Below are 72,089 nucleotides of genomic sequence, written 5' to 3'. Positions count from 1 at the left end.
GCTGTATTTTATTTTCTCTTACTTGCTCAGTACCATCACAGATTATCTGTATTGTGTCCTAAACTTCCTTGGCAGTCTTGCAGTTGATGATGTTATCAAACATATCTGCATCAACACCATTGAACAGAATGTTCATGGCCTTTTTATCTTTCCTGACTTGTTCAAGATCAGGATCAGACCATTCATGCCTTGGCTTTGGAACTGATGGTTCATTTCCTGTTGCAGCTCTCATTGGAACATGAGGGCCTCTTTCTATGCAGTCCACATAGGCCTCATCTTGAGAAAGCATATGAAGATGCATCTTTACCTTCCAATGATGGTAATTATCTTTATCCAGAAAAGGAATTTTGACTCCAACATCTTTTTTGTTCATCTTGCTGAATTGTTTTGATCTTTAAACTCTTTGTAGATTAAGAGCTCGCTCTGATACCAATTGTTAGTCCCTTAAAAATATAGCAAGAATTACAGAAGGGGGGTTGAATGGAATTCTTTACCTTTTTCTTGAAATAAAAATGTTCAACTCTATTATAGATATATCTGTTTTGATTAGCACAATGCGGAATATAAACTTTAATGAATCAAAACAAGAGTAATTAAAAATAAGAGTCTTTAAAAACTTTCTGGTGGATTTAAACAATTCCACCAGAGATATATATTAATATATCGAGAGAACTCTGTGTGCAGAAATGCTCACAGCTGCTTATACAAGATAGAACAACTAAGAACACATGAAATGCTAAAGATAGTGCTTACAAAGATTTCTCTGTGTTTGTTTCTAAGCTCACTTAGTTTTCTTAGTTCTTTTCTATTTGCTACTCTCTTGGTTTATATATTACCAAGATTACAAAGTCAAAAGAACTGAATAAATATAAAATCTAATAGTCTTGATCTTTGCTACTTTTCGTCCTCTATTACCCAGTTAATGGGCTTCCACAGTGTGTTTGTATCCAATCTCCACGGCTGTGTGTCAGCTTTCACTGTTCAACTGATGTTTGAATCTTGATATTATCATCCGTCGACTTTCAGATCATCCGTCGATGACTTACTTGATCATCCGTCGACTGCTATTTTGAACATCCATTGAAAGTCATTTGATCATCCGTCGAAGCTTTGTTAAGCATCCGTTGATAGCTATTTTGGCACTTGACTTCATTTCACTTATACAGAATTACAAGACATTGCTTATGTACAGTTAATCAACCTATTCTGCATATCTAGTTAAAGTCAACATGACTTATATGCTACTACAGATTCTATACAAAGGTGCATACAACACTGTGCTACAAACTTATCATTATATAAGCTACTCACTCGATGGACAATAAATTACTTATCCGTTGGTACTCAAACTGAGTTATCCGTCGGGACTATAATTCTTATCCGTCGAGTGCTACATTATTTCACCAAGTAAAATCTACTTAGATGTTTTATTTAGGTAATCATCAAGTGCACAACATATTCACAACAACTTTCACATGAATAAGATGGATGTCAGCTTGCCTGAACTTCATAACATGTTGAAAACTGCTGAGTCAAATTTTCCTTCTAAGAAGAGTTATGTTCTTCTTATTGGAGAAGCCTCAACTTCCAAGAAAAGGAAGATGACCTTTCCCAAGAAAAAGAAGAAGATTGGTGAGAGTAAGCCTACTCTAGCAAAGGCTAAAGTAGACCCCAAAAGTGATGCTATTTGCTTCCACTGTAACAAGGTGGGTCACTGGAAGAGAAATTACAAGGCTTATCATGTAGAGTTAAAAAAGAAGAAGGCTAGTGAGACTACCCCTTCTGATTCAGGTATGTTCATGATCAAAGTTAATATGTCACTCAGTCAAATTTCTACTTAGGTATTAGATACCGCCTGTGGTTCTCATATTTGCAATTCGTTGCAGGGACTAAAGGGAAGTAGGACTCTTGAAGGAGATGAGGTGATTCTACGTATGGGAAATGGAGCAAGGGTTGCCGCCATATCTGTAGGATCATTTAGTTTACATATGCCTACGGAAAAAACTATTATTTTGAATAAATTTAATTAAGTTCCCTCTATTGTGAGGAATATTTTTTCTATTCCTATGTTGGATTTGGATGGTTTTTCATGTATTATTAAGAATAATGAATGTTCTATTCTTAGAGATAATGTTCGTTTTGGATGTGGTACTTTAAATAATGGTTTGTATGTATGCGACTTAGGAAATGATTTACTTCACATTGAACAACCTAATAAAAGAAAACGAGATGATGAAAATCTGGCCTATTTATGGCACTGTAGGCTAGGTCATATTAGTGAAAAAAGATTACACTCATTACACCAGGATGGGTTACTTGAGCCATTTGATTTTGAATCATATCCGGTATGCGAATCTTATCTCATGGGTAAGATGACCAAATCTCCCTTTACTAGACATGGAGAGAGAGCCGCGGACGTGTTACGCTTGGTACACACAGATGTATGTGGACCAATGTTGACACAATCTATGGGAGGATTTTCATACTTCATTACTTTTACGGATGATAAATCCAGAATTGGATATGTGTATTTAATGAAATACAAGTCTGAAGCTTTTGAAAAGTATAAAGAGTATAGATATGAAGCAGAGAAACAAACCAATATGAGTATTAAAGTTCTTCAATCAGATCGAGGAGGTGAATACTTAAGTGGGGAGTTCCTAAATCATCTCAAAGAAAACGGTATACTATCACAATGGACACCTCCTGCAACTCCACAGTTGAACGGAGTTTCTGAAAGGAGGAACTGAACTTTGTTGGACATGGTTCGGTCCATGATGAGCTATACAGATCTTCCAATATCCCTTTGGGGTTATGCCTTAGAAACTTCAGCATATTTACTAAACAAGGTACCTTCTAAATCTGTTCTGAAAACTCCGTATGAGATATGGAAAAGAAGGAAGCCAAGTCTTAAACATATTAAGATTTGGGGATGTCCATCTTTTGTCAAGAAAGTTGAACCTGAAAAGCTGGATTCAAGATCCGTAAAATGTAGGTTTGTGGGATATCTAAAAGAGACTTTAGGATATTACTTTTACACCGAACAAAGGGTGTTTGTTTCCAGACACGCGACCTTCTTGGAGAAACAGTTTATCCTTTAAGGGAACAGTGAGAGCAAGGTTAAACTTAATGAAGTTCAAGAAGCATAACCTACAACCGTTCATGAGGAAGTACATATTCAGAAAATACAACCTTTTGTAGAATAGCCTGTGCATAGGTCAAGTAGGGTGTCTCGTCAACCTGAGAGGTATTATGGCCTTGTGATTGAGAATGATAATAACTTGTCACTTATTGATGGAGAAGACCCTATGACCTATGATGAGGCTATGAGTTGTGAAGACTCAGAAAAATGGCAGAGTGCCATGAAATCCGAAATGGACTCCAAGTGTGGACTCTGGTTGAGGCGCCTGAAGATGTTAAGCCTATCGGGTGTAAGTGGGTATATAAGAGAAAGATTGGAGAAGATGGCCAGGTGGAGACCTATAAGGCCAGGCTTGTGGCAAAAGGATTCAAACAAAGACAAGGGATTGACTTTGATGAAACCTATTCATCGGTAGCCTTGCCTAAATCCATTCGGATTTTACTTGCGATTGCGGCTTACTATGACTATGAGATTTGGCAAATGGACGTGAAAACGGCCTTCCTCAATGGGAAACTTGAAGAGGATGTGTATATGACACAACCAGAAGGATTTGTTTCTAAAGGAAATGAACATCTAGTTTGTAAGCTGAATCGATCCATTTACGGATTGAGGCAAGCTTCTCACACATGGAAAGCCCATTTTGATGAGATAATTAAAGATTTTATTTTCATCAAAAATATGGATGAACCATGCATCTATAAGAAGGTTAGTGGGAGTGCGGTAACATTCGTAATACTGTATATGGATGACATACTTCTCATTGGGAATGATATACCGATGCTTCAATCAGTCAAAGTGTGGCTATCTATGAACTTCACAATGAAGGACTTGGGAGAGGCATCTTATATTCTTGGAATGAAGATATATAGAGACAGATCAAGGAGAATGTTAGGCTTGACCCAAAGTACATATATCGAAAAGTGCTAAAGAGACATAGCATGGAAAACTCCAAGATATGACTCATTCCCATGAGCCATGGAGTTTCTCTTTAATGTCTCCAAAGACATCTGAGGAGAGAGAGCGTATGAGTAGGATTCCTTATGCTTCTGCAATAGGATCTATTATGTACGCGATGTTATGTACTTGGCCTGATGTTGCTCACTCACTTAGTGTGACAAGCAGATTTCAGTCCGATCTGGGTGAAGAACACTAGAAAGCGGTGAAAAACATCCCGAAGTACTTGAGAAGGACTAAGGACATTTTTCTTGTTTATGGTGGTTCTAATTTGAAAATAGAGGGGTATATAGACTCTAGTTTTAAGTCTGAAATAGATGATAGTAAATCCATGTCAGGTTATGTATTTACCCTAAATTGTGGGGCAATTAGTTGAAGAGTTCCAAACAGTCAACGACGGCTGACTCCACAGCGAAAGCAGAGTATATAGTTGCAAGTGAAGCTGCAAAAGAAGCTATTTGGATGAAGAAATTTGTTTCTGAGTTGGGAGTCGTTCCTAGCATAGGAGAACCAATAGTATTGTATTGTGACAACAATGCGGCAATAGGAAAAGCTAAGGAACCAAGATCTCATAAGAATTTCAAGCATGTATTGCGGCGCTTTAATCTAATTAGGGAGATTGTTGAAAGAGGAGATGTCAACGTCAAGAGAATTTACACACATAACAACATAGCAGACCCTTTAACAAAGCCACTTTCTCAAAGCCACTTTGATCGTCATAAAGACAAGATGTATATTAGATACCAGAGTGATTGGCTTTAATACAAGTGGGAGATTGAAAGAGATGTGTCCTAAGTCCAATCATGTATGATGATTTAGGAATAACTTTTATGTAATTTTTTTTTATTTCAATTATATTTATAAAAGACTTGTTTTGTTTTTATTACGGGCTTTATCTATTTAAGTGTTTAAATAAGATATAGCATAGTTTAGAGTAAAGCTTTTTATGGATTATGATGAGATCATAATAATGAGACCTAAAAGATGATAACTCTAAACTTAAATAGTTCGTGGTCGTAGGATTACTAACTAGTAATTAGTAATCCGCAAAGATCGGTACATACTATGCTTGCTTCATTATTCAGGATGTCTGTTCTCATAGATATTTGTGTGGTGACACTATAGCTAGTATGTAGGTGCTTATTATAGAATAAGTTCACTGAACATGACACGCACAGCTGAACAACTGATGGAGTTCACTTACGTGTCAGCAGTTGTTCACATAGTAATAGTTGTACAAGTGTTCTTAGACTTGAGGTCATCATAGTCATCTTGTGTACACCGAACTATACTTTGGTTTAGTTCTTAGTCTCCAGGGACAATAATAAGGGCTCTTCTGGGTGTAGGAATTCGTACACAAAGATAGTGAATGATCAATAAATGATCTATCCCTTCCAGTGAAGGAAGAAAATGTTCCATTGATCCACTTATGCTAGTTCAGGAATCTCTGGCCAGGGTGAATGGAACTAAAAAGGAGTTTCTAGTTCACATTAATTAGAACTAAGCATAGTGAATGGGAAAGCATATGATTAAATTAGATAGGCTTGACACAAGATCCATGCCTTGTATTTAATCGGGACATTGCAGGGTAGAAGGAATTGATTGTACGGTAACTATTCACTAAATAGGTTCTTGATATTCTAAGCACTGAATTCGTATTATCCGGATAGTCGCGATATGCTGAGAAGTATCCCTCACGATGTAGAATAAATATGATTAATTTATTTATTAATCATATTTAATGAACTAGAGAATTTATATAAATAATGATAAAATAGTTTTATTATTATTTATTTCTACTACCGGCTTAATATTGAACCTACAGGGTCACACCATAAACGAGAATGATTTAATAGTGGATGAATTAATTAATAATGGCTGGTAATTATTTATTTGTGAAATAAATAATTAATTAGCAAATTCAATAATTGTTTAAATGAGTTTTAATTAATTATAAATTAATTAAGAAAAATTCTTAATAAGATTAATTATGAATTTAACTTTTGGAAATTAAATCAAGTGAGAGAATTATTTTCTAAAGTGTTTAGAAAAGGGATTAATGATTAAAAGATGTTTTAATTATTAGTTAATTAATTAATGAGAATAACCAATTAAAGGGGTAATAATAATAATATTTTATGGGAAAATTTTCAGCTGAAATTTTTGGCCTATAAATATACTATTATAAACCTTATTTGCCTCAACAAAAAATAAACCCTAATTTTCAAGAAGAAAAGAAAAGGAGGCAACCCTAATTCTCTCAACCTCTTCCTCCCTCCATTACTTCGATCTCTTGGTGGAAACCGGTGGAGTGCTTCACACTTGAGGAACAACTGCTAGAGATCTTCATTCAACATCCTTGGATAACTTTTAAAGGTTAGTAATTGATCCCTCAATTTATTCACGTATTGTATGCGATTTATATGTGGTTTTATGCATTTTAATTGTAATCCATGCTTCCGTGTATGCATAAATCCCAACACTGATGTATCAATTCTTAAACTAGAATCTTGCGTTCTCCAACTTCGTCCCAACATGTAGGTGATCTACATTTTCTTCCATATAAAGCTTCATAAGGTGGCATTCCAATGCCAGCGTGATAGCTGTTGTTGTAAGAGAATTCCACTAGCGGTAAATGTTCATCCTAACTGCCTTCGAAATCTATGGCACATACACGTAGCATATCTTCAATTGTCTGAATAGTCCTTTCGCTTTTCCCTTCTGTCTGAGGATGATAAGCAGTGCTCATGTTTAATTTGGTACCTAGACATTCCTGAAATTATCTCCAAAATCTCGAATAAAACCGGGATCTCGATTAGATGTAATGGATACATGCACTCTATGGCGCATCACAATTTCCTTGAGATATTGGTGTACTAACTTGTCAAGCAAAAACCTTTCGTTGATTGGAAGGAAATGTGCTGACTTCTTTAACCTGTCAATAATAACCCAAATCACATCATGGTTTGCTCTGGTTCATGGAAGTCCCACTACGAAATCCATATCTAAGTGCTCCCATTTCCATTCTGGAATATCTAGTAGTTGTAGTAATCCGCTCGGACGTTGATGTTCTGCTTTAACTCGCTGGCATGTGTAACATTTACTAACCCATTCCGCTATTTATTTCTTCATGTTTGGCCACCAAAAGTTTTCCTTCAAATCTCTATACATCTTGGTGCTTCCAGGATGAATTGAATATCTTGAGCTGTGAGTGTCTTGTAAAATTTCTGCCTTCAATTTCGGTACGTTAGGTATCCAAATTCTTGAAGCAACTCGAAAAATTCCCGTATCATCTTTCTAGCTGGTAATTTCCTATCCAGAAAAATTGTTAATTTCATGATTCATTACTTCTTCCTGACACATTCTTATCTTTTCCAATAAATCTGGCTGAAATGTCATGGCGTACTTTATTTCAGTGGAGCTTTCTGGAATACGAACTTCAATTTCCATTTTATCGAATTCTCTGAACAATTATTCTGAGGATGTCAACAGATTCAATCTTTCCTTTCGACTTAGTGCATCGGCTACAACATTTGCTTTACCTGGATGATAGTTTATTGATACATCATAATTCTTAGATATATTTGTGATGTCATGTTTAATCTGATTTGTTTAGTTTCAGAAATTACTATCAGAACATAACTGGAAATCAGAACTTACTAAAGACAGGATGTTATCAGATTTTAAGCCATCAGTACTTACATCAGAACTTAAGTGCGGATATACTTCAGGGATAAAAAGCGGCTGATTTACAGGAGAGGATCTGGATTAAACAAAAGAAGATATGCTTGGAGAGTTATACAGCTAAAGGACTACAGTAGATAATCTCTGATTGATGTATTTTAGGAAACAGAACATATCATATCAATTATGAGATATCTTGTAACTGTGTAGTATATAAACACAGATTAGGGTTTACACTATATGTGTTATCATTCACGAGAATATTATATATTGTAGCCCTAGAAGCTCTTAGTGATATCATACATCACTGAGAGAGTAGATTAAACCTACTGTAACAGATTTTGATATATTGAATAAACTTGTTTTCTGTTACATACTTGTGTTTATAATCGAATTGATTGTAGATACTATATTCAACCCCCTTCTATAGTATCATTGAGGCCTAACAAGTGGTACCAGAGCCAATATTTTAAGCTTACAAGCAGTTAAGATCCAAACAAATAATCAATCATGCCTGATCAATCAAAAACAGTAGACCCTCAAGAACCTGCAAAGGTTCAACCCATTCAAAATACCAGTACATATGAAACCATCAGGGTTCCTATGCTCAGGGTGTCTGAGTACCCTGTATGGAGTGTGAAGATGGCCATATTTCTGGAAGCTATAGATCCAGAATATTTAGAAAGAATTTATGATGGTCCACACAAGCCCACAAAGCTTTCTATTGCAGTTGTGAATGAGCCACAGAAGATAATTCCTAAAGAAAAGAGAGAACTCACCACTGAAGACATCTCTTCACTAGGCAAGGATGCAAAAGTAAGACACTTGCTTCATAGTGCACTTGCCAATGTCATGTCAAACAGGGTGATTGGATGCAAGACTACAAAAGAAATCGGGGATGCATTGGAAGTGAGGTGTCAAGGAACCAATGCCATCAAAAAGAACAGGAAGACAATACTCACACAGGAGTATGAGCACTTTGACTCAAAATCTGATGAGTAACTAATTGATACATATGACAGATTCACAAAGCTATTGAATGATCTGTCACTAGTGGATAAGGAATATGATCCAGAAGATTCAAATCTGAAATTCCTAATAGCTCTTCCTGAAAAGTGGGATTTGAAAGCTACTATAATAAGAGACAACTATGAACTTGCTGATATGTCTCTTGATGAAATCTATGGGATGCTCAAGACTCATGAACTTGAGATGGAGCAAAGAAAGAAGAGGCATGGAGGGAAGTCTAAGACAATTGCTTTAAAGACTGAAGAAAAGCCAATTGTCTCTAGGAAGTCAAAAGGAAAGGCTCTCATCATACAGTCTGATTCAGAGTCATCAGATTTTGATGATGATGATTCAGCACCTGAAAATTTATCTGAAGTGGATGTTGATGCAGAGATGATGCAACTGTGTGTTCTTATGGTGAAGGGTATCATAAAGATAGCCTATAAGAAATTCAGAAAGGGTAAGAATTTTTCTAGGAAAGGTGGAAGTTCTGACAAGAATGGGTTCAGAAAGACTGAAGGCAAAGGAGGAAAGTCTGACAGAGGAGACAACTCAAATGTCAAATGCTACAATTGTGGTGAAAGAGGCCACATATCTCCTGATTGCAAGAAAGGAAAAGGTGATAAAGGCCAGGCACCTATCACAAAGAAGAAAAACTGGGCAGACACTTCAGAATCTAAAAAAGAGGTGAACTATGCCTTAATGGAAAATACTGATAGCAGTTATGATGCTGCTGAACTAAAGGCACCTCTATCAAATCTTTCTTTTGATAAAGAAGATATTACTGAGTTGAGATTATTTTTGAAAAATATTTATATTAGCTATAGAGATCAGACTTTAGAGAAAGAAAGATTAAAATCTGAAAATCTAAAGTACATAAATAGAAATAGCTATCTTGAAGAGGAGTTAGTCAAGATGAACACTATTCAGACAGAGAGAGATAATGTTGTGTATGTTAAGAATGAATTGCTTAAACATAATGATTATCTAAAAACTGAAATAGGAAAAGAAAGAGAAATCATCAGGACTTGGACTAACTCAGGCAGAACAACTCAGAATATTCTAAGTAGTGGAAACTGGAAAGAGGGGTTATGTTATAAAGATGGTAAAAGTGAGAAAGGGACTTTGCCAATTAAGCCAATTGCTATCAAACAGACTGAAAAGCTAAAGGTAGATCCTGTTAAATTTGTTGCAAAAACTGTTGTGTCTGATTTTAAAGAGATGAAAGACTCTAAAACAGAAGTCAAAGAAAAGTCAACTTCTGACAAATTAAACAGGATAAACCAGCTTTTGTAAACATTGGCTTAATGATAAAGAAGCAGCTTAAGTATAAGTTGAAAGAGATTAAAAATGTGAACAAGGTAAAGGAAGCTAAGAAAAATAGGAATGGAAAGGAAGGTGTGAATAAAAGTAATAATTATATGCTTGTTCCTAATGTTCCTAGAAAGAAATTCTATAATTGTAGAAACTCTAACCATCTTGCTTCTTTTTGCAGGAAAAATAAAGATATAAACTCTTTACCTCCTAGATCAGGAGTTAAGAGTCAGTCTGTTAGGTTTAAACCACAAAATCCTTGTTTTCATTGTGGTAGTTTATGGAATTCTATTTATACTTGTAAGGAATATCATAGTTTGTACTATAATTATTATGAAATAAAACCTTCTTTAAAGAAAGTTAGTGTAATTCCTTCTAGTGTAAATTCTGATGCAAAGTCTCATATAAAGTCTGATAAAAAGCATGTTAGCATAAACTCTGAAACTAAATCCGCTACAAATGCTAACAAACTTAACAAGGCCAAAGGATCCAAGCAAGTCTGGGTCCTTAAAAATAATCAATATTGGTCTTTGTGATTGCAGGGCAATGGGAAAAACATCCTGGTTCTGGACAGTGGATGTTCAGGACATATGACTGGAAATAAAGCCCTGCTATCAGTCTTTGTGGAGAAAGCTGGCCCAAGAATTTCTTATAGAGATGGCAATATGCGAAAGACTCTGGGATATGGAAATATAAATCTTGGGAATGTCATAATTGATACAGTAGCTCTTGTCTCAAGACTTAAACACTATCTGCTAAGTGTGAGTCAAATCTGTGACAGAGGTTATCATGTGGATTTCTTTGAAGAACACTGTTAAATTGTAAGTAATTCTACAGGAAAAGTGGTTCTGAAAGGTTACAGACATGGTCACATATATGAAGCCAGACTTTCAACAAATTCTGATGGTTCTGCAATCTGTCTGTTAAGCAGAGCATCAATTGAAGAAAGCTGGAATTGGCATAAGAGACTCTCTCATTTAAATTTCAACAACATAAATGAGCTAGTAAAGAAAGATCTTGTGAGAGGACTGCCAAAATCAATATTTTCTCCTGATGGTCTTTGTGACTCATGTCAAAAGGCAAAACAAAGAAAATCTTCATTCAAGCGCAAAACGGAATCCTAAATTATTGAGCCTTATCACTTACTGCATGTTGATCTATTTGGTCCAGTCAATGTCATGTCTATTGCAAAGAAGAAATATGCTATGGTTATAGTGGATGAGTTCACAAGATACACTTGGGTGTATTTCTAGCACAAGAAGAATGAATCTGCATCTACTCTAACTGATCATGTCAGACAGCTGGATAAGTTAGTCAAAGATTCTGTTAAAATAATAAGAAGTGATAATGGCACTGAGTTCAAGAATTCAATCATGGAAGAGTTCTGCAAAGAGCAAGGAATAAAGAAGGATTTTTCTACACATAGAACTCCACAGCAGAATGGAGTTGTAGAAGGAAAGAACAAGACTCTTATTGAAGTTGCACGAACTATGCTTGATGAAGCAAAGCTACCAACCTATTTTTGGGCTGAAGTTGTACAGACTGCTTGTTTTACAAATAATGCTACACTCATAAACAAGCATGAAAAAATCCATATGAGATGGTGAAGAAAAATAATCCAAATCTGAAATACTTTCATGTATTTGGATGCAAGTATTTTGTTCTTTAGACTCATCCTGAACAGCTGTCAAAATTTGATCTAAAAGCTGATGAAGGAATTTTTGTTGGATATCCACTTTCCATAAAAGCTTTAAGAGTCTACAATTTATGAACAAGGGTTGTCATGGAATCTATCAATATATCTTTTGATGATAAAAAGATTACTGGACTTGAAGATTTTAATGATCATGATCAGCTGAGATTTGAAAATGAAGATGTAAATTCTAATTCTGTAAATTATGATGACCTAAATCCTGATCTTGTAAGTTCTGAAGGGTTAAGTTCTGATGGCATTGAAACTGTGGTAACTGCCCTAAAGGAAAATGCACCTATTCAGGGGGAGCAAGCTGATGATCATACCACATCTCAAGACTCACAAGAAGCATCAGAACTAGTCACTGGCTCTTTAAGTTCTGATTCATCAAGTTCTGATGAGCCAAATTCTGACAATTCAGGAAACTCTAATTCTTCAATTTTTGAAGGATCCAACTCAAATTATGGAATCTCAGAGACCATAACTTCAGGGGGAGCATCAGAAAATGTTGATGGAGATAGCATGGATCATGGAGGAGGATCCAGTTCTAGAGATCAACTTCCATCTACAAGGAAGTGGACTAAATCACACACACCTGACTTAAAAATTGGAGATCCTGAAGCAGGTGTCAGAACTAGAACAACAACAAATGAATATCTCTATCTTTCCTTTCTATCTCAGACTGAACCAAAGAAAGTGGAAGAAGCTCTTCAAGATGCTGATTGGGTGCAAGCAATACCGGAAGAGTTAAATGAATTTGAAAGAAATAAAGTCTGGACCCTAGTACTAAGACCAAAGGACAGATCAATTATTGGTACAAAATGGGTGTTCAGAAATAAAACTGACAGTGATGGCATAATTACAAGAAACAAAGCAAGGCTGGTTGCTAAAGGTTACTCTCAACAGGAGGGTATTGACTATGATGAAACATTTGCTCCAGTTGCTAGATTGGAAGCCATAAGAATCTTTTTGGCTTATGCTGCTCACAAGAAGTTTAAAGTCTTTCAAATGGATGTGAAAAGTGCTTTTCTCAATGGAGAATTGGAAGAAGAGGTATATGTTGAACAACCTCCAGGATTTGTAGATCCAAAATTTCCAAATCATGTCTACAGAGGCACTTAAGCAAGATCCTAGAGCATGGTCTGAGACTCTGACTCAATTTCCTTCTAGAAAGTGTATTTCACATAGGCATAATTGAGAAGACTTTATTCTACCTCAACCATGGAAAAGACTTACTTTTGGTACAGATATATGTTGATGATATCATCTTTGGCTCTACAAATACCAAACTTTGTGAAATATTTTCCAAGTTAATGCAGTCAAAATATCAAATGAGTATGATGGGAGAGTTGAGTTATTTTCTGGGACTTCAAGTCAAACAAACTGAAGAAGGTACTTTTATCAGTCAATCCAAGTACACAAGAAATCTACTCAAGAAATTTGGAATGCAAGACAGTTCTACTGCATCAACTCTCATGGCCACTACCACCAAGTTAGATAAAGATACTAGAGCATCAGTAGATATTACTAACTACAGAGGTATGATTGGCTCTTTACTTTATTTAATTGGATGTCGACCAGATATCATGTATGCTACCTGTTTTTGTTCAAGATTTTAAGCTGATCCAAGAGAACCTCATCTAATAGCTGTGAAAAGAATTTTCAAGTATCTAAAGGGTACAACTAATCTAGGACTGTGTTATCCTAGGGAATCAGATTTTAAGCTAATAGGTTACTCAGATGCAGATTTTGCAGGATGCAAAATAGACAGGAAAAGCACTAGTGGAAGCTGCCAATTTCTTGGAGGCAGATTGGTTTCTTGGTTTAGCAAGAAACAGAAATCAATTTCCACATAATCTGCACAAGCAGAATATATTATTGCAGGAAGCTGTTATGCACAGATTCTTTGGATAAAGAATCAGTTACTGGATTATGGGTAAGAATTTTCTAAAATACCTATTTACTGTGATAATCAAAGTGCTATTGCTATGACAGGATATCCGGTTCAACACTCAATGATGAAGCACATCAGCATTAGGTACCATTTCATAAGGTAACATGTGATGGAAGGTACAGTGAAATTGCATTTTGTTCCAACAGATCAACAACTAGCAGATATCTTCACAAAACCACTATGTGAAACTACTTTTACAAGACTGGTAAATGAACTTGGAATGGTTTCAGGCTCTTTCTCAAAATCTGTTTAGTTTTTTTCTCATACATCAGACTTTATGATCAGTGTTTACAGATGTTCTTATCTCAATGTAATATGTGCTTAAATTGTAACATATTAAACACTACTTATTATCTGATGTGAATCTATAAACTCTGAAAGTGTTTTGAATGTTCTATGACTATTTAATCCAATAAGGATTATTTTGTTAGATGCTGACGTAGTAGTCTTTAACAAACTATGTATCCCATGTTTCAATTAGTTATTCATGTGGAAATCAATAACACAAGCAAATTCTAATTTTGTTATTAGTCAAATTTACTTCCTGTATCTTATTACTAAGTCACAAACTAGATTATTGCTTCTTATCTGTCAAATTCTGATGTCAGTAAATCTTAAGGATAAATTACATGCTTAATAAGCCTCACTTATCTGAAGAAAATAAAAAAAATTGAAATCAGGTACTCCTTTGAGACCTAGAGTAATTTATGTGAAAGGGAAGATCCAAGTGCATTGCTGGTATTAAGTTATATGCATTAGAAAAGCAAATTAATTTTTCTTGGTGACTTTTCACATTCTCTTATTACTGGAGAAATATTCTGATAATAGCATTAATTCAGATGGCATTTGTAACTCATTTACATTGAGAAGCCCTTGTCAAAAAAATTTCAAAAGATGCATAAAATAATCACAAACAGTTGAGGTGGATTCTTGCATAACTTTATTCTACAGTAGACTTCACAGTTCAAGACATATTTTAAGCATTTTTCTTAGTTATGCCTTATCTTTAAGATATACTGAAGTTTATCAGACTTTAATCTTTATCTGATCATTTGCATATAAACATACTATCACTCCATATGAATGATGAAAATTACTGTGGGGATTAAGTTGTTTCTGATAAACAGTTAAGTATTATTTACATAAATTCTGAGGACAAGTTCTAATTATGAATAGATAATTAAACTCTGAAAAAACCAGTCAGTATTTGTGTGAAGAAACACAGAAACAGTCATTCACTTTTTGAGTACAGAAGCCATGTTCTGATGACCGTTAAATTCTGATAATAGTCAAGTTCTGATGCAAATCCTGATGCTTGCGTGGCATTATTTATTTACTTGACTTATTTTTGGTATTTACTGTAACGGTTATATTTCTCAAAAAAATAATTAGGTGAGATAAAAGCAGTCATAATCATTTGTTAATGGGTTGTGTGTTGGTTTCGGTATGTGCAGGTGTGCAATAATTACTGCATGTTTACCGTGCCCACTATTTATGTTTGGACTGATTACACGCTGCCAAGTGTAAAAACTACTAGTTCTAATTCAAAAGAGATGTTACCATGTGCAGAGTATAAATATCAGAGATAAAAGATTATACAATCTTTTACCCCCTCTTTTACTCTATTCACTCTCTCTCTTTTTTTCTTACTCTCTTATTTTCTGACGTTCTCTTATAGGCATTTTATCAAACACTTTGCAGACACAAAATTTTTACTTGATTTTTCAATTGAAATGCCACCGAAGGATGTTATTTTTATTGGAGCTAAGTTTGTCCCAAATAACCACTCTGCTATCTTGAACAAGGATGAAGCTCCTTCAGAACTTCACTTTGTTCAGGATTTCTTGGCTCATAGTGAGATTGGGTATGCTCTGACCCAACCTCAAGCAATCTCTGGTAAACAAGTGCTGGAGTTCTGGAAGACTGGAATCTATGATGATGGAGGTGAAACTGGATCTCCAAGTATCATCTTCTCATCAGCAGAAGATGAGTATCTGGTAACTGTTACTACAGTGAGGCAGGCTCTTCATCTGCCTGAAAACTGCACTTACAACTCAGCACCTGGAGAATCTGTTCTTCAGAACATGATGGCAAGCTTGGGATATGAGAAAAGCTTGTCCAAGCTAGGACAGTTGAAGAGGCCTTACATCAGGAGGGAATGGAGCTTGTTCTTTGATTGCATCACAAAGACTTTTGCTAACAAATGCTCTAATTTCGATGCCATTCCAATCATGAGTCAACAAATAGAGTATGCACTTCTTAATCAGACTCATTTTGATTATGCATCTGCTGTGTTAGGCTATATTGGTGACAGAATGAAGGAAGATGCAAATATATTATATTTTGCTAGAATCTGTCAATTAATTTATAGTCATTGTTGTTTTGATAAGACAAAAGTGTTCAATGACCTAATGGAACCTTTTAAGTTACATAAAAGGGCATTTACTGACTTGCTATCTGCTGATAACAAGAAGTTACTAAGACCTCTCCAAATACCCCAATTTGTCAAACAGTTCTGAGTCAACACTATTCCAGATACTTACACATCCATATTCCCTGATGTAGCACCATCACAACCATCCACTACTCAATAACCACAGTCTACCTCACAATCACCAACATCAGCACCTGTTGTCAGCACTTCACGGTCCAGATCCAAATCCAAAACCAAACCAACCTCTGGTACCTCTCAAAAGGTGCCAGTTATAAAATCTAACACATCCTCCAGACCCAAAACCTCAAGAGCTAAATCTGTTCCTCAATCTTCACCAAGGAGAAAGAGAAGGCTGATTCTGAGAGATGAATCAGATGAGGAAGAACAGGTCCAGGTTCCTGCATCAAAACCTGTGACAGAAGAAGCTGAAGAGTCAACTCTTCAGAAGGAGAAAGCAACTGAAGCTTCTGGCATTCAGAATAGAAAGAGGTCTTCACATTCTGATACAGATCATGCCAACCCTCCATCTAGAAAATCAAAATCGAGGAAGGTGAGAGCATGTGTGCATTTTACACAAACTCAATCTGAGGATGCTGAAGATGTTGAGGAAGGAGATCAGGAATCTCTGATCTCATCAGAACCTATTGTGATTGAAGCCCTGCTAGCAGCTGAAGAAGTTCTGATTCAGGAATCTGAAATTCCTGAAGTCCACAGATCAGAACCTGTTCAAGAATCTGTGATTTCTCCACCTCACTCTCCAATCAAAGCTACAGATGATGTTGAAGAACAAGAGACAAGTCCTGAAATAGATATTCATAATTTGAATATACGTACTGTTTTATATCTGGAAGCTCCAACTACAAAACAGCCAACTCCTGTTACTTCTCCAATTTTACAGGATGAGATACCAACAACACCAATTCTTGATCTTGGAACTGAAGATTAGAATTTAGACAAAGCTGATTCAGAGTCTCCTACAGCCATATACACCTTGGTGTTATCTGAAGATGAGGAGATTCTAGCAAGTTCTGGAGAGTCAGCTCCAGTAAACACTACAGTGCCTACAGGAAAGGAGGCATTATTCCAGTTTGAGGAAGAGGCTGCTCCAGTTTGAGGAAGAGGCTGCTCCAGTTCCTTGGGAGGAAACCTTTAAAGGTGTTGAGTGGATGCATAAATGAAATGATACTGATTTTATTCCCAGCCCACATGTTCTGACAGAACATGTTTTAAAAGCTGATGAGTTGCTGACAAGTTCTGACTTTAAGCATCAACTAAAGGTCACTGCTCTCAGTATAAGAACTCTATAAGGTCAACACTCCAAGACTCATGCAAAGGTTGATAAACTTCAGGAAATAGCTGATAATCTAGACATGATGCACAAACTAGACAAGAAGAGGTTTATCAGACCAATTCAAGAAAAAATGGATGCTATTGAGCTTGTTCAAACCAAGCAACAGGCCCAACTGGATGAGGTATTACAAAATCAAGCTGCTCAACAGACTCAGTTAAATGAGATCCAATCTTCAGTAGAACTCCTTCTTTCTCTACTCCTGACAGATGATGCCAAAAAGGGGGAGAAGGTAGTTAAGTCCAAATGCTCACCAAGCCAAACACTGAAAAAAAAGGATGATCATGGAGATGACCAGGGAAGCTCGGAAGAGAGTAGAGGTCAAAGTCAAGGGAAGCAGCTGAGCAGAATTCCCACTCAATAGACAAGTTCTCATCAGAAAATGTCTGGTAGCAAGTACTCTGATAGATCTGCTATGCAAGGGAGGAATAAGGAAGGAAAGAAGCCAACAGATCAGGATGTTCCTTTGTTGATCACAAATACTGATGATCAAGTTCTGACAACTATGATAGTCCAAGCTGGAAGCCAAGAATCACAGAAGTTTTTGCAGACTTTAAAATTCAAAGGAAAGAAAACACCATTCTTCTACAACGATCCCAAAATTCAACCTATTGATGAAGAATTGGCCAAGAGACTATTCCTTAAGGATAATCCAGGAGTGGATTTAGAGGAATTAAGAGAAGAAGAAGCTAAATTTGCTGCTGAGAAGAGCAAACCCAAGTCAAAAGCTTCTGATGTTAAAAAGCCACCAAGGCAAAAAAAAGGGGATTGTGATAAGAGAAAGATCTGGCCGATCTCAAAATCCAGGCGGCACACGATCAATCTCAGGTGCAGTGACTCTAATACTGCCTCCGTCAATCTCATAGCTCTATGATATACAACATCAGTACGAACATCCTCCTGTCTCAAATCAACAACCTCCTGTGAAGCTGCTCGGTAAATCTGTTGGAGTCTCTCTCTCATAATATAGTCTGGTTGTAATGCCCTCACTGGTCCGTACTCTCTGCACTCAAATAGTCCGAGAATCTCCCTACACTGGTCTTGCCACCTCTGCATCTCCTCCCTAAGACTAGCATGCTGCTGATAGGGCACAGTCCGTGGCTCACGAAGATCTGTCTGAGAACCTCTGGTAGGTTGTGGCACTGGCTGGTTAATGACCTCATCCATAACCTCGGCCTGTGGAAACTGATATATACCCCGGGCACAGGAGCATAAATGGCTATCGGTGCTGGAAATAACACAGGCTGAGCTGGTAACATCTTCCATCTCCATAACACAAGAAAAAATCAAATCCCATTGCTAGAACTCACAATTTCCTAATCTAAGAAACTAACAAACCCTAATACCATTATCCCTATCTTATGTGATCTTCCTATCTTATCTTAACTCTAATGTTCTTGTTTTCAAGGGCCAAAACCTAAGCTCTGATGCCAAATATAGCACCCTCCAAATTCGGGGTATAGAACTGTGGCATTACGATCACTAACTACCTTACTAAACCTGTACAATTATAATAGAAATATATAATTACCCCTTACTACTACTACTCAGGATCTTTTCAAGGTTAAGGATTGAAAACAAGAACGACATACCAACTTTATCTTACAAACTCTCTTTATTACAAACCATTTTTCTATTCAAATTTTAAACTAAACATCTTTTATTCAAATTACAACTACCACTTATCCTATTACACATGTTCTGGAAATTCAAAACTCTCTTCTGGGATAGGGACAAACACTCTTGGAATTAGAGGGTCCCGCAGCTTGGCCCGCTTCTTGACTACTCGGGTTCTGATGGGTTTCATTCTCAAACTTAACTGAAAAACAAGGTGAACAACAATAATAGGGGTGAGCCAAAAATTGCTCAACAAGCCTGCAACAATATATATAGTATAACGAGATAAGGATAAATGAACCGGTAATTTGCTGGTTTGAACAACCATCTGTTTCTGTAAAGAGCCATGAATGCCATTATTGGCGAGTGCCAAATGAACGAGACTGGACACAATAACCAACATATGCACTATAACCTGTTGATTAGTCAGGATATAGCGTGGATCTATACCCAACTGTATAGACCCCACCAATATATAGGGTACCCAGGCACTATGGCCTAATAATCAAGAGTCCAGTTCATACCCGACCCGTATCGTAACCATCCAGTCCATAGTTTAGCATCCGGAACAATCAGTATGCTTTCGATGTATCCCAACATCAGGATATATCAGAGTATATGTATATAAGGGTATAAGTATTGGAATATGAATAGAGGATTCAATGAATTAGGAGAAATCAAGAATCGAAATAAATAGAAATAAAGGATAAATAATTGTGTATCAATGTTTGTGAACAAGAATTATCAAGGTGTAGCTGTTATGGAAAGTTAGAAGTATTTCACTATTCTGAACTTAAAATAGGGGAAAAACCTGCCTGGTATGCACTTCACCTTGTGTAATTCACAGCCTTCTATCTCCTGCTTGATTCGCCTTACTGGTGCTGAATCTAACAAGGAAAGATACTTATTTAGCTGACTTACATCATACGCAACTCAGATTGACACCACGTAGTCCTTATCGTCTACCCATACGATATTATCCGACTCGTATATAATTATCGAACACATAGAGTTCACATAATCACATAAATCACATAACACATAAGGCACAAAGTTAATTCAAACTTACAAATATTTTTAGAATCGATACTAGACTTATATTCGTATTAATAAATACTATCTGACTCGATTCCTAATTTTTCGGGATTTATAGGATTCGTTTTTATCAAAATTAGGGTCTATAAACAAATAATTATCATAATCAGACTCGCTTTTAAAAGAAATTATGATTTACAATTATTTTTAATGGAATTGGGTCATTTTTCTGAGTCTAGGGGTCTTCGTTTCGCTTAAATCAGATAGACGGTTTAATTATTATGCAATAAACAAGAATTAATCAATTATAAATCAATTATAATTTATTAATCATATTTAATCAAACCTTAATTATATTTTTAAATAATTATTTAAGGTTTATCATATTATAAAATTATTATTCCCTAATTTTTGGAATTAATTACAATTTATTACAAATTATCTGATTAAATCAATTATTTATAATTAATTAATCCATACGAATAACTACTACGTAATATGAACGCACATAACTAAATAAATCGATACTCACACGTCAACTGATAAATTCAGAACACAACTTGATTAATTACGAGCTACTCGCTTGAGTCGATCAATTATCGAACCAATAATCGAATTAATCGATCTAATTGTTTAATCTCATTTATTAAATAAATAATTAAATAATAAATAATTAAATAAGTAAATAAATAAATAAATAAATAAATAATTTTTCAAATTTCTAAATTAATAAAATTATTTATAAATTATTTACAAAATAATCTAGATTTTTAATCCAATTATTAATTGATTTTATAATTTTCAAAACTAATTTCTGTTTTATAAAAATAAAAGTAAATTATTAAAATTACAGAAACACATTTCAGGTAAACAAATTGGGGAATTTTAGATTGAAACTGGGTCGAACACCGGGTTGAAACCGGGTCAAACCCGGGTCGACCAATAACAGCACCACCGACAACGACGCCGGTGGATTTTCCGGCGAGCTTAGTTCTCCCTCCTAATGAATCGATTTCGATCAATAAACACTGGGTTCGTCTTCCCCAGGACTACAACAACATGACCATCCTCCCAATCGCCTTCAACGATCCTGGCCTCGTCGTCTCCGGCCAACGCCGCCCTCGCCGCCGGCAAGCTTGAATTCCAACTCCGATGAGCTTATTTATGGCAAACCACGTACTGTTTGGATCGAATCTTTGCGGATTTTCACTCCAAATCACACCAGGAACACAACCATGCCAACATCACAGCCTAAGAACTCCGGGAACAATTTCTGCGATCAAATCATACTAACTTCCGGCCAAAAATCAAAATAACGATTCCGTACACGAAAAATAGCAAATAATAGCTTAAAATAAAGCTTATTACTTCTACAATCTAACCCTTATAACCAACACAACCTCAGATTCATGTAACTACAAAAACGAATAAAAATAAAAATTGTATAAACCCTAAAATAAGAACAACTAATTATAGCAACTGTTTGATGAATTGAATACCACAAATCAACTGTAAACAAGCATCTAAAGCTATCCCAAGCATCAAATTGAACCCATAACCCCACAATCAAAAACCCCTAAATTCAGTTCATGAACCCTAAAATACGAATCAAAAATCTAAAAAACAAAACATGAAATTGATGGTATGAATAGAAAGTAGAGATCATAAGCTTCGTTTTGGCTACTCACATGATCAATTTGGATAACAGAATCACAATGAAATATGAGTTTGAATTCTTGAGTTGTTCTTCACCAACACTTCTATTTCTTGAATATTCTAATTTTTTTAAAATTAATTAATAATAATTAATGAATAATTAGCTATTTATACTAGTGAAAACAATACCCCTAAATAAAATTAAGGGTCTTATTACACATCTAATAAAATTATTTGGCCCCAATTTTTATAATTTTGGGTATTAATTATGAATTTTTAAATATCCAATAAATACAAAATATATGCCAAAAATTGTGAATAACACAAAGATGCAAAGAAAAATGATGTTTGATAATTTCATGATCTTACAAAAATAAAAATGTGATTTTTGTGGGATTTTTGACACCTGAAGGGGCCCGGAAAAGTCATTTTTCGCGAAACAGGTAAATTTGTAAAATATCTAGAAGTTCAGAATATCGATGTGGTATAGGCCATACTTGGCAAAATTGGGCCAATGATTTTGTTTGAAATATGGACTTTTAAAACATTGTTTGGGTTGTACAGATTTTGGCATAACACATTTAACTTATAATAAAACACTTTATAAATATGTGAAACATATTCTGATCAATACAGATAACATATAGCACATAATAATTAGGGTTTTAGGACTCAATACACTTACTGACATAATAATACACATAAATCACCTTTATTAAAATATAATACAAGCATAATTTCTTGGTCGTTACAACTAATGATAAGTTGATTTTATATCAACTTGGAACGCTTCATTACGAGCTTAAGTTGGTGTTTTGGACTCATGTTGTTGGTATTTTTGATTTATTTTTATGTTATTGCATTTGAAGAAATGAGCTTTTCAAGGAAATATATTAAAAAGAGCTAAGAATTGAAAGCCTAGGACATTCTCAAGTTGAATATAATCTCATTAGCTTCACGTGGGCAATTAAATCGCCTAATTCTGACGAGCAGAACTCAAGATACGGCCAAAAGAAGATTCAACAGAAAAATCAAGAAGTCAGGCGCAGCCGCCCCGCCTTTCTGCCAAAAACAGTGCGCCCTTAAGCGCGGCCGCCCCGCCATTTTTTCCCCAGAATCCTGATTTTAGTAGAATTTGATGATTTTGAGGGTCCAGGTCCACTAGGGGCTTATATATAGTGATAAAAATATGTTTTTAACAACAAGGAGCGAAGGGAGAGCAATAAGAAGACCTAGAGAGCACGAGACGGCTACGGAGAAGAAGACTTTTGTTTTCTTCATTCTAGATGTAATTCGGATGCTTGTTTTTTATTTGTCCTTGAACTCTAGTACTCTTATATTGTTTATTATCATGTTTTCATTGGAACCCATGGTGACAATGAGTTCGATTATGAACTAATCGTTATCATGGGGTTCTAACGAATTTACTTATGGATTTTTATAGTTAATTTATTTCAAAATCTTGGTGTATGGTGATTGATTGATATCTTAGTATTGGTTTTGCTTATTCGTCTTATGTGCGTAGCTAACATATAAGATTGCGTGTTAATCTCTATTGAAGCGAAAGTGAATATAGAGATTTAGAACTTGCCATGCTAGCATAGGTTCATATATAATTGTTATGCATGATTCGTGTCACACCCTAACTTTAACAATAAACACTATACGAATTATTATAATAGTTAACAAAAGGAAATAAATACATCCGAATCCAAGATCTTACAGTTTAGGGTTTGGAACAGCCCAATACTAATAACTACTACAACCTGATTTTTTTTAATATCGAGTCTTCACACAAAACGATCATTAATCTACCTGAGCTCGAACATACGAATCGGAATCACAAGTCTTACGCGCTGTCTGCTTGAAACTAACCATATCTACTAGCTGTAATATCAGGGTGAAAGCAAGTAGTGAGCCAAATGCTCAACAAGCGCTATAATATACATAAACATGAATAAAAGAGTAATAATGGAAATGAAAGATTCAACAATATAGTATCAAGATATAAAATTTCAGGGTTATGGCATCTTTTCTTGTAATAAAACAATTCAAAACCATTTCTTTATCAAAAACCATTTTATGACGCTATGGATTACAGCCGGTGATCAGCCGCGTAGTAATCCCGAACCTCGCTGGGTTCTAGAACCTTAATGGGATCCCTAGGCAACCTTTAAACCTACAAATTAAGAGTGGAAAGGACTTGCGTCTCAGTCCAGATCCACTATTTAAAGAAAGTATTTGTCCCCCTTTGGGACTAAAAATCCATATTTTAACTTTTTATTTTAAAAACTGATGCCAAGTGACGGTTAATCTAAATAATGAACATCTTTATCAAGGGTTCTAGATCAACTTTAAAGCCATGATTAACTAGACTATACCTTATCAAATAAAATCGCATAGTATTTATTCACAAGGAATATGACAATGAGGTTTAACAGGGTTGTTGGATAGTATAAAGGAACTAAGTCAAACTAGATTCAAGGTATTTGTTCCAGATAAGACATAGGTATTAAAATATAAAGAAGGTGAGCATTAGTTTAAAGTATAATAGGGTATCATGTTTTAGGGGTAAGGATGGGATTATCAAGCAATCATGAACAACTTTAAGGAATAACTGACTTTTAGGTATCAAGATAAGGTTATTGGGTATAACTTGCATAGTGTTCAACATCACAATTACTTTGGTATACTAGCATGGTATGACTTTTGATTTTTCTTGCATACAAATCTTCAAGTAAAGTTAAACTACCTGCAATAAATACTTGAGGGTTCATGGCACTTGCATATAATACGAAAGATAGATTTGAAACCACTTGGATCATATATATCAAGGTGAATTAGAACACTCGCATCATATATAAGAACTGGGTTATCACACACTTGCAGTGTAAACAAAAAGGTAGGTTGAAACACTTGCCTTGAGAAAGGCTTGACTTGACTGGAAGGTGGGAGCAACTAGAGCTTCACTCGACCTTAATGGCAAGTTTACCCTCGTCTCGAGAGCCTACACAAAAATAATAATAACCTCATTATAATATATACTCACTAACTCAACCTAATTATAAATCGAAAATACGCACATTGACACTTAGGCCTATATACACATACACGCTTACAATTACCTTATAAGCATAATAGTTCATATAGCCACATATACTCACATAAAACATTTAAGTATATAATAATATATCAACACACTATATTGCATCACTAAGTTTAGATGATCTCACACCACTTACTCAAGTCACTTAGTTATGCTAAACTAGCCAAAACTCTTCATATCGACCTCATAACTCGAAGTGTCTTTTCTAAACCATCAAGTTCTTATGGACCCTGACTTAGGCCTTACACTCTACTGACCTTATACTATCTTACAACTATGATGGCCAACCTAGGCCTCAATCATAAGTGCTCTAAAACTAAAGGTTAAGTGATTGTGCTCATTATAGTGATTTCAGGATGACACCAATGGGTTTTTTAGTACAATTTACACCTTTACACTTCAAGTTTACCTCCCAAACTTTTACAATAGACTCTTCTAATCATAAGGCAACTCCCAAACTTGGTGTGGCTCAAGGGCCTAGCGTGGGGCTACCTGGTCCTAAGCTTAAAGTCCAATGTTCCCCCTGTTTTCTGGACAGAAAAGTGTCCTGATTTGTACTAACTTGTGACACATGATTCTAACTCAATTCCTATGAACTATGGATGGAAAAACTCCTCTGACACTCCCTCTAACTAGGGCTAACCAAGGTCTAGTGAGGGCCTACCCATGACATGGTGAAAACCCCCCATTTCTAAGTTATAACAAAACTGTCCCCTGCTTGACAGATTTAGTGTTTTCACTCGTGCCCCTAACCAAAAAACCTACAAACCTCTAATAAACACCTGAAATCTAAATTATAATCCTAGTTCTAGCTTCTGGTGTCTTGGGCTTCAAAGTGCATTACAATGACATGGTCAAATCTCACTCTAAACCTCATGGAACCAAACTGAAATTCTGCAGAATCTAATGTACCCCTTTTCACCATGTTTCTCACTTGATAAACCAACCCAAACATCAATCAAAACCCAAACAAAACCTCAACCAAGGAAACTTACTGAACTAAAACTCCCACACACAACATTGGCTTAGTGGAGATCATCCTTACCTAAGGTGCAATATAGCAAAATAAAAGTTAACACAATAGCTAATTATAAGTCATCTCAAATTTGAAAGTAACACTTAAATCCTCCAAATATATATACGAATCAAAAATGCATAAAAAGGAGCAAAAATCATATTTAATATCTTAACTCAACTGAAATTAGAGATTATTAACAAAAATCAATCCAAATGATAAAGAACTTTCGAAAATAATGAATTGGATTAATGCATGCATGCTTTCGAATTTACAAGCCAAAAACAATATGGTTTCCAAAATAATATCATAATAAAATCAACATGCAAGCATAGCATTAACCATAACTATGTGATCACTTAGCATGCAAAGAGTTTTATCAAGTTTTTATTTCCAAAACCAAGCTTTCATCACATAAATATTCAAAAATCAACAAAGTAACAAAGAAACACCATTACGAACCATTCATTCAGCTCCCTTATGGTCATGGCCGAATGAAATGGAAGGGAAATGACGATATAAGCAAGAGCTTCACTCTCATGACTTGGCATTTCACCATTCCTTGTAGTTCTCTCAATAATACAACCTTAAATTCATGAGAATAAAGATTATATTTTGAGTTCTAGTAAAAACTATGACATGCAAGATCAAAAAATAAACTTTTCACCCTAAACTCTTTGGATTATATATGAACAAGATATAGGAAGTTAGATTACTTTGATGGAAGATGAATGTTTGAATGAAAATGAAGAAGAAAAAGGGGGTGGGGGCTTAGGCCAAGGAAGGAGCCGAGAGAGGGGATGGCCGAGAGAGAGGAGAGGGAGGAGGGTGAAGAGAGGTGAGGGTGGAGTGTGGAGTGGAGTGATTTTTGACAACTTATATTTATTTTTATGGTTTGATTTGACTAAAATGTGAGTGGAGTTGGAAATTGACAAAAACAACCTTCTGGCAAGATTGTGCCATTTTGCATGCAAGGATATATAAGTAATTTGGCTAATAAAGTGGGAGTTAGTGGGGTTGAAATTTCTAAGTTTTCCCTTAACTTGTATTGGGATCAAAATGCATGCATGGGAAACTAAGTAAATTGCAAATTAAAATTCAACTAATTTATGTAAAACAATTTCTAAAAATATAAATGCCCTTCCATAAATCACAAAGTATATATCATGAAATAGCTTATGATTTTAGAAATTTAATAATATAAGATTTGAACATTTGTTGTTAAACGATTTTTAAAATCGATTTTTCATATAAAATGAAGTACTTTTGATTATCATTTAAAAAAACTAAATGATAAGATTTTCCTTTCAATTTTTTTTATGTAAACTAATACATTGAACACTTAATTTATAGGCGCTCAACGTATAGATCATCCACATTTATAATTTAACATAATTTAAATCTCAATTATAAACACACAGTTATAAGTGAGGATACCGGCTACGCATATCCGACTCTAGTTCTCACGTTGACTCTTCAACCTTGGGATTTCTCCAAAGTACTCTTACCAACTTGACCAACTTATTTCTAAGACTCTTTTCTTGCTAGTCGAGTATTTTGGCAGGTTGCTCAACAAATGACAGGTCTGCCTGAATCTCTATAGGTTCATACACTATCACATGGTTGACATCAGGGTTATACTTCTTAAGTAATGACACATGAAACACATTATGCACATGCTGATACTGAGGCGACAAAGCTAATTTATAGGCCATATTTCCCACTTGACTCAAAACTTCAAAAAGACCAATAAATCTAGGTGCTAACTTCCCTTTTTTGCCAAATATAGACAATCCTTTCCTCGGTGATACTTTCAGCAATACGGCTTCACCTACTTGGAATCTGATATCCTTCCGTGCCGGGTCTGTGGCGCCCTCCAAACCCGGGTCAGAAGTTTGGGGATCCACACACACACACCTTATTAATAACCTGCTTATAATGATAAAGGTAATAATAATATGCAGTGACCCTACTTACCAACCACCACGGACCGCAACAGGTTAAAGTATGCACACAATCCAAACACACTAATATATTACAAACCGTTCAAATCCCAACCATTCAAACTCAAACTGAGTATTAAACTTTATTACCACTTTTACAAACGTAAATTATTCCAAAAGAAGCCTACTAGCTCAGCTTCCTCGACCTGAACCCCTAGCTCTCACACTGGACTAGGGATCCTCGTTACCAACTGGTTCCTTTTTAACTGGAAAGAATATAAACAACATCGCACAAATGAGCAAACTAGCTCAGCAAGTCACAATGACAAAACTGAGAATAATGATCATCAAGTGAATATGGTTATAATATCAAGTGAACAATGGATTATGATTTAGAATTGGATATTATATTTTCATGTTAAAAACCAAGGTTAGGCTGCTGATCTGTCACGCACTAACCCCGAGCAAAGCACACAGCACTGCTCTAACTACTGGATCCAAGGTACACATTGGCCTAACTTGACCATTATATGGTCTGACCATGAATCTGGTCCACAATTTTATAAAAACAATCCAATTCTAACATAATAATAGAATAATCAATAATAATCAATAACCAGAATCATTAACAACAATGAGTGTTTAACAATGAAAGGGTTTCAATCCTTGTAAGGATCAATAAGGTAATTTCAAAGCTTGGATGCTGAGTAATGAAAGAATTGGATAACAAAGGAATCAATGTTTCAGGGTTTCAAGGATTTGGTCTTTCAAGGCATAAAATACAAAGATTTGAATGTGTAAGCAATCTGGTTCAGTGTTTAATATTTAGTTTATATGTATTTGTGGAGTAGGATCGTATACTTGAGGTTCGTGTTTGGGTATACAACAATCAATAATCTAGAAAGAATCAGGTTACGGCTCAAGATCAGTAACTGGAATCAAGGTTTTTGGGTATAGTGCTTTAAAGCACTTGCAATATAAAATGGGAATATCAATCACGACAATATCTCGAGAAAGTTCAGAACACTTGTCTGGTATTAGCTTACTACACTGTACTCGCTTCCAATCACAATCGTCTTATTCCTCAACTACCTGTTTCCCTTTCCTATGTCTTGCCTCTTCTGCTCACATATCATAAGTATCTATCAATAATTGACGCATAGATTTCTATTCAACACATACTTTTATCTACCCTTCGTTTCACCCAAATCCGATTAATGGATTGAAAGTTATGCGATAATCAAATAAACACCGAATATATAAACCGATAGTCAATCAACAAGTCACGTATAACACATAATACATCACGTAATCAATGATATATCATTTATAAAGAAGTCTCAGGTCATAAATAGGCTTTCGGGTATTTAAAAATGATTTTTAAAACATTTTTCGGAATTAAAACGGGTCGTTGGATAAATTTCGGGTTAATAAACAGGGTTCGGTTGGCCAATTCTGGCTCCGAAACAATTTTATAATGATTATCGAGCCTTGGAAATAATTTAGAATAATATTTTAAAGCTCGAAACTATTTTTCGGAATTTTTAAATCATTTTTAAATAATTAAATCTAATTAAATAATTAATTAAAATCAATTAATAATTAATTAAATCAATTAATCAATTAATTTTTGAATTGATTGACCAATTAATCAATTAGAAATTAACTGAAATTAATTAACTAATTAATTTAGATTTATTTTAGAATTAAAAATAATTTTCGGAATTAAAATAATAATTTTTGAATTTTCAGAAATTAAAAACGAATTTTTATAATAAAAATAAATAGGAAATATGATTTTTAAATATTTTTAAAACAGGAATCCTAAATTTGCAAAGTCTGGAAACTTCAGGGACCTAACTGTGTCGTCCCCAAAAGTCCAGGGACCAAACTGCAAATTTTACAGTCTAGTCGCCGGAAAACGTCGGGGGTGGCCGGAGAACACGTTCCCGGCGTCCTCACCCCATCAACACCTCCAGATCACATCTATACTTTACCAGGAACACAACCATGCCAACAAATCGTTCTAATCATCCCTGAGTTGTCCGAAATTTGGCCGTGAAGTTTACCAGTTTCCGGCGAACTTCGGAAATATTCAAAATACAACTCCCTTCTTTACAGACCTCGTTGATTCATGAAACTTATACGACTAGATTGCAAATTTCACAGAGAACACAATCCACTATATCGCAACATCAATCTATTACAGAATAAGAAACCCCAAATTTCAATTAAGAACATTCATACGGGTTATAAACCCTAATTTTAAAATTCGAAAATCAAACTCAAATTTGAACATGTTATTGAACTCCAAATCAGACGTATAATATATCAAAATCATCAGGAAGTCAAGCTTTATATCATGCAATCATATAAACAATCATCCGAACAAAAATTCATATTTTTAATCAAAATAATTCAAAAACCTCCGTTTTGGTTACTAGAACTTCCCGAGCAGATTTCAATAACACCTCCAAATAGTAGTTTGATTCTCAGAAATATTTATGAATATATGATTTTTCTCTGTAAAATTATATAATTATCTGTCTGCAAATGATTTTGATACGAAATAAAATACGGAAAAAGGCTATTATAATTACGGAAAATTAGTATCCCGTTGGATCATTCCGGATATAAAACGGTACGTTTATTTATAAAAACTGATCTAAACGGTATCGGTTTTCGGGATAATTATCCAAATCAGTACAATTTGTACTGCGGTCTTGGTCTCATCGCCTGGTTACACGTACTACGAAGTGATAATTGGGATAGTTTAATAAAAAGCTCCCATTTATCGAAAATACGGGTTTTATTGATTTACCGAAACGAATATTGTATCGAAAATGTTGCGCCGGGACTCGCGTAGAACAAACTGTACGCCGGATCGAAAAAGTCGAAACATGGAATATGCTCGGAATATTACAATTAGGTTAGGAAGGAGTTCTCGGAAGAGTTTCGGGTTCCAAAAACGTAACAACGGTTGACGTCGGTTGGTTCCTGTTTTTATAAAATAGGTTTTAAATACCTTGAAAAAGATTTTAAAAGTTTCATATGATTCTTATAAATTCATAAATCATCGTAAAAATAATTAGGAAGATATGACAATTATCTATATTTTATTTTGGACATATAAAAATTAAAATACTCAATTAATATTATTTTTAAATATCCAAACACCGATAACACTTAACAATTAATTCACAGAATAAATACTGAACACGCGTAATAATTATTTAATAGAAAAAATAATTACACGATATATCCCGGATATTATATCCTTCCCCCCTTAAAAGGATTCTGTCCTCAGAATCTCCTAAGAAAATAAATGAGGGTACTTTTCTCTCATATCATTTTCTAACTCCCAGGTTGACTCTTCAACCTTTGGGTTTCTCCACAATACTCTTACTAACTTTACCACTTTATTTCTCAATACTTTCTCTCTCTCCTCTAGAATCTCTATCGGACTCTCTACATATGATAAATCTGCCTGAAGCTCTATTGGCTCATACTCTATTACATGCCTGGAGTCTGGATTATATTTCTTGAGCATTGATATATGAAAAACATTGTGAATGTGCTCCATGTGCGGTGGTAACGCTAACTCGTAAGCTACTTTGCCAACGTACTTTAGGATTTCAAAAGGTCCGACGTATCTTGGGCTTAGCTTCCCCTTCTTTCCAAACCTCGTTAGCCCTTTCCATTGTGATACTTTCAGTAATACCAAGCTTCCTTCTTCAAATTCCATGTTTTTCCTTGACTGATCTGCATATTTCCTCTGACGATCTTGTGCAGCTATCAATCTCTTCTGGATAATTTCAATAATTTCCTTTGTCTGCTGTACCAGTTCAGGTCCAAGTATCTTGCGTTCTCCTACTTCGTCCCAATATACTGGAGATCTACATTTGCGTCCATAAAGGGCTTCATAGGGTGACATTCCAATGCTGGCATGATAACTGTTGTTGTAAGCAAACTCTACCAGAGGTAAATGTTCGTCCCAACTTCCTTTGAAATCAATAGCACAAACACGTAACATGTCCTCGATTGTTTGGATCGTTCTTTCACTTTGGCCATCCGTCTGGGGGTGATAGGCCGTACTCATATTCAGTTTTGTTCCCAAACATTCTTGAAAACTCTTCCAAAATCTTGAATTAAACCTTGGATCTCGATCAGATACAATAGACACAGGAACTCCATGACGAACTACAATTTCCTTCAGGTACATATGGACTAACTTGTCGAGCGAAAATCTTTCATTTATAGGCAGAAAATGAGCTGACTTGGTAAGTCTATCCATTATAACCCAAATGGCATCATGATTAGCCCTTGTCCTTGGTAATCCAACTATGAAATCCATGGCAATATTTTCCCACTTCCACTCTGGAATCTCCAATGGCTGTAACAATCCACTTGGTCTCTGATGCTCTGCTTTAACTCTTTGACAGGTATAGCATTTGCTAATCCATTCCGCAATTTCCCTCTTCATGTATGGCCACTAATAATTTTTCTTTAAATCTTTATACATTTTGGTACTCCCTGGATAGATGGAATACCTTGAATTATGCGCCTCCTATAGAATTTCATTTTTCAGCTCCGTCACTGGTGGAATCCAAATTCTAGATGAAAACCTCAAAATACCTTGATCATCTTTTTGCGTGCATAACTCTTCACCTACCAAACGATTTATATCTTGATCCATTACATCTTCCTGACATTTCTTTATTTTCTTCAATAACTCCAGTTGAAAAGTCATACTGTATACTTTCGCTTCCTCAGGCTTGCAAACTCTAATTTCCAATTCCAATTTATGAAATTCCTTATATATATCTTCAGGTACTGATAACTCATTTAACCTTTCCTTCCAACTTAACACGTCTGCTACAACGTTTGCCTTACCGGGATGATAATTAATCGAGCAGTCGTAGTCCTTGATCAATTCTAACCATCTCCTTTGCCTCATATTAAGTTCCTTCTGTGTGAATATGTACTTTAAGCTTTTATGATCCGTGAAAATCTCGCACTTTTCTCCATACAGATAATGCCTCCAAATCTTCAAAGCGAAAACTATGGCTGCTAGCTCCAAATCATGAGTAGGATACTTTTGTTCGTGTGGTTTCAATTGCCTTGACGCATACACAATCACCTTATCGTGCTGCATTAGAACACAACCTAGTCCCTTGTGAGAAGCATCACTATAAATTACAAAATTCCCTTGATCGTCTGGAAGTGACAAAACAGGTGCCGTGATTAATCTCCACTTCAACTCCTGAAAACTTCCTTCGCATTTGTCATTCCATATAAACTTTTCATTCTTTCGTGTAAGCTTTGTCAATGGTGTTGCAATTCTTGAGAAATTCTGAACAAATCGTTGATAATATCCCGCCAATCCCAAGAAACTTCTTACTTCAGTGGGTGTTCTTGGTCTCTCCCAATTCATAATTGCCTCAATCTTTGCCAGGTCCACTTTGATCCCTTCGTTACTGACTATGTGTCCTAAGAACTGAACTTCCTGTAGCCAAAACTCACACTTCGAGAATTTAGCATATAACTTCTTTTTCCTTAAAATCTCCAAAGTTGTCCTCAAATGTTCTGCATGATGCTCTTCCATTTTTGAATAAATTAAAATATCGTCTATAAACACAATACAAACTTATCCAAATACTCCTTGAAAATTTTGTTCATCAGGTCCATAAACGCCGTCGGGGCATTGGTCAATCCAAAAGACATCACTAAAAACTCGTAATGTCCATACCTTGTTCTAAAAGCTGTCTTTGATATATCTTTTGGCTTGATCTTCAGTGGATGATATCCCGATCTTAAATTAATTTTGGAGAAAAACTTGGCTCCATTCAATTAATCAAACAAATAGTCAATTCTGGCTAACGGATACTTGTTCTTGATTGTCAGCTTGTTGAGCTCCCTATAGTCAATGCACAGTCTCATGCTTCCATCTTTCTTTTTGACGAATAATACCGGGGCTCCCCACGGGGATACGCTGGGTCTGATTACTCCTTTCTCTAACAACTCCTGCAACTGCTTTGCTAGCTCTTTCATCTCAATAGGCGCCATTCTTTACGGGGCCTTGGATACTGGTTCTGTTCCAGGTGCTAAGTCGATCGCAAATTCAATTTCTCTATCTGGAGGAAGTCCTGGTAATTCATTGGGATATACGTCTGAAAATTCATTCACAACTGGAATATCTTCAAGTTTTGTTGGTTCTTGACTTCTGTCAATCACATATGCCACAAAATGCTCACATCCTTGTCGTAGTAAATTCTTGGCTTGAATCATCGTTAAGAACTTCTTTACTTGTTTCTGACCCTTGAACGTTACTATCCTTTCGTCTAGTGTTTTCACCATTACCTTCTTATTTCGACAATCTATCTGGGCATCGTGCCTAGATAACCAATCCATCCCTAATATAACGTCAAATTCTCCTAACTTAAATGGTATCAAATCTATACAAAATTTACTACCAGAGATCTCAATCTCACAATTCCCACAAACTTGGTTAACAGTTACCCATTCTTGATTTGTTAATTCCACAGTCATTATTTCATTTAAATACTCAACTGAACAATTTAACTTACTAACAAAATCTTGTGAAACAAACGATCGAGTTTCTCCCGAATCTATTAACACTTTGGCACATAAAGAATTCACATTAAGCGTACCTGCCACGACATCCGTATCCTGAATAGCATCCTTCACCGACATGTCAAAAACTCTAGCCCTTGGAGTCTCATTCACTGTTAGGGTAGATCCCATGATCCTCAATGCATTACTGACTGGGGCCGGTGTCTTGCAATCCCTGGCCATATGTCCTGGCTTCCCACATTTAAAGCAGGTAAATCCAATGGCTGGAACCTTCACTGCTGGATTCCGGATAGGTTGATCCTTACTTGCTGGCTGATTTCGGCACTCCCTCGAATAGTGCCCTTTCTGGTTGCATTTAAAACATACCACATTCAACTTGTTATAAACTCCTCCATGCTTCTTTCCACATACTTGACAATCTGGAAAAGTTAATCTCAACTGATTTGGCTGATTTGTATTAACTGGATGGTTGCTCTGGCCTCCGTTTCCTGCATTCTGTCTCCTGAAATTAAAATTTCTTCCTGACTGAAACTTGCCCTTCTTAAAATTTGGAAACTTCCCTGGTTGTGGCTGACCCTCATTTCCCTCAACTTTCCTTTTCTTGCTTTCCTTTTCCTTCTGGAACATCTCACTCTCTGTCTCTGCGATCATAGCCTTCTATACTACTCCTGCATAGGTATCCAATTCAAAAATGGCTACCTTCCCTCTGATCCATGGTTTCAAACCTTGCTGGAATCTTTTAGCCTTCTTCCTGTTAGTATCCACATACGACGGCACATACCTTGACAATTCCTCAAACTTACCCTCATAATCTGTTACCGATATGTTCCCTTGCTTTAATTCTAAAAACTTCAGCTCCATTTGATCCTGAACAAACTGAGGAAAATACTATTCTAAAAACAATTCCTTAAACCTTTCCCAAGTAATAACATCTGTACCTTCTAATGTCTTCACCATTTCCCACAAATAGGTGGCCTCATTCTTCAGATAGTAACTTGCAAACTCAACCTTCTGTTCTTCCTTTACTTTGACTAAGGCAAATGCCTTCTCTATTTCCTTTAACCAAACATTTGCTTCAATTGGCTCTAAAGAACCCTTATATTCTGGTGGGTTTACTGCCTGAAAAGTTTTAAAAGTTACCTGGGGATTGGTCTGTCTTTGTTGTTGTTGTGCCAGGTGAACTGTTTGTTGGGCCAAGATTTGAAGAATCTGGGCTATGGCTGGGTTCATGGGTCCTGGGTTCACATTTGGATTTGTATCATCTTGGTTGTTATTGTTGTTGTTGTTAGTTTCTTCATTCTGGGTGTTGGTGTGGGTATTTCTTCTGGGAGGCATTTTTCTGTAAAGAATCAATCAACTTATTTAGCTTTTGAATTAATCTTTTGCATAAAAGAACAGTTTTGCAAAACAAAAATATCTCTTTTTGAAAACAGTTATAACTAAGTAAATTGCATGCTTCTTTACAGAATATAAACAGTTATGGAAAACAGGGTACATGGTATCATAGGGGTATAACTGGTGTAATAAATAAGGTAAGGTAACACAGGTGCAATAAAGTAAATGACAGTGCTGGAAAGGAAAAAGGTACCGATATATATAGATCAAAAGTTTTAGGTAGTACAAGCGTAAAGATGCTTCAGAAGTAAAAGCAAAAAGGGTACAACAACCTACTCACTAGTCAGCATAGCTAGTCTATAAATACAACTCAAAAGTCTACTGATACACACTACACACTACTGTACATACTACATAACCATAACAACACTGCTCAGCATCTCCATCTCTGAATCTCTGACTCATGACAAGTCTGGACCTCCAATCTCCTCAAGCTCTTCTAGAACCCATTTGGCCCACTCTACTAAGAAATCAGGGGTGATGTCCTCATGTGTAGGCTCAGGAATCCTCACTGCAGCTGTCCTACGAAATGTCTGTAGCCTCTCTCTGAGTCGCCTCTCACCACTCCCAACCTCTCTAGTATTCATAATATGTAGTAACTCCTGAATCTGACCCTGAAGGAATCGCTGCTCCATAAGGCAAGCCTCAAACTGATGATATGGGACAGGATAGGAAGAGAACTGGAAAGGTACTCCTGTAACTGAATGACCGGTAAAGCCTGAATCAACAGGTGGGGGTCCTCTGATAGGTGGCCTCATGCCTGGAGGTGGAATAGCCTGCAGTGGTACGGGCTGCAACACAGGTGGAGGTAGTATAGCCAACACTGGTGGAACAACAGGACGTGGATCCGAAGACAGCACTCCAACTGAAGGCTCTGAGTGATCAGCTGATACGGGAATAAAAGAGTCGGCCATCGCTGCTATCTGAAATCATATCACAATATAAGAATCTCGAACCATAACGCAAATTACACTAATACCTGATATACTGAAGCACTCAACCTCTTGACGTTCTATCTTTCTATTCCTTACTTTTAATCCTAACCCTCTACCCATTCCCGTCAACCTAGGCTTCTGTCAGTGACTCATAACCTGTGGCTCTGATACCAAACCTGTGGCGCCCTCCAAACCCGGGTCAGAAGTTTGGCGGTCCACACACACACCTTATTAATAACATGCTTATAATGATAAAGGTAATAATAATATGCAGTGACCCTACTTACCAACCACCACGGACCGCAACAGGTTAAAGTATGCAAACAAGCCAAACACATTAATATATTACAAACCGTTCAAATCCCAACCATTCAAACTCAAACTGAGTATTAAACTTTATTACAACTTTTACAAACTTAAATTATTCCAAAAGAAGCCTACTAGCTCAGCTTCCTCGACCTGAACCCCTAGCTCTCGCGCTGGACTGGGGATCCTCATTACCAACTGGTTCCTTTTTAACTGGAAAGAATATAAACAACATCGCACAAATGAGCTAACTAGCTCAGCAAGTCACAATGACAAAACTGAGAATAATGATCATCAAGTGAATATGGTTATAATATCAAGTGAACAATGGATTATGATTTAGAATTGGATATTATATTTTCATGTTAAAAACCAAGGTTAGGTTGCTGATCAGTCACGCACTAACCCCGAGAAAAGCACACAACACTGCTCTAACTACTGGATCCAAGGTACACATTGGCCTAACTTGACCATTATATGGTCTAACCACGAATCTGGTCCACAATTTTATAAAACCAATCCAATTCTAACATAATAACAGAATAAGCAATAATAATCAATAACCAGAATCATTAACAACAATGAGTGTTTAAGAATGAAAGGGTTTCAATCCTTGTAAGGATCAATAAGGTAATTTCAAAGCTTGGATGCTGGGTAATGAAAGAATTGGATAACAAAGGAATCAATGTTTCAGGGTTTCAAGGATTTGGTCTTTCAAGGCATAAAATACAAAGATTTGAATGTGTAAGCAATCTTGTTCAGTGTTTAATATTTAGTTTATATGTATTTGTGGAGTAGGATCGTATACTTGAGGTTCGTGTTTGGGTATACAACAATCAATGGTCTAGAAAGAATCAGGTTACGACTCAAGATCAATAACTGAAATCAAGGTTTTTGGGTACAGTGCTTTAAAGCACTTGCAATATAAAACAGGAATATCAATCATGACAATATCTCGAGAAAGTTCAGAACACTTGCCTGGTATTAGCTTACTACACTGTACTCACTTCCAATCACAATCGTCTTATTCCTCAACTACCTGTTTCCCTTTCCTATGTCTTGCCTCTTCTGCTCACATATCATAAGTATCTATCAATAATCGACTCATAGAATTCTATTCAACACAATACTTTTATCTACCCTTCGTTTCTCCCAAATCCGATTAACGGATTAAAAGTTATGCGATATTCAAATAAACACCGAATATATAAACCGATAGTCAATCAACAAGTCACGTATAACACATAATACATCACATAATCAATGATATATCATTTATAAAGAAGTCTCGGGTCATAAATAGGCTTTTGGGTATTTAAAAATGATTTTTAAAACATTTTTCGGAATTAAAACGGGTCGTTGGATCAATTTTGGGTTAATAAACAGGGTTTGGCCAATTCTGGCTCCGAAACAATTTTATAATGATTATCGAGCCTTGGAAATAATTTAGAATAATATTTTAAAGCTCGAAACTATTTTTCGGAATTTTTAAATCATTTTTATATAATTAAATCTAATTAAATAATTAATTAAAATCAATTAATAATTAATTAAATCAATTAATCAATTAATTTTCGAATTGATTGACCAATTAATCAATTACAAATTAACTGAAATTAATTAACTAATTAATTTAGATTTATTTTAGAATTAAAAATTATTTTCGGAATTAAAATAATAATTTTTAGAATTTTCAGAAATTAAAAATGAATTTTTATAATAAAAATAAATAGAAAATATGATTTTTAAATATTTTTGAAACAAGAATCCTAAATTTGCAAAGTCTGGAAACTTTAGGGACCTAACTGTGTCGTCCCCAAAAGTCCAGGGACCAAACTGCAAATTTTACAGTCTAGTCGCCGGAAAACCTCGGGGGTGGCCGGAGAACACGTTCCCGGCGTCCTCACCCCATCAACACCTCCAGATCACATCTATACTTTACCAGGAACACAACCATGCCAACAAATCGTTCTAATCATCCCTGAGTTGGCCGAAATTTGGCCGTGAAGTTTGCCAGTTTCCGGCGAACTTCGGAAATATTCAAAATACAACTCCCTTCTTTACAGACCTCGTTGATTCATGAAACTTATACGACTAGATTGCAAATTTCACAAGGAACAAAATCCACTATATCAAAACATCAATCTATTCCAGAATAAGAAACCCCCAAATTTCAATTAAGAACATTCATACGGGTTATAAACCCTAATTTTAAAATTCGAAAATCAAACTCAAATTTGAACATGTTATTGAACTCCAAATCAGACGTATAATATATCAAAATCATCAGGAAATCAAGCTCTATAACATGCAAGCATCAAATCATACAAACAATCATCCGAACAAAAATTCATATTTTTAATCAAAATAATTTGAAAATAAATAAATTTATATAAAATCAACCTTTGATTCTGCAGTTCTGAAACTTGTATAATCTGATAGTATCCTTCAAAACCTCCGTTTTGGTTACTAGAGCTTCCCGAGCAGATTTCAATAACACCTCCAAATAATAGTTTGATTCTCAGAAAGATTTATGAATATATGATTTTTCTCTATAAAATTATATAATTATCTGTCTGCAAATGATTTTGATAAGAAATAAAATACGGAAAAAGGCTATTTATAATTATGGAAAATTAGTATCCCGTTGGATCATTCCGGATATAAAACGGTACATTTATTTATAAAAACTGATCCAAACAGTATCGGTTTTCGTGATAATTATCCAAATCAGTACAATTTGTACAGCGGTCTTGGTCTCAGCGCCTGGTTACACGTACTATGAAGTGATAATTGGGATAGTTTAATAAAAAGCTCCCGTTTATCGAAAATACGGGTTTTATAGATTTACCGAAATGAATATTGTATGGAAAATGTTGCGCCGGGACCCGCGCAGAACAAACCGTAGGATCGAAAAAGTCGAAACATGGAATATGCTCGGAATATTACAATTAGGTTAGGAAGGAGTTCTCGGAAGAGTTTCGGGTTACAAAAACGTAACAACGGTTGACGTCGGTTGGTTCCCGTTTTTATAAAATAGGTTTTAAATACCCGGAAAAAGTTTTTATAAGTTTCATATGATTCTTATAAATTCATAAATCATCATAAAAATAATTAGGAAAATATGACAATTATCTATATTTTATTTTGGACATATAAAAATTAAAATACTCAATTAATATTATTTTTAAATATCCAAACACCGATAACACTTAACAATTAATTCACAGAATAGATACTGAACACACATAATAATTATTTAATAGCAAAAATAATTACACGATATATCCCGGATATTACAGGGTCAGTATACTTTATTTTCCTATCTTGAGAAGCAAGTAATCTCTTCTGAATCCATTTGACTGTCTCATGCATTTGTTGCACCAATTCCGGGCCTAGAATCTTTCTTTCTCCCACTTCATCCCAGGTGGTTGGTGATCTGCACTTCTGACCGTATAAAGCTTCGTATGGTGGCATGCCAATACTGGTGTGATAGTTGTTGTTATAGGAGAATTTTACCAAAGACAAGTGGTCGTCCTAACTTCCTGCAAAATTAATCGCACAGCTATGCAACATGTCTTCAATTGTTTGAATTGTCCTCTCGCTTTGACCATCAGTTTACGGATGATACACCGTACTCATGTTTAACTTTGTGCCAAGACTTTCTTGATATTGCTTCCAGAATCTCGAGTTAAATTGTGGATCTCTGTCCGGAACTATCGATACAGGTATGCCATGTCGTAATACGATTTCACGCATATACAGATGGACCAATCTATCCAATGAAGATCTCTCATTAATCGGAAGAAAATGTGCCGACTTCGTAAGTCGATCAACAATAACCCATATAGCGTCATGTCCAGATTTCGTTCGTGTTAATCCTACTATAAAGTCCATGGCAATGTTTTCCCACTTCCATTCCAGAATCTTTAAGGGCTGAATTAATCCGCTTGGTCTTTGATGTTCTGCCTTCACTTTCTGACAGGTATAGCACTTTACAACCCATTATGCTACTTCTCGCTTCATATTTGGCCACCAAAAGTTTTGCTTCATATCATGGTACATCTTGGTACTTCCCGAGTGGATTACAATTCTAGAGTTGTGAGCTTCTTGCAGTATCTCATTCTTCAATTCAGTCACATAAGGAATCCAAATTCTTGAAGAAAACCTTAGTATACCTTATTCATCCCTTTTAGTACAAATCTCTTCTCCGGTCAGTTGATTATTCTCCTGCTTCATCACGTCTTCCTGACATTTATTTATCTTTTCCATTAATGTTGACTGAAAAGTCATAGTATGACAAATCTCTTCAACTTTTTCGCATCCACAAAGTTCTAATTCAAATCTCCTAATTTCTTCAGATAATTCATTTGGTATTGCTACCATATTCAACCTCTCCTTCCTACTCAAAGCATCAGCTACCACGTTTGCCTTTCCCGGATGATAATTTATCAAGCAATCATAGTCCTTAATCAATTCCAACAATCTCAATTACCTCATGTTGAGCTCCTTCTGAGTGAAAATATACTTTAAACTCTTATGATCCGTGTAGATCTCACACCTTTCTCCGTATAGGTAATGTCTCCAAATCTTAAGTGCAAATACTATAGTTGCTAATTCCAAGTCATGTGTAGGATACTTCAATTCATGTGGTTTTAGCTGTCTCGACGCATACGCAATCACCTTGTTGTGTTGCATTAGCACACACCCCAGACCCTTGTCTGAAACATCACTCAAAATCACAAAGTCTCCTTGATTGTCTGGTAATACTAGCACCGGAGCTGTAACCAACCTCTACTTCAATTCTTGAAAACTATCTTCACAGTCTGCATTCCATTCAAATTTCTGATTCTTCCTGGTCAACTTAGTCAATGGCGTGGCGATTTTCGAGAAATCTTTAACAAATCTTCTATAATATCCCGCCAATCCTAGAAAACTTCGCACTTCCGTAGGTGTCTTTGGTCTCTCCCAACTCATAACTGCCTCAATCTTTGCCGGATCCACTTTGACTCCTTCACTTCCAATAACATGTCCCAAAAATTGAACTTCCTTTAACCAGAACTCACATTTAGAAAACTTGGCATACAACTTCTCTTGTCGGAGTATCTCCAATGTTATCCATAGATACTGCATGTGTTCTTCTTCTAACTTTGAGTATATAATAATATCATCAATGAATACCACTACAAACTTGTCCAAATACTTTTTAAATACTCGGTTCATCAAATCCATAAATGTTGCAGGAGCATTAGTCAACCCAAAAGGCATTACTAAAAATTCATAATATCCGTATCTTATCCTGAATACTGTCTTTGGGATGTCGTCTTCTTTGATCTTCAGTTGATGGTATCCTGATCTCAAATCAATCTTGGAAAAGCACTTAGCTCCATTCAACTGATCAAATAAATCATCTATTCTTGGTAGCGGGTAACGGTTCTTAATCGTCATCTTGTTCAACTCCCGATAGTCTATACATAACCTCATGCTTCCATCCTTCTTCTTTACAAACAGAACGGGTGCTCCCCATGGCGACGTACTTGGCCGTATCACTCCTTTATCCAACAATTCTTGTAGCCGGCTCACCAACTGTTTCAATTCTGTTGGTGCCATTCTATAAGGTGCCTTTGAAACTGGTTCCGTGCCTGGAGCAAGGTTGATCTCAAACTCGATTTGTCGATCGGGTGGTAAACCTGGTAGTTCATCTGAAAACACATCTGGAAATTCGTTGACTACAGGAATATCTTCCATGTTGAGGCTCTTTCTTTCTGAATCTACTACATAGGCTAGGAACGATTCACAACCTTTCCTAAGCAATTTCTTAGCCTGGACGATTGTAAGAAATATTCGCTCTTGCCTTTGACCCTTAAATACCACTTTCTCTTCGTTCTCCGTCCTTATATACACTTTCTTAGATTTACAATTTATCTGAGCGTTATTCTCTCCTAACCAATCCATGCCTAAGATTATGTCAAACTCTCCTAACTTGAAAATTATCAAGTCTGCTGAAAATTTAAGCCCCGAAATATCAGTCTCGCACTTAGGACAGAATTGACTTACATGAATCTTCTCTTGGTTCGCAATTACCACATCTATTACCACGTTCAGAGTCATTTTATCATATTTAAGTTTATCAACGAAAGTTTCTTATATAAAAGATCTAGTAGCTCCAGAATCAATCAATACCTTCGCTTCAACATTATTCATTAAAAGTTTACATGCTATCACCTCAGAATTCTGAACAGCATCCTTCATCTTTAGATCAAATGTCCTTGATAATTCTTGTGGAGTTGTTGTAGACGGTGGAGGTAATGCCAATACCACAGCTGGCATGTATGCACTATTACTTGCCACGTTCATTAAATCCTTGACTGGTGCAGTTGACTTGCATTCCCTAGCTATGTGTCCATCCTTTCCACACTTATAGCATGTAACTCCCGGCTTCGGTATCTTACACTTGTTAGCCAAGTGCCCCTTCTGGTTGCATCTGTAGCATGTCAGTTCAGCTTATTACACACTCCTGGATGTCTTTATCCACAATGCTTGCACTCTGGTCTCTGAAATCTATTTTCTCCAACTTGTCCTTGGCTTGACTGGTTGTTCCCCTTAGGATCTTATTTCTTATTCAAATTTCCCTTCTTCTGTAAATTTCCTCCTTTGTGGAATCCAATCCTTTTTACACTCCTGTCTTGTGAGCTTCCGGTTTCAGACTTCTCTCCATAAAATGGAACCTTTCTCTTCTTGTTATCCTTTTCTTTCCTTGACTGAATCCCATTACTCTGAATCAGAGCAGCTTTCTGTACCACTCCAGCATAAATATCAAGCTCAAAAATAGCCACTCTATCTCTGATCCAAGGCTCTAATCCTTGTTGGAATCTTTTTTGCTTTCTCTTCCTTAGTGTTGGTATACTTCATCACAAACCTTGACAGCTCCATAAACTTCTTCTCGTACTCCAATACAGACATACTTCCTTGCTTCAATTCAAGAAATTTAAGCTCCATCTGATTCTGCATGTACTTAGGGTAATACTTTTCCTGGAATAACCTCTTAAACCTTTCCCGAGAAACCGGCTAATTTACCTCCATAGCTTTCACTAAATCCCACCAATAGATGACTTCCCCTTTCAGAAAGTAAGTAGCATATGGCGTCTTCTGATCTTCTCCTAACTGTACCAATTTAAAAGCTCTTTCCATTTCCCTAATCCATGTATTAGCTATTACCGGATCAGCGGTATCATGAAATGCAGGTGGATTCACATTCTGAAAAGCTTTGAAAGTGACAATTTGTCGAGGTGGTACTGGTGGATCAGGTGGTTGGTGTGGTTCACAGTTATCTTGGTTTTCAAATTATTGTTGAAGAGTTCTTTGTTGTTGAGCTATAGAATATATTTTCTGTTGTAAGGTTTCCAGTAATCGAAGAATATTAGGATCTGTGGTAGAAGTTGTTGTCGGGTTCTTCTTTTTAGGAGGCATCATCCTGAAATTGAAGTTATATCAAAACATGTATGAACAATATAGAAAATTTTAAGGTTAAGGTGTCACAAGTCATTATATTCATTCAATCGGGTTTCAAATTAAACAATAAGGGTGATGCATATAAAGGCATAAGAACAATTGAAAGTAAATAGAACGATAGTGTATAATTATTGAAATTAAGGTCAAGGTACATCAAGATCGGAATAGAGTCTGAATCTAGGGATAACATGCTTAATTAAAGGAAAACAACAGGGAATTCTACAAAGTCCAGCAATACAATGACATGAGAAGTAGATAATGGAAAGAACTAAGGCTCTGCTCCATCAGAACGAGGTCTGGTAGTCTTCTCCTCACGAAGCGTCTTCACAATACTCTGTAGCTTGTCCGTAATCATTTGGATAGTATACTGGCTGCTACGGTCTCGGTGCGATGGCATCTGATCATGCTTCATGTGAACGTACTGAACCAAGGTCTCAAGTCTCGCAGTCATCTGCTCCTTAGGCTTTCCTCCATAATTTCGGCTGTCCGGATACACGTTCTTCAATCACTCTAACAGTCGATCGTACTTGCCCTGAAGCCTGTCGAACTCTCACCTCAACTCAGCATACACGGAGAAAGCAATTGTGTCACACGGTTCAGAGGATGATGAGGAATGCGCCCTTTGCTGCCAAAATAATGCATAGATATATATATATATATATATATATATATATATATATATATAAGAGTTATTAATGGATGACTCGAATATCCTATACCTACATTCTCGTATAATATTATAAACCTGTATACATATATAACCTATTTGGGCTGTCCAGGGACTCTAAACCGTAGCTGTGATACCAAAACCTGTCACAACCTAACTTTAACAATAGACACTATACGAATTATTATAATAGTTAACAAAAGGAAATAAATACATCTGAATCCAAGATCTTATAGTTTAGGGTTTGGAACAGCCCAATACTAATAACTACTACAACCTGATTTTTTTTAATATCGAGTCCTCACAGAAAATGATCACTAATCTACCTGAGCTCGAACATACGAATCGGCATCACAAGTCTTACGCGCTATCTGCTTGAATCTAACCATATCTGCTACCTATAATATCATGGTGAAAGCAAGTACTGAGCCAAATGCTCAACAAGTGCTATAATATACATTAACAAGAATAAAAGAGTAACAATGGAAATGAAAGATTCAACAATATAGTATCAAGAGATAAACTTTCAGGGTTATGGCATCTTTTCTTGTAATAAAACAATTCAAAAACATTTCTTTATCAAAAACCATTCTATGATGCTACGGATTACAGCCGGTGATCAGCCGTGAAGTAATCCTGAACCTCGCTGGGTTCTAGAACATTAATGGGATCCCTAGGAAACCTTTAAGCCTACAAATTAAGAGCGTAAAGGACTTGCATCTCAGTCCAGATCCACTATTTAAAGGAAATATTCGTCCCCCTTGGGACTGAAAATCCATATTTTAACTTTTTATTTTAAAAACTGATGCTAAGTGACGGTTAATCTATTAAACAATGAACATCTTTATCAAGGGTTCTAGATCAACTTTAAAGCCATGATCAACTAGACTATACCTTATCAAATGGAATCCCAAAGTTTCTATTCACAAGGAATTTGACAATGAGGTTTAACAGGGTTGTTGGATAGTATAAAGGAACTAAGTCAAACTAGATTCAAGGTAATGGTTCCAGATAAGACATAGGTATTAAAATATAAAGAAGGTTAGCATCAGTTTAACGTATAACAGGGTATCATGTTTTAGGGGTAAGGATAGGGTTATCAAGCAATCATGAACAACTTTAAGGAATAATTGAGTTTTAGGTATCAAGATAAGGTTACTGGGTATAAATTGCATAGTGTTCAACATCACAATTACTTTGGAATACTAGCATGGTATGACTTTTGATTTTTCTTGCATAGAAATCTTTAAATAAAGTTAAACTACTTGCAATAAATACTTGAGGGTTCATGGCACTTGCATATAATATGAAAGATAGATTTGAAACCACTTGGATCATATATATCAAGGTGAATTAGAACACTCGCATCATATATAAGAACTGGGTTATCACACAATTGCAGTGTAAACAAAATGGTAGGTTGAAACACTTGCCTTGAGAAAGGCTTGACTTGACTGGAAGGTGGGAGCAAATGGAGCTTCACTCGACCTTAATGGCAAGTTTACCCTCATCTCGAGAGCCTACACAAAAATAATAATAACCTCATTATAATATATACTCACTAAATCAACCTAATTATAAATCGAAATTACGCACATTGGCACTTAGGCCTATATACACATACACGCTTACAATTACCTTATAAGCATAATAGTTCACATAGCCACATATACTCACATAACATATTTAAGTATATAATAATATATCAACACACTATATTGCATCACTAAGTTTGGATGATCTCACTCCACTTACTCAAGTCAGTTAATTATGCTAAACTAGCCAAAACTCTTAATATCGACCTCATAACTTGAAGTGCCTTTTCTAAACCATCAAGTTCTTATGGACCCTCACTTAGGCCTTACACTCTACTGACCTTATACTATCTTACAACTATGATGGTCAACCTAGGCCTTACTCATAAGTGCTCTAAAACTAAAGGTTAAGTGATTGTACTCATTATAGTGATTTCAGAATGACACCAATGGGTTTTTGAGTACAATTGATACCCTTACACTTCAAGTTTACCTCCCAAACTTTTACACTAGACTCTTCTGATTATAAGGTAATTCCAAAACTTGGTGTGGCTTAAGGGCCTAGCGTTGGCCTATCTGGGCCTAAGCTTAAAGTTCAATGTTTCCCTGTTTTCTGGACATAAAAGTGTCCTGATTTGTACTAACTTGTGACACATGATTCTAACTCAATTCCTATGAACTATGGCTGGAAAAAATTCTCTGACACTCCCTCTAACTAGGTATAACCAAGGGATAGTGAGGGCCTACCCACGACATGGTCAAAACTCCCCATTTCTAAGTTGCAACAAAATTGTCCCCTGCTGGACAGATTTAGTGTTTTCACTCGTGCACCTAACCAAACAACCTACAAACCTCTAATAAACACCTGAAATCTAAAGTATATTCTTAGTGCTAGCTTCTGGTGTCTTGGGAATTACAATTACATGGTCAAATCTCACTCTAAAACTCATGGAACCAAACTGAAATTCTGTAGAATTTACTGTACCCCTTTTCACCATGTTTCTCACTTGACAAACCAACTCAAACATCAATCAAAACCCAAACCAAACCTCAACCAAGGAAACCTACTGAACTAACACTCCCGCGCACAACATTGGCTTAGTGGAGATCATCCTTACCTAAGGTGCAATATAGCAAAATAAGAGTTAACACAATACACTAATTACAATTCATCTCAAATTCGAAAGTAACACTTAAATCCTCCAAATATATATAAGAATCAAAAACACATAACAAGGAGCAAAAATCATATTTAATATCTTAACTCAACTGAAATTAGAGATTATTAACAAAAATCAATCCAAATGAACAAGAACTTTCCAAAATCATGAGTTGGATCTATGCATGCATGCTTTCGAATTTACAAGCCAAAAACAATATGGTTTCCAAAATAATTTCATAATAAAATCAACATGCAATCCTAGAATTAACCATAACTATGTGATCACTTAGCATGCAAAGAGTTTTATCAAGTTTTTATTTCCAAAACAAAGCTTTCATCATATAAACATTAAAAAATCAACAAAGTAACAAAAAAACACCATTACGAACCATTCATTTGGCTCCCTTATGGTCATGGCCGAATTAAATGGAAGGGAAATGACCATATAAGCAAGAGCTTCACTCTCATGACTTGGCATTTCACTATTCCTTGTAGTTCTCTCAATAATACAACCTTAAATCCATGAGAATCAAGATTATATTTTGAGTTCTAGTTAAAACTATAACATGCAAGATCAAAACATAAAATTTTCACCCTAAACTCTTTAGATTATATATGAACAAGATATAGGAACTAAGATTACTTTGATGGAAGATGAATGTTTGAATGAAATGAAGAAGATAAAGGGGGTAGGGGCTTCGGCCAAGGAAAGAGCCGAGAGAGGGGATGGCCGAGAGAGAGAGGAGAGGGAGGAGGGTGAAGAGAGGTGAGGGTGGATTGTGGAGTGGAGTGACTTTTGACAACTTATATTTATTTTTATGGTTTGATTTGACTAAAATGTGAGTGGAGTTGGAAATTTACAAAAATAACCTTCTAGCAAGATTGTGCCATTTTGCATGCAAGGATATATAAGTAATTTGGCTAATAAAGTGGGAGTTAGTGGGGTTGAAATTTCCAAGTTTGCCCTTAACTTGTATTGGGATCAAAATACATGCATGGGCAACTAAGTAAATGGCAAATTGAAATTCAACTAATTTATGTAAAACAATTTCTATTAATATAAATGCACTTCCATAAATCACAAAATATATATCATAAAATAGCGTATGATTTTAGAAATTTAATAATATAAGATTTAAAAATTTGTTGTTAAAAGATTTTTAAAATTGATTTTTCTTATAAAATGAAGTACTTTTGATTATCATTTAAAAATACTAAATGATAAGATTTTCCTTTAAATTTTTTTTATATAAACTAATACATTAAACACTTAATTTATAGGCACTCAACTTATAGATCATCCACATTTATAATACAACATAATTAAAATATCAATTATAAACACACAGTTATATATAGATAGGGTTTAGAAATACCGGTCATAACAATTCGTAGGTAATTTTAACCATCTTATTTGCCCTATGTAATCACGATAGATAACTTGCCCACTAAGCATTTATGTTGTTAAATTCTATAGACGTATAGAGTCTCAACATAATTGGTGTCTATTCAGCTTCTATCACTTTTATGGATGTCTGGTAGTAGGGTATTCATACAACGAAAGTTGGCGTTTACTAGTTTCGTATTATCTGATTAGTTGTCATCACCATCACATGCTAAGGTTAAGAACAATGACTTTGAATGAAGTAGTAATGAAGTTAGTTACCCATGTTTGTCTCATATAGTTAATATAATCACTTTTATTCTTAGTTAATTGCATGTTAGTTTAATCTTATTTATAAACATCTCAGCTTGTTATTGTCTTAGCATTGAGTGATAGGCTTACCATTGTTGCATAGGTGCATAATCTTAAGATAACTAAAATGAGTCTCTGTGGGAACAATCTTATTTATATCTTATACTACTTGTGAACGTGTATACTTGTGTGTAATTTTAGCGCGTGTTTTCGCCGTAACAAGTTTTTGGCGCCGCTGCCGGGGACTCAGTGTTAAATTTAGTTTATGTGCTTGACATCAGTGGTCGTTAAAGTTCATTGACTCGAATTCATTTACTTTCACGGTTTACTTATTTGTGTTTCAGGTACTCATTACAATGGGAGATCCAGCAGCACCAACGAAAGCGTTGACGGATTTTTCTCAAACCAAGATCAATCACATTCAATCTAGCATTGTCAGGCCAATGATCGAAGATAATACCTTTGAAATCAAGCATGGCACGATTCATATGGTACATAATTCAATCCAGTTTAGGGGTTCTCCAACGGAATATCCTAATATGGGACCTTCAAGTTCACCAATGTTTTTGAAGATGCTGTGAAGCTGAGACTTTTCCCTTTTTCTCTGAGGGATAAAGCCAAGTGCTGGTTACACTCTCTACCAGCAGGTTCTATCAATACTTGGGAGGATCTTGCTCAGAAGTTTCTTACTAAATTCTTCCCTATGGTGAAGACAGCTGCACTCAGGAATGCTCTTACTCAATTTGCACAGCAATCGGGAGAAACTCTATGTGAAGTTTGGGAGCGCTACAAGGAGATTCTTAGGAAGTGTCCTCATCATGGCATGCCTGATTGGATGATCATCAATTGTTTTTACAATGGTTTGGGAGCACAGTCTAGACCCATGCTTGATGCAGCATCAGGTGGAGCATTATAGGCAAAGAGCTATGAGGAAGCTTATGGTCTAATTGAACTGATGTATGGTAATGAATATCAGTATCAAACCCAGAGATTACCACATGGCAAGGTAACAGGAGTTCTAGAAGTGGATACAACTACGACTATCACTGCTCAACTAAAGGCGTTGTCTATGAAGATCGATTATCTGGCTAACTATGGTGTTAATCATATAACCAGTGTTTGTGAGCTGTGTGCAGGTTTGCATGCGACGGAGCAATGTACTATATCTGGTGAATTAGCTCAGTTTGTCAGCAACTTCCAGAGATCAAAGTAGCCAGTTCCAAACACTTATCATCCTGACAACTAGAATCATCCTAACTTCAGCTGGAGCAACAATCAGAATGCGATACAATAACCATTCCAGCAGTTTGGAAACAAGCAATTCAATCCTCCTGGTTTTCAGCAACAGTTTGCACCAAGGCAACAGTTTCAGCCATTGGCAATGTAATAACAAACTCATGCAGGTGCAGGTCTATCTTCGAATGAAAAATCTGAATTGGAGGAGTTACGGCTTATGTGCAAAAATCAGGCTCTTATATGCCAAAGCCGGACTGTTTCTATCAAGACTCTGGAGAACCAAAAAGGGAAAATTGCTAACGCCTTATTGAATCGACTATCAGGAATGCTTTCTAGTGATACAGAAGCCAATCCAGATAAGAGGGAAGTTAACGAACAGGTGAATGCCATCACCTTGAGGTCCAGAAAGGTCGCAAGCCCTCAAATTCAGCAAGACGAAGAGTCTGAAAATTCTGTCCAGAATGCAGGTGCGTCTGCACCCTTTCCAATTCCATAAAAAGAGGTTGTAGCTGAAGAAGAGGCGCTGAAGGATGCCGAGGTGGAACCAAGGAAGAAAGCTGTTATCAACACTCCTCCTGAGGGTAATACAGAGGAAAAACAGGTCTATCATCCACCTCCTTTTCCTAAAAGGCTTCAAAAGTATAAGTTCGACAAGCAATTTGCCCAGTTTTCGGAAGTTTTCAAGAAGCTGCATATCAACATATTTTTTGCTGAAGCTCTAGAATAGATGTCGAGCTATGCTAGGTTCACGAAGGGTATTCTATCTCGGAAGCTAAACCTTGAGGAGTTGGAAACCGTTGCTCTAACGGAAGAATGTAGTGTTGTGCTGTAACAGAAACTACCTCCTAAGCTTAAAGATCCAGAAAGCTTCACGATACCTTGCACCATTGGCAATATGTCATTTGACAAGTGTTAGTGTGACTTGAGAGCTAGCATCAATCTGATGCCCTTGTCAGTTTTCAAGAAACTTGGACTACCTGATCCAAAACCTATGAACATGTCTTTGCAGTTGGCTGATCATTCCATCACTTATCTGCGAGGTGTAGTGGAGGATATCTTGGTTAAGGTGGATAAGCTCATCTTCCCTGCTGATTTTGTCATTCTAGACTTTGAGGATGATAAGAAGATTCCCATTATCTTGGGAAGACCATTCTTAGCTACAGGTCGAACTATGATTGATGTGCAAAAAGGAGAGCTTACGATGAAGGTTCAAGATCAGGTCACTTTTAGTGTGTTCAAGGCAATAAAGTTACCCACAGATAAAAAGCATTGCTTTAAAGTAGAGTAGGCACACTCTGTCGTGAATTTGGAGCTTGAGCAATTGCCAAAGGCAAAAACCTTAGAGAGAGCCTTAATAGGGGAATCAGTTCTTGAAGATGAAGAAGGAGCAGATCAACTGCAGGTTTTGAATGCACCTTCATGGAAGAGGAAGTTGGTTATGCCATTCGATTCTCTTCGATTAGCAGAGCTCAAAATTTCTCAGGAGTGTCTCGAGCCGTCTATTGAAGAAGCTCCCACACTTGAGCTCAACCTACTGCCAGATCACTTGAGTTATGCATTCTTAGGTGCACCCCCGGACAAGGGGTTGTTGGATTTTAATCGCAGCGGGGGCATGGTAAAACACTTTTACACATATAAAATCTAAAATAAAAGCATATAAATCGTGGTAAAAACATAGGGATCGATTACTAACCTTTAATAGCGATCCAAAAGCAACGATCGGAGATCCTTAGCAGCTGCTCCTCAAACGTAAAGCACTCCACCGGTATCCACCAAGAAAACGACGTTAAGGAGGAGGAGGAGGTGGAGATAATTTGGTTTTCTAAAAACTTTTGGGTTTTTGGGTTCGAATTAAAATAGGGTTTATAATAGTATATTTATAGGCAAAATTTTCAGCTGAAATTTTCCCATAAATATTATTATTATTATCCCATTTATTATTCTCATTAATAATTAAAACACCTTTTAATTATTAATTCTTTTTCTAAACACTTTAGAAATAATTCTCTCTCTTGATTTAATTTCCAAAAATTAAATCCTTTAATTAATAATATTAAGAACTTTTCTTAATTAATTTATAATCAATTAAATCTCATTTAATCAATTATTAAATTTGCCAATTAATTATTTATTTCATAAATAAATAATTATTAGCCATTATTAATTAATTCCTCCACCATTAAATCATTCTCTTTTTATGGTGTGACCCTGTAGGTTCAATATTAAGCCGGTAGTAGAAATAAATAATAATAAAACTATTTTATCATTATTTATATAAATTCTCTAATTTATTAAATATGATTAATTAATTAATCACATTTATTCTACATCGTGAGGGATACTTCTCAGCATATCGCGACTATCCGGATAATACGAATTCGCTGCTTAGAATACCAAGAACCTATTCAGTGAATAGTTACCGTACAATAATCTCCTTCTACCCTACAATGTCCTGATTAAATACAAGGCATGGATCTCGTGTCAAGCCTATCTAATTTAATCACTTGCTTACCATTTACTATGCTTAGTTCTATGCAAATCAGAAACTCCTTTCTAATTTCATTCACTCTGGCCAGAGATTCCTGAACTAGCATAAGTGGATCAGCCTTGAACATTCGCTTCCTTCACTGGAAGGGGTAGATCCTTTATTGATCATACACTATCTTCGTGTACAAATTCCTGTACCCAGTAGAGCCCTAATAATTGTCCCTGGAGACTAAGAACTAAACCAAAGCATAGTTCAGTGTACACAAGATGACTATGATGACCTCAAGTCTAAGGATACTTGTACAACTATCACTATGTGAACAACTGCTGACACGTGAGTGAACTCCATCAGTTGTTCAGCTGTGCGAGTCATGTTCAGTGTACTTATTCTATAATAAGCACCTACATACTAGCTATAGTGTCACCACACAAATATCTATGAGAACAGACATCCTTCATAATGAAGCAAGCATAGTATGTACCGATCTCTGTGGATTATTAATTACCAGTTAGTAATCCTACGACCAGGAACTATTTAAGTTTAGAGTTATCATCTTTTAGGTCTCACTATTATGATCTCATCATAATCCATAAAAAGCTTTACTCTAAACTATGGTATATCTTATTTAAACACTTAAATAGATAGAGCCCGTAATAAAAACAAAACAAGTCTTTTATTAATATCAATGAAATCAAAACAGATTACACAGGAAGTTATTCCTAAATCCTAATTCATGATTGGACTTAGGACATATTCCTTTCAATCTCCCACTTGTACTAAAGCCAATCACTCTGGTATCTAATACCCATCTAGTCTTTATGACGATCAAAGTGACTTTCAGAAAGTAGCTTTGTGAGTGGGTCTGCTATGTTGTTATGTGTGTCAACTCTAATTCAATACAACACAAGAAATGTTATCGTGCTCCCACTAACCCTTTTGTAGACGCATGGTTCATCTACGTTTTTTTTGATAAAATTAAACTCTTTGATTGTCTCATCAAAATGGATGTTCCATCTACGAGAAGCTTGCTTTAAACCACATATGGTTTGCAGTATCTTACACACTAGATTTTCATTTCCCTTGGAAAGAAAACCATCTGGCTATATGCCAGATCTCATAGTCGTAGTAAGCAGCAATCGCAAGCAAAATCCGAACTAATTTTAACAGGGCTACAGGTAAAAGGTTTCATCAAAGTCAATCCATTGCCTTTGTTTGAATCCTTTTGCCACAAGCTTGGCCTTATAGGTCTCCACCTGGCCATCTGCTCCAATCATTCTTTAGTATACCGTATACATAGATTTATTTTTCGGATTTCATGGCACTATGCCATTTCTCTGAGTCAACACTACTCATAGCCTCATTATAGGTCACAGGGTCGTCATCATCAATGATCGACAACTCATTGTCATTCTCAATGACAAGGCCATATTACCTCTCAGGTTGGCGAGACACTCTCCCTGACCTACGAATGGGCTGTTCCACAGAAGGTTGTTCAGTCAGAATAGGTGTTTCCACTTGATCCGTAGTAGTTTGTGCTTCTTGAACTTCATCAAGTTCAATTTTGCTCCCACTGTTTCCTTCAAGGATAAACTCCTTTTCCAAGAAGGTAGCATGTCTGGAGACAAACACCCGATGATCGGTGTAAAAGTAATACCCTAAAATCTCTTTAGGATATCCCAAAAAACTACATTTTACGGATCGAGATTCCAGCCTATCTGGGTCAACTTACTTGACATAAGCTGGACATCCCCAAATCTTAACGTGTTTAAGACTCGGTTTCCTTTCTTTCCATATCTCATACGGAGTTTGAGGAACAGATTTGGAAGGCACCTTATTCAGTAAATATGCTGAGGTTTCCAATGTATAACCCCATAGGAATACTAGAAGATTTGCATAGCTCATCATGGACCGAACTATGTCTAACAAAGTTCGATTTCTCCTTTCAAATACCAATCTGGAGGAGTCCACTGGGAGACTATACCATTTACTTTGAGATAATCTAGAAACACTCCATTAAAGTATTCACCACCTCGATCTAGTCGAAGAATTATAATACTATGTTTGGTTTGTTTCTCCACTTCATACTTATACTCTTTGAACTTTTCAAAGGCTTCAGACTTGTGTTTCATCAAACACATATCCGAATCTAGATCTATCATCTATGAAAGTAATGAAGTTTGAAAATCCACCCATGGCTTGCTTAGACATTGGTCCACATACATCTGTATGTACCATTCCTAGCAAATTTGCAGTCCTCTCTCTATGTCTACTAAATGGAGACTGCAGTGCCACTATGAAGTGAGATTTTCATCATCCCTTTTCTTTTATTAGTTTGTTCAATCTGAAGGAAATTATGTCATATTTATATAGACCATTATTTAAAGCACTACGTCCATAAAGAATATTATCTTTAAGAATAGAACATTCATTATTCTCAATAATAAATGAAAATCTAGCCAAGTCTAACATGGGAATAATATTCCTCACAATCGAGGGAACAAAATAACAATTATTTAAAACAATAGTCTTGCCCGTAGGCATATGTAAATGAAATGATTCTACATCTTCAGCAGCAACTCTTGCTCCATTTCCCATCAGTAGAATCACCTCTTCTTCCTCAAGAGTCCTACTTCTCCTTGGTCCCTGCAACAAATTACAGATTTGAGAACCACAGGCGGTATCTAATACCCAAGTAGAAATTTTATTTAATGACATATTCACTTCTATCATGAACATACCTGAATCAGAAGCGGTAGTCTCACTACCCTTCTTCTTCTTCAATTCTGCAAGGTAAACCTTGCAGTTCCTCTTCCAGTGCCCCACCTTGTTACAGTGAAAGCAAACAACTTTGCTCTTGGGGTCTTCTTCAGCTTTTGGTGGAACCGGCATTTTCTCACCTACTTTCTTCTTCTTGGAAGGGTTCCTCTTCCTTTTCTTAGGATTGGAACCTTCACCAATTAGAAGAACAGAACTCTTCTTAGGGGGAAAATTCGATTCCGCAGTCTTCAACATGTTGTGGAGTTCAGGCAGGCTGACATCCAACTTATTCATGTGAAAGTTCACAACAAACTGCGAGAACGAACTCGGAAGCGATTGCAAGACCAAGTCTTGGCTTAGCTCCCCATCCACGGCAAAACCAAGTTGTCCAAGACGTTCAATCAAATTGATAATCTTAAGTACATGGTCATTCACAGATGATCCCTCAGACATCCTACAACCGAACAGCTCCTTCGATATCTCATATCGAGCTGTCCTCCCCGCCACATCATACAACTCTTGTAGATGCATTAGGATAGTGTGAGCATCCATATGCTCATGTTGCTTCTGTAGCTCAATGTTCATGGAAGCTAGCATGATGCATTGAGCAACATTTGCATCATCTATCCACTTATGATACACAACATGTTCATCATTATGTGCATCACTAGCAGGTTCAGTAGGCTTAGGTGAGTCAATCACGTATTCCAGCTTCTCAATCCTGAGAACAATTCTCAAGTTTCGAAGCCAGTCAGCATAATTAGGACCAGTCAACTTGTGAGCATCTAGTATGCTCCTGAGTGATAGTACAGAAGACATAATGTATATTGTAAATCTGTAGATGGTAAACACATAACAACACTTAGCAAATATTCGATTTCATTTCAAAAACACTATATGAATCGGGTCTTTATTCATAAGTGGCTCCCACTAGTTTACCTAATTTATTCAACCCCCTACGTGAAAAATTAAGCATTCATAATGCTAGTGGGAATAGGAATCCTACATTCCATTACACAACCCCGGCTGTGGCACGAAATGCCATGTAATGTTCAATAGGCAGACAACTCTTGTCAATTACATCTTATGTTATTCCCTAATCAAACTTTAGCCTCTTGAATAATTGAGTCTCGGGTGTGGCACGACAAACTCAATATTCTAAGTCAAGTCTAACCCAACATTCCGTACAGTTGAATCAGTCCCCAAAGGCCCACGGTTGTGGCACGTACCGACCTTTAGATTCTTATTCAATGTACACATCTCTATGTAATAGACAAGTATTTCTTATTTCGAAATCAAAGCCCTCGGCTGTAGCATGAACCGACAATGATTCAAAAATAAGAACTACTTTCTATCATGTTGGAAGGCTATGACCGACACAAGCCCGTTGTGTCATTGGCCAATTACTACTTGATATTATTTAATTTTAGAGGGATTATATTATGTTACAATCATAATCATATTATAAAGAGATTCTTCCTTTTAAATTAAATATTTCAAATCAATAATCGATAATCAGATGAATCCCAGATCGGGTGGAGAATTGTCAAGAGGCGTCACTTAATAACCCTTTCTTACAGATCGAAATCTGTTGTTGACAGAATCATCCTTTCTCTCATATCGAAAATTCATATTCAATTACGTGTTTCACAAATACAAGAATCTCATGATTGTACTCATAATATTGTTATTAAGGTTATGAAACAATTTCACTATACTAGGTTGTCTAACAAACACCTTATGTTCATTTAAGTTCACCTAAATCTATCATCGCATGATAAACTAAGCATATATCACATATATAAACATGAATAAACATCAAGGTAGGCATGTTACATCATCTAGCATATTGGTCTAAGCATTATACATCTCTATGTATCATATGAAGCATTTAAAAGCAATTAAAATAGTTAAAAACAGCTTTAAAACACTTTCGGAAATATAAACAGTTCAAAACTTTTATATAAACTAAAATTGATCACTCCGTTAGATCCGTCTCGGAAAAACAAATCCAACGGTATATTGCACGCCCAAAACGGAGTTACGAAACTCCCAGAAAATCAATTTAAAATTAACAGACGGGCTGTAACGCATTACAGGAACGCGTTACAAGCCCTGTAACGCATTCCGGTGATGCGTTACAACCCTTTTAACCAATTAAAAGGTGTAACGCATTCCGTGAATGCGCCACAGGGTGTAACGCATTCCCGGAATGCGCGACACCCCCCCTTCTGCGTGCTCTGTGGGCGCCTGTTCCTCTTCTGCCGTTTTCTCTTTTCTATCATTGGTCACCGTGCCGCCGTACTACCTTTCTCTTCTTTCTTCGTACAACAGCGGACAAGCAGATAATAGATGTATAGCAGATATATATATACAACTGAATATACATATATATATACATATTTAATTACGAATTTAATTGCAAGAACTTCAAAAATTTATAATAAAAAATCTATACATCATAAAATTATGAAAAAAATACCCAGACGATCTACAACACTTGTAGAACCCAGATCAACATTCAAAATTATTCTGAGAAACGATTTCTCATTAGACAAAATTAATCCATGATATAACTTGTAAAAATCATAATTAATTCATACAAGCATATAAAATTCTAAAATTTTTACCATAGATCTATATGCATACAACCTATGCTCTGATACCATTGTTGGATTTTAATCGCAGCGGGGGCATGGTAAAACACTTTTACACATATAAAATCCAAAATAAAAGCATATAAATCGTGGTAAAAACATAGGGATCAATTACTAACCTTTAATAGCGATCCAAAAGCAATGATCGAAGATCCTTAGCAGCTGCTCCTCAAACGTGAAGCACTCTACCGGTATCCACAAAGAAAACGATGTTAAGGAGGAGGAGGAGGTGGAGAGAATTTGGTTTTTTAAAAACTTTTGGGTTTTTGGGTTCGAATTAAAATAGGGTTTATAATAGTATATTTATAGGCAAAATTTTCAGCTAAAATTTTCCTATAAATATTATTATTATTTTCCATTTATTATTCTCATTAATAATTAAAACACCTTTTAATTATTAATTCTTTTTCTAAACACTTTAGAAATAATTCTCTCTCTTGATTTAATTTCCAAAAATTAAATCCTTTAATTAATAATATTAAGAACTTTCCTAAATTAATTTATAATCAATTAAATCTCATTTAATCAATTATTAAATTTGCCAATTAATTATTTATTTCATAAATAAATAATTATTAGCCATTATTAATTAATTCCTCCACCATTAAATCATTCTCTTTTTATGGTGTGACCCTGTAGGTTCAATATTAAGCCGGTAGTAGAAATAAATAATAATAAAACTATTTTATCATTATTTATATAAATTCTCTAATTTATTAAATATGATTAATTAATTAATAACATTTATTCTACATCGTGAGGGATACTTCTCAGCATATTGCGACTATCCGGATAATACGAATTCACTGCTTAGAATACCAAGAACCTATTCAGTGAATAGTTACCGTACAATAAACTCCTTCTACCCTACAATGTCCCGATTAAATACAAGGCATGGATCTCGTGTCAAGCCTATCTAATTTAATCACTTGCTTACCATTTACTATGCTTAGTTCTATGCAAATCAGAAACTCCTTTTTAATTTCATTCACTCTGGCCAGAGATTCCTGAACTAGCATAAGTGGATCAGCCTTGAACATTCGCTTCCTTCACTGGAAGGGGTAGATCCTTTATTGATCATACACTATCTTCGTGTACAAATTCCTATACCCAGTAGAGCCCTAATAATTGTCCCTGGAGACTAAGAACTAAACCAAAGCATAGTTCAGTGTACACAAGATGACTATGATGACCTCAAGTCTAAGGATACTTGTACAACTATCACTATGTGAACAACTGCTGACACGTGAGTGAACTCCATCAGTTGTTCAGCTGTGCGAGTCATGTTCAGTAAACTTATTCTATAATAAGCACCTACATACTAGCTATAGTGTCACCACATAAATGTCTATGAGAACAGACATCCTTCATAATGAAGCAAGCATAGTATGTACCGATCTATGTGGATTATTAATTACCAGTTAGTAAACCTACGACCAGGAACTATTTAAGTTTAGAGTTATCATCTTTTAGGTCTCACTATTATGATCTCATCTTAATCCATAAAAAGCTTTACTATAAACTATGGTATATCTTATTTAAACACTTAAATAGATAGAGCCCGTAATAAAAACAAAACAAGTCTTTTATTAATATCAATGAAACCAAAACAGATTACACAGGAAGTTATTCCTAAATCCTAATTCATGATTGGACTTAGGACATATTCCTTTCAGGGGTTGCATTATATCTATGATAATCTAAAGGGTGACTAGCCGGTTCCTCCCGTGCTTACAGAGTGTCCCTTTCGTGCACCACGGACAATTAATAGGTTTGGTCTTGGTGATGCGCATTATAGAAGGTTAACTAGGCGTATGGAGGCCATGCATGATATCCACCGACAGTTTGCTGAAGATTTGACACACGCTCTCGGTACTTTTTTCCGAGACACTGGTGTCGAGGTTGATTGGCCACTTGATCCTCCCCCGAAGAGGGTGATCCTCCCGCTAACTAGGTATGCCTGAAATCCTTATTATTACCTTCAATGAGGACATTGAAAATTTTAAGTTTGGGGGTGATTTTGTAAGGATTAGTTTGTGTGTGTCCATATAGATTCATATAGATTTGTGTTGCATGTTTAGTTCTATTTCATTCATATTTTTTCGTGATTGTTCATATAGGATATTTTTATTTATGTTTTTAAGTGAGTTCATATAGTTGCATGTGCATGCATATAACATGATCCCTTAGGTTGAGCTATTTCCGATTGATAAGTTGAAGTTGATTTGAGTATGGTGATGGCGAATAGATGGTTGTTTAATTCCTAATGAATTGTTTTGCATGCCAGAAAAAAAAATCACAAGTCTTAAAGGATTACGTTTGATCTAGATCATTATCATACTTGTTTGCTGTTGAGATTTAGTCACTTAGTTATATTTAGAATTTGTGATATACCTGTAATGACGTAGGAACACCGAATTTTAATCAGGAGAAAAACTTGGATTTCATTGCTAGTTATGAATAAGGCTAGGCATCAAATGGCTAGTAGCCGGCTCATACTTTTATGAGTAGTCTAGGGTTGAACAAGATGGAGTGAAACATACTCATTCAGAAATCGTTGAAAAAAGAGAAAAAAAAGAAAGATAAAAAAGAAACAAAATATGTGTTTATGCATAATTGATCAAGAGTGAGCTCTTTAATACTCGAGTTATTCAGTTCTAGGGGACTTTATGCCTAGTGACCTAAGGCTTTTATAGTCTGGGATCTGCTAACATAACGCTCGCTACATGGGTATTATTGAATAAGTCTTTTGGGACTTCATTTATTGCATGGTCAAATAAGCATCTTTGTTATTTGTTCAATAATAGCTTTAATCCTTGTATAACTCTATTAGAAAGGAGGTGTTGTGAGTCATTGTGTGTTTAACGTCTATTCTAGTTATTAACTTGTGATTGTTTTGATGATAGATAAGTTATGATTATTGATCTAGTATCGAGAGTATTTCTATTAAGCATTCCACACACGCACGTTTTGAGTTTATGAGATTTATTCAAACTCATTTTTCAGTTATTGCATTCTTAGAGGCGTTGGCTTATTAATTTGGTTATGGTTGTTCTGAGGGGATCGATTGCATTGTCATTTAGTTGCATTCACATAGTTGCATTCATGCATTGGGTTTGTTTTATTGTTGTTGAGTCTGTTTATGCTTGAGGACAAACAACGATTTAAGTTTGGGGGTGTGATAAGTGGATTTTATATCTACTTGGAACGCTTCATTACAAACTTAAGTTGGTGTTTTGGACTCAAGTTGTTGGTATTTTTTATATGTTTTTGTGTTATTGTATTTCAGACATCGGTTAAATGAACAAAGGAGCTTTTCAAGGAAATATACTGAAAAGAGCTAAGAATTGGAAGCCTAGGCCATTCTCAAGTTGAAGAGAATCTCGTTAGACTCACGTGGGCAGTTAAATCGCCTAATTTTGACGAACAGAACTCAAGAAACAGCCAAAAGAATATTCAACAGAAAAATCCAGAGGTCAGACGCGGCCGCCCCCAAAACCAGCGCGGACGCCCTGCCTTTCTACCAAAAAAATAGCGTGCCCACTGATTTGAGCGCGACTGCCCCGCCCTTTTTACCCGAAAATCCTGATTTTACTAGAATTTGATGATTTTGAGGTCCACGTCCACTAGGGGCTTATATATAGTGATAAAAAGGTGTTTTTAACAACAAGGAGCGAAGGGTGAGCAATAAGAAGACCTAGAGAGTACGAGACGGCTACGGAGAAGAAGACATTTATTTTCTTCATTATAGTTGTGCTTTGGATGCTTGTTTTCAATTTGTCCTTAAACCCTAGTACTCTTATATTGTTTATTATCATGTTTTCATTGGAACCCATGGTGACGATGAGTTTGATTATGAACTAATCGTTATTATGGGTTTCTAACGGATTTACTTATGGATTTCTATAGTTAATTTGTTTCAATATCTTGGTGTGTGGTGATTGATTGATATCCTAGTATTGGTTGTGCTTATTCATCTTATGTGCGTAGCTAGCATAGGTTCATGTATTGTTAGGTCCCGAATTATCGTAGAAGGGTGGGTTGAATATGATAATCACTAAATTAAAAAAAAAATTGAATCTTTAGCGGATAAAATATTTAGTGATCGGTTAGTGGTTTTGTGTTCTTGAGAGGAATAGTGTTTGGAACCATAAAAATAAGGAACACAAGATATTCGGGGAAATATATATTCGTATATAAATCCTCGAGGGGTGTTGCTAAACTCCGGTAAATAAATTAACCGCCTACAATCTAAGAACAATAAAGTTCCTAGCTTCTATAAAGATTTACAAATCAAATCCTATACAATAATCTAGCTTTTGTTTGTACTAGAATTTAATTGTCGGGTAACGATTATAATGCCCCTATGAATATACAAAAGTTAAATCGGGCATTATAATGTTACTCCGGTGAGAAGTTAAATGGATATTCAAGGTGCCAGAGCTTCTCTATAAATCTCCGCTTCTTGTATTATCAGCTCTTTTATTATTGGAGAAGAAGATAAACAAAACTCTTTTAGATCTGCTGCAAAGTGTAGACTTAATACAATAAAATATGTGGCTGAGAATTCTTTGGCGATAACCTTTCTGTGGTGATAAGGAGATACAAGGGGAGTTGTGTGGCGACAGGGGGTGGGGAAAGAATCCGGTGGAGACAGGGATACTTCAAATACATGAATATGTACTTAACTAATAACTAAAAGCAACATGTACAATCATGTACACGTTTTCCTTTTATTTTGTTTTATTCTTTTTCTTTTTCCCCTTTTTTTTGTTTTTCTTTTCTTCCTTTCTTTTTGTACTTTCTTTTTCTTTTTCATTTCTTTTTCTTTTCTTTTCTTTCTCTCTTTTTCTTTTATTTTCTCTTTCCTTTTTTTTGTTTTCTTTTTGTTTCTTTTTCTTTTTAAGTTTAAATTGTAATTATATTAATTTATAAAATAAACTTAAATATAACTTATATAAATAAACTAATTTATATTTATAAAAAAAACTTATTTAAAGTTTATAAGATAAATCATTTTAAGTTTATTAAATAAATTATATTAAATTCCACTAAATAAATTTATTTAATATACCAATTAAACTTTGAGCTTCGCCAGACCCTTGAGATGTTTAGCTGTATATCCCGCGCACCTCTTCTCGTACTTTAACAGATAAATATTCAATCCAAGTACGTTCCTCAACTTAATAATTCTTCTATAAATAATACCCAGATTCCTTTCACGAGTTGTTGACGCCTAGTGCAACTGGTCTGGTTCATAGACGACTAACCCCGATTCAGGTCTTCATATTATAGCCTTGATTATATTGAAAAGCTTGCCTCAACTTTATTGCTTCAGACACTTACTGTCAATAAACAACTGTACTTTCACTGGAATCCTTTATGGTCCTTTAGACAATGTCTTCATTAACCTCTATCTATACCCTGTCTTCAATTCTTCAGATTCCTATGCTTCGAACACTGTCCATCTTCAATCAATGTCATTACAATGAAATATTTCGGTAGCACTTGTATATTGAATCTTCAACATTTCTGAAACCCTGAAAGTCTTTAACCCTTGTTCTTCACTGAGTCGTAATCATATTAATGAACTTCTTTCAGTGACCTGTAGACAGACTTGAGGCCTTCTTCTAATCTTATGATTCTTTGTATTTGCCTAGTCTTCATTCTTCCTGATTTCTTGTGTAGACGTAGTATTATTAACCTGTCCTGTTCTAGTGTTGTTATTGTGTTGAGTTATCACGTAACTGTTCATACAGCTACGCGGTGTCACCAACAATCTCCCCCTATTTGATTGTTAAACCTAACAAACAAATTAAATAGAGAGGATAACTCAACTAATAACCAGAAAAAGTAAAGTACCAAGACTTGTAAATAATGCTACTGATTTTCTGGATCAAATACTGCATTTCCAGATTCCTTGAGTAACTGAAATGAAAGATGCTTGTTCATCTAGCACTGAACTGATCTTCAAGTCATTTCTTTATTTCCTTGGTTCTTCAAATCTCTTCCAGATAACACTTCTCAGTCTTGAAATAATCATCAGCAGCTTCTTTTGTACAACCACATTTCCTGTTGAAAAACACATATCTCTCTTGCTTCTCCCCCTATGAGAATCAACTGCTTAAAGGAGATCACCTTCGTCGACCACCTCTCCCGTACAATAGGATCCGCAGATAAGAACTAATGGTACTTCCCTTTTGGAAAACAACTTCTCCCCTTATGAAGAATAGTGATGATCCAAACCACTTCTTCTGATCACTAGGAAATCACCTTGTGTTTACCACCTTTCCCGTACAATAGGATCCGTAGTTACAAAGAACAATGGTGTGGTGTAGTGTACATGTGCTTTACCTTTTTCCTCCTCCCCCTTAGTTGAGGAATCCTCCAAACTATTATATAAGCTTTTATCTCCCCCTTAGAGAAGGAATTTATGTTGTTGTCTGAAGGAGTTCTCATATTTTACTTGCTTGGAGAAGAAATAACAAGTTAGAGTCTGATCAACCATGTCCCTTTAAATGCTGGAAGAATGACTTCACTGTTGATCATCATGTTCACCAATCTTCCCAACTCCTTATACCTCCCAAATGTGAGATCACCAATTGTTACCAATTGTGAGCTCCCAAAGGTCCCGAAGTATTATAATCCAATCTGTAAATGTTAGGTCCCTAAGAATTAGGTTCCAATCATAAACTGATTCGAGACTCGAAGTATCATGAACTATGTTTAGGGATATGGAATGGGATATGGTGTTTCTCTTTCTTCCTCACTGTGAGTGTGTGATTCTTTTTTGTGTACCTCACATGTGTTTCACTCTTCTCTCCACTCGTGTTTACACTCATTCTCACAAGTGTATCACTCCTCTCATAGCTCCAAAATTCAGTTGTACCTGCAAGGAAAATCACCTTAGCCATCCTTAAGGAGGTCACAGGTAGTGCAATGGGAGTTCGAAAATCCCCATCCTTGTTAGACTCGTCAGATGAATCTGGGTCATAATCTACAAGTTGATAGTTTCCCTTTTAGGGTTCCAGATTTGAACTCTGGGAAGGTAAACAATGATCCAAAGAATTTAGCATAATGATCAAAGTTTTCTTCTAATGTCTGTGAAGACATTTCCTTGTGACTCATCAGGTAAATCTGAATCATTGTCAACAAGTTGTCGCTCTGCACCTATGTCAGATCCACTATCCGTAGATGCATCCAGGTTTATTAGTCCTGGGGAGGTAGACACTGACTACTGACATATGGCTATTGGATCAGTATCCTCTCCTACCACCTGTAAAGGCAATTGGTCCATTAAAGAACCTTGAACAATCGAATCTAATCATAAAATGGTCGAAACTCTTGTTTCCGTCAACTCATCCTTTGTGTGTGTAACCTTTCCTTGTGCATCAAGAATTGCTTATATTTGAGGTGGTGACACTACATCGGATGTCTTGGCCGACAGGCGAATTTCAATAGACGCACCCTGTTGAGAGGATGAATCTAGTAACTGTTTTTGTGCCTTTTCAGCCATTACATCATTTTGAGAAGATGTATGGGGGCTAGCAGTTGTCTCGGTTTAAATACTACTCATCTTTGTAGGAGACAGAGCTGCTGGGTTGACTTCAGAACCTTCCTTATATGGTGCACTAAGGCACTTTCTCCCTCACGCTCATTCATACTTCATTTTAGTGGTAAGAGAGTGTTGGTTGGTTCTGTTTCTGTGTTTGTCTTTACAGTCTGGGATAGAAGTTGTGGGTTTTCAACCTCATGACTATCAAATGAAAGAATGCCATTGGAGGCTGGACCTGCATCACAGAACATATTGCAATATAGAGATAAAATGCACTTAAGATCTATAATGAATGAAAATTATGCATTTAATATTTTTGAGAGAAATGATGTACAATAATGATTTCAAAAGATTTAATGAAATGAGTAATCACCACTGTAAAAAGAAGTTTAATTTTCTCCTAAAACTGTTCGAGTGCACAAGTCTGTTTTTATGCCTATAAAGATAAATGATTTGATAAGACACAGACTGATGACTTAGCAGTATTAAGAAGAGAAAGAAAGATTTTGTATTTTAATATGAATGAGTTTTTGTAAAAGCATTGATCACTTAGGGTAAAGTCTAAGTAATTCTCATTCATGTCAAAAGCTCCATAATCTATCATTATAAGATCATTACCAACAATATTGTTTATTGATAAATAATCTTAATAAGATGGACTATGCTGCTAATTTTAAATTATAGTGAATCTTTCAGATATAGCAAATCATATAAATCCACTAGAACTTTAAATCTCACAATTATCTGCAACAAAATATTAACAATATATCTTTGACTGATACTTGTCAAGTACTTTGGATACCAATAATTATGTTGCATTCTATTTTAAATATTAAAATAAGATATCAATGAATTAAATACCAATTATCTATCAAAAAGACATCAATATTCAATTTCATATATCATATAATTGTTAACTCCTAACAACTGTAATATCTCAAATAATGTTGGTTCGATAAATAAAACAACATTAACCAACATTGACTTGTTTGCAATCTTAGAAAAATATTCTAAGTTCCATATACTTTGATCCACTGAGTATTGCATTTATTATCAAAGTGTTTAGGAATTTGCAAATAAGTATAAAATTTATTCTAACTTGACAACATATGGTTACTTCTAATAAAGCAATTAAACATTTTAACCATAGTTGTACTTAAGAAAAATTTCCACACTTTCTATATTAGTATAAGTGACTGAAGATAAACATTGATTACTTAGAGGAATTATAAGTAATGTCACAAATACTAATACTTCACAATTACTTCATAGTTAAACTCGTAACTAAATATCATTAACTGATATAAGTCAAGAATTAGCATACAACTAATCATGCTACAATCATGATTCTGATTTCAGTGAATTCTTGAGATGTAAACATTGCTAAATTCACTAAAACCAAAATCTCATATTTAACTTGTAACACATAAGTTACAATCAATATACTAGATATCAATTGTTGACAGATTTAGTTATAATCAATCATGCTGCTTATTTATTTTAAGTTAGTTTGAATTATCGAGCAAATAAAATCATTGAATTGCTTCAAATTCCATAATCCAAACAACCCAAAATAAATATTAAATAAATAAATACTAAATATCTATGAGGTAGATAATAGCACTTAAATATTTTTATAATTATCCTTGAATAATCACCAATAGGATATATGACTTATATACATGGTATTCAATCTCTGGATAATTAGTAATTTTAGAAATACTTTCTAAGCATATAAAATACACATAACTTAGAAAATACTTCCACTTTCAATATTAGTGATTTTAGAAATACGCATTGATTACTTAGAACAAAAATTCTAAATAATATCACTAATACTAAAAGTATCACAATTATTCGTACATGATACAAATAACTATATTGCATATTATTTTAATATAATTTAAATCATGAGACTGATATGGAATGGAATTGTCTACAGTCATAATTCAAACTTAATGCTATAATACTTAACTACTATAAATGTATATGACACTGTAATCATGATAATCAAGATAGTAGCACTAAGTACGAGGTACTGGATTACTGATAAATTCACAAGTCCTTTATGTATTAAAGATTTAATACTTGTGAACTTATATTAAGAATTCCTTGTAGATGGGATTTCCAACTAATATGCAATGAATAATATCCCACACTTACAAACTAGTCTTGAAAAATTAACTTTAACAAGTGATTTAGTAAATGTTTTTGCAAGTAATTCTTTGACTAAAAGACATGCTCTCTAAAGTAATGATACCTGGTGTGAAGGTGCCTTGTCATAGAGTGTTCCACAGAGTTGTTGGATTTGAAGTTGTTTCTCATCATAACAAGAAATCAATCTTCTTCCATGAAGTTGACAGCTTCCTGAGATGCTTCTCCTGTCACTTAAGTTGACAGCTTCAGAGATGCTTCTCATGTCTTTCTTATAACCTGCGTAATCTGTATCTATATAGCCAAACATGTTAAGCATAATATCTTTAGGGTACTTTTACTCTAAGAGTTGGTAGTCCCTTAAGATATCTAATAATCTTGTTAATAGCTATAAGATTGGATTCTCTAGGATACACTTGAAACCTTGCACATTGGCATCTTGAGAACATTACATGTTATCTATTAGCATTTGAGTAAAAGAGTGAGCTCGTCATACCTCTATAGCTTGTCATTATACCTGAGTTGCACTGATCAAGCTTTAGTGGTTCCTGTTGGTAAGTAGTCTTGGCATGTTCAGAATCTTCCAAGTTTTGCATCTTCAAAAGATCCTTAACTTACTTGTACTGCCATCATTCTTTTGGTTTACTTGGGCTCCTAAAAGAATTGTTCTTTTGGCTTGCTTGAGCTCCTAAAATAATTACTCTAATGGCTTGCTTAAAGTAATCCCAAAAAGAATTGCAACCTTTCCAACACGCTCCTCCATACCTACTCTGCAATTACTTAGCAAATAATCTTGCAAAAGTCTTTGTTAGTAGACCAATATATAACATTATCATTATATCACTGCACATATAAAACAATATGTGTGTGTTTAGTGATAAGAGAGTTATTAATATGACGACTCTACTAGTTTATATTAAACTATAACTTCAGTTAGAGTGCCATACCATGTCCTTGACGATTGCTTGAGTAGCATACTAGTTCATACCAACCTGAAGTGAGATTGTGAAGAAGAGATATACATTGACTTCCTCTTTTGACTCACCAACCAAGAGTGAACTTGTACACATCTACTAGAGTCCAATTACAAGTGTAATGTGCATCAGGTGCTTGATATGTCGTAATATCCTCAAGTCTCATCACTGGTGCTTTCTGTCAGATACTGCTTCTTGATAATAACCTAGCATCCAGTTTGGCCTTGTCCCTCTTAATAATGCCATTATCATCCAGTATGATTTCTGGTTATCCTTGTACCAATTACAATATTGTCATTTGGTTTGGACACCAGCTTCCCTACGATCTGCTTGCTGACTGATTGAGTTCATCTTGCTTTACAATCACATAATCAATCTGGATCTATCAGAGCTTCTGTAATTTTCTTAGTTTCTTCCTTAGATAGAAAAATAGAGAAATAATCATTCGCACTCAGTAGCCCTGCTAATCATTACTCCACCATCTGGATCACTTATGAACTAGACTCTAGGAATAATATTAACATCAAACCCTTTTCTCAGCAGATATGTTCTTTAGTGTCCTCTGTTATTCAATGTGGTGTTGTGTCTGACTAGTTGATCCTTATATTGCTCCCCCTAAGCTGTTGCTGGGATTTCTTGAAAATATTTACCTTTGCTGAATGGCTTCATTGATGAAATGAGTTGTGTTATACACTGCCATTCCACTGCATGGATATGAATCATCAATACCATTAATTTCTCCTTTAACAGCTTGGAGCATGGTTGAACTGTGCACTTAGTAATTCAATCATCTTCTATTGATCAACCACAAATGCCCTGTAAGTTGTATACTCCACTGAGTAGCCATGAAAAATATCCTAACAAGTCTTAGCTGCAAATGCCAAGATCTTCAAACAACTGAAAATATTTCATTGTTTGCTTCTGTAGAACATTCTCTCCAAACACTTTCAGGTTATCCAGTGTTTACTCATGTTGGCCATAAACTCATTAGTGGTCTTCATGTATACATCTAGATTAAGGCTTGATCTTACTTGTTACAAACTGTTTTGACTACTCCAGCCCTTTAATATTTAGAAAGTCTTGATTATCTTGATATTTCCCTTATAGCTTTAATCAAGTTCTGGTTCTTCCCTTGTACCACTCCATTCTGACACGGAGCTTCCAGTGCTGAATATGTCTCAAAATATTCTTGATGTTACAGATAATAATTAGAACTGCTTCTTGAATTGAGTCCCATTATCTGACCACAAGATCATTTCTTTTACAGTTGCTTCCATCTTGACCTTCTAATATGATCAATCACCATCTGTGATATCTTTTCTTGAGAATGCACGAACAACAACTTTGAGTTAATAATAGTCATTAATCATCACTAAGGTATATCTTTACTTTGATGTGATGTTGTCTTTGACTTCTCTTCCTGACATGCCTCACATTTATCATCCTACTGAATTTCAGATGAGGTAGTCCTCTCACTAAACCTTTTTTTATAAAAGAGTTCCTTGAGTTGATGTTCAAGTATGAGAGATTCCAATGCCATAGCTAAACTTTTGTCAGATGAAGCTTTCCAGTAGAAACCATTGACTTCAACTTTACTAATAGTCTATCCACGAGCATATCCTTTCATTACTCTAAGAAGAGAAAGCTTCTCAATCTTCCTGCTTCAAATAAGACACTAATCCTTCATTGAATTGACATTTTGTCCTTTGATACAGAACTGTCTGATAAGAGGATTTGTGCCTTGATTCTCCATCAAGGAAGTTGCTTCAAATGTTATCAATGACTCTAATAATTAGTTGTTAATAGTGATAGCAATTGTTGAATCTTTGATGACATCCCTTTTTCTATATAGCTTATCCCATAAGAAAACCTTTGCTGTCATCTCCAAAGATTATTGACAGAATAGCTTTTGTCAATCCATTTGATTGTGAGGCTCTTTCTTTGATCATATGCCTTGAGTATGAATTATCAAGAATACATATGAATCAATTAACCTGTTATGTCCTGCACTCACAAATAGATTAACAGTTTTGGTACCCAACTTATCAGTTTGGGTCCATATGGATTAGAGATATTATTATAAAGAGAGATAACAACAGCTGCAACCTTATCATGCTAATTCTTATCTTTGACTGGCCATTTTCTCCATTTTGATACCCTTGAAAAATCTGTCTTAGGCTAGGGGATAAATGGTTCCAACCTTACATAAGGAGGACTAGCAGTCTTTGCCCTATTGAAATCCTAAACATGCTTTCTTTATAATTAATGCAAGTACCAGGAGATGCATTCATGGAATAGAAACAAGTAAGCATTGTATCAAGAATACATGATATTCATTCAGAAATATTACACATAAGAATTAAGCAAGACAGGCATGATATGGAACAAATAGAATTAACAAATAAATCACTAATTCTATCTAGTCCAATCCTATTGATAAATCTCATCTAGCTTTCTCAATCCAATTGTAAACTAATACATCTTAACAAACAATTCAGATCAAATGAATAAATCACATTGTAATAGGATACAGGAGATAAGTATAAACAAAGGTCTTATATGC

The 72,089-nt window shown here is 35.5% G+C and overlaps 1 non-coding gene across 1 annotated transcript; it reads right to left on the bottom strand.

Moving 5' to 3' along the window:
- Positions 1-50,423: 50,423 nt before the first annotated feature.
- LOC141681995 (small nucleolar RNA R71) lies at positions 50,424-50,530 on the bottom strand. Its single transcript, XR_012559399.1, has one exon. It is a non-coding gene; the product is annotated as a small nucleolar RNA R71 (small nucleolar RNA).
- Between the last annotated feature and the right edge of the window lie 21,559 nt (positions 50,531-72,089).

The sequence above is a fragment of the Apium graveolens genome, chromosome 8 (assembly GCF_009905375.1).
Source record: "Apium graveolens cultivar Ventura chromosome 8, ASM990537v1, whole genome shotgun sequence".
NCBI lineage: Eukaryota > Viridiplantae > Streptophyta > Magnoliopsida > Apiales > Apiaceae > Apium > Apium graveolens.
Note: the sequence above shows the minus strand (reverse complement) of the source record. Positions and strands in the feature narration are given on the sequence as shown.